The sequence below is a fragment of the Rattus rattus genome, chromosome 5, assembly GCF_011064425.1.
Source record: "Rattus rattus isolate New Zealand chromosome 5, Rrattus_CSIRO_v1, whole genome shotgun sequence".
Classification (NCBI taxonomy): Eukaryota; Metazoa; Chordata; class Mammalia; order Rodentia; family Muridae; genus Rattus; species Rattus rattus.
The window spans coordinates 70214577-70286665 of NC_046158.1; the positions used below are offsets into that span (position 1 = coordinate 70214577).

The 72089-nt window shown below is 35.8% G+C and overlaps 5 protein-coding genes across 5 annotated transcripts; all 5 read left to right on the forward strand.

Moving 5' to 3' along the window:
• The first annotated feature begins 8146 nt into the window (after positions 1-8146).
• Positions 8147-9064, forward strand: LOC116900889 (olfactory receptor 4C6-like). The gene has a single exon (XM_032902564.1). The coding sequence runs from the start codon at positions 8147-8149 to the stop codon at positions 9062-9064; it is 918 nt and encodes a 305-aa protein (XP_032758455.1).
• Positions 9065-15393: 6329 nt separating this feature from the next.
• On the forward strand, positions 15394-16332 carry LOC116900409 (olfactory receptor 140-like). Its single transcript, XM_032902154.1, has one exon. The coding sequence runs from the start codon at positions 15394-15396 to the stop codon at positions 16330-16332; it is 939 nt and encodes a 312-aa protein (XP_032758045.1).
• A 10840-nt stretch (positions 16333-27172) lies between these two features.
• LOC116900890 (olfactory receptor 4C6-like) lies at positions 27173-28102 on the forward strand. The gene has a single exon (XM_032902565.1). It carries the CDS (start codon positions 27173-27175, stop codon positions 28100-28102), a length of 930 nt encoding a protein of 309 aa, XP_032758456.1.
• A 16285-nt stretch (positions 28103-44387) lies between these two features.
• LOC116900410 (olfactory receptor 4C6-like) lies at positions 44388-45308 on the forward strand. Its single transcript, XM_032902155.1, has one exon. It carries the CDS (start codon positions 44388-44390, stop codon positions 45306-45308), a length of 921 nt encoding a protein of 306 aa, XP_032758046.1.
• A 21630-nt stretch (positions 45309-66938) lies between these two features.
• On the forward strand, positions 66939-67874 carry LOC116900411 (olfactory receptor 4P4). The gene has a single exon (XM_032902156.1). The coding sequence runs from the start codon at positions 66939-66941 to the stop codon at positions 67872-67874; it is 936 nt and encodes a 311-aa protein (XP_032758047.1).
• Positions 67875-72089: the final 4215 nt, after the last annotated feature.

Below are 72089 nucleotides of genomic sequence, written 5' to 3' on the forward strand. Positions count from 1 at the left end.
TCGGCCTGCTCTTCTTTGCTTCATCCATCTTATCTAGTTTGGTGGCTGTATATGTATGGGCCACATGTGGGGCAGGCTCTGAATGGGTGTTCCTTCTGCCTCTGTTCTAAACTTTGCCTCCCTATTCCCTCCCAAAGGTATTCTTGTTCCCCTTTTAAAGAAGGAGTGAAGCATTAGCATTTTGGTCATCCTACTTGAGTTTCATGTGTTCTGTGCATCTAGGGTAATTCGAGGATTATTAAACCTCTCCACATGGGGGAAAAAGAAGACAAAAATTGAGGAAAAAGAACATAGGTCTTCTCAAACTCTCACTTGTGAACATGCTTACCATCATGAGCACATTTCCCAAAAGCAGGATTACATACATGGTTAGAAACACAAGAAAAGATATCTGAGTTCTCTGGGTGATCCCTTCAAATTGTGATTTTTCCCCAATATTTTGTTTTGGTTGAGTTCCATTTAAATATTCAAATCATAAAATTACATATTGTTCGTAATTACTAGTTGTTTGTAATTTTGCATTTTCAACTACCAAGGGAACCTACTTCGTTTTAATTCATTTATTCTACCTCCAAGCTTTTCTTCCTAAAAATTACTCAATATTAATTATCAGTTTAAAGTTATTTAGTTCTGATTTTCATAGTGATCTTTCTCCAGTTTCAGTAAACTCTCCATCAATTTCTCCATTTCTCACCATTTTGCAGATTGTAAGTATTCAGCCTCTGTGACACTTATTTTCTGGTAGCAAGATTACTACATTTCTAGTAATAGATGAAGGTTCTGAGAACCCACAAATAGGACACCTAGTCATGGTAGCAAACAAATATGTAGTTACAATGAGAGATAGAGTTTTGCCTAGAGACTTAACACATTCTATCAATGATGATTCTCTAAGATGTTTCTTATTATTTTATTTTGTCATCTTGTCATGTAGCACTCCTTATACAAAGTATTTGGCATTGACCATGTTAAAGACTGTCATCATTTTCAGCATGGTGATCTCAGAGGCCAGAACAAAGAGTTAGACCCCTGACTGGAACCACAGAAGATTGTGTGTAATCATGTGAATGCTGAAACTGAACCTAGGTCTTCTGCAATATCAGTAAATTGTCTTAACCACCAAACCATTTTTCCAGCTATAAGGTAACACTAAAAATGACTAGTTTAGTGAAGTTGAGGATAATTTATAATTAATGCTTTTAATGTTTTCTTTGTCCTCTATTTCTGTCCTCACTTTCTGTATTTAGGTAGATATGTGTTGTGCAAACATTTTAGATGTGACTTGCCCCTTTAGAAGAGAGAAAACTGATGAGCTTAATGTCAACAATAATAACAAATATAAAGAAATATAAAGGAATAAAGGAAATGTGACTGAAGGCTCCATGAGAGATTTTGGTGAGAGAAATAAGGGGCTATACCCACAAGAGAGAGCAGTATGAGCAAAAGCCCCATGTGAGAAAAAGGGACAGTTTGCAGCACTGATTATAAAATAAAGAAGGTATGGAGTATGGAACAGTCACAGGAAGTACCTGGAGTGGATAAAATATAAACTGTGAAAAAATTAAATAAAGTTAAAAATATATCAAAATGAAAGTAAAACAAAGTTTTTGAGTCATTAATGCGAGGACATAATGTCGACTTTCTTTCAAGAACTCTAAGATGCATAGTTTTTTTTTCCCAACTGTACATTTATCAAGAAATACTGAATTGCTTGTTTATAACATGGATTCAAATATTGTTTGCATTTCTATTGGATATTTTATGTATTTAATTTCAAATGTTATCCCCTTCCTGGTTGACCCTCTCCCATCCCTGCCTCCTCCTGCTTCAATGAGGATGCTCTTCCTCCCACCCACCCCCTCCCACCTCAATACGTTCACATTTCCCTACACAGAGGAAAGGATTCTTCACAGGACTAAGAGCTTCTCCTCCTATTGATGACAGACAATACCATCCTCTGCTACATATGTGGCTGGAGCCATGGATCCCTCCCTGTGTACTCTTTGGTTGGTGGTTTAGTCCTTGGGAGTTCTGGGGTGTCCAGCTGGTTGATATTGTTGCTCTTTAAAAGGGGTTGCACACTTCTTCAGCTCCCTCAGTACTGTTTCTAACTCCTCCATTGGTGTCACCTTGCTCAGTCTGATGGGTAGCCTCAAGCATGCTCATCTGTATCAATAAGGCTCTGACAGAGCCTCTGAGAAGACATCCTTATCAGGCTCCAGTCAGCAAGCACTCTTGGCATCAGCAATAGTGACTGGGTTTGGTGGCTGCATAGGGATGGATCCCCAGGTGGGGCAGTCTCTGGATGACCTTTCCTTCAGTCCCTGCTCAACTCTTTATTCCTGTATTCATTGTTCTTTTTCTAGGTCCAAGTGAAAACAAGGAAACAAATAAACCAGAAATGAAAACCCAAACAAAAAATTATATCAAGGGTCTACATTCACAATATATTTCCCACACGGCAAAGCAGTTGTTCACAGATAGACTGAGAAGGAAACATCTCAGCTTCATCAAGTAAGAGCCTCACGGTTGGTCTGAGATTTCCTCTAACCATTAGCCAAGTGTAGGAACACTGTTCCCATACCTTTCAGTTACTATGTTCCTCATTACAGGTGAGGAGGAGATTTAGATATTTGGATCTTTTAATTGCACTACCTCTGAGATAGGGACACAGTGGGGATGGTAGTAGGCTTAGATGGTAGTATGCTAACAGAGATTTTGGTCAAATGTAAGTAAGCTTGATCTCAAGGACACATGGTACAAGGACAGAGTTGACTGTTACATTTTTTCATGTGATCTATATGTGACCCCTACCGCGCACACATGCACATTCAAAATAAATAAACAAAATATGGAGGATGAGGTTGTTAGTGGGACTCATTATACCCATTGTGAATAAATTCACAAAGTCATTTTTGGAACCTATAAATTACATTAAATAGAAAACAAATGCATATAGCTTAATTTTTCAAATTTCGTACTGTCATATATTAGGCACATTGTATTGAGTTTCGTAAGGGCATTTGTATTCACAAATATAAGGTATTTTGACAGTGATCCCCCCATGCTCCCTGTCCTGATCACATTTCCGTTGCTGTCAAAAAAGGGAACCCCAAAAGGGCTTATTTGCCTGTTAAATGCATCATTGTGGGAAAGTAAAAGCATAAAATTGAAGTAGCTGGTCACATTCACAATCAAGTGCAGAAAAAAATAGAAATGCTTATATACCGATTTTTAGCTGCCTCTCTATGTTTACAGATTGCACTATAGAGCAGGGGATTTGGGGCCACCCACCCACACAAGTGTGTCCTCCCACCTCAATTATCTCTATCAAGGCAATATCCCACACATTTATACTGCAGTCAGCTTAATCTTAAGCATTTTTAAAGACTCTTGCAGGGGAATCTAGAGTATGACAAATAGACAATTACAAATAACCATAGCATATCACCTTCTGTTTTTTGCCCTACGAAAGGCCTACTAGTCCTTCTCATCCCTCTATACATCCTTCTATTTTCTTTCAAATATATATGTACATGCGCACATACACACACACACACACACACACACACACGCGCAAACACATACACACACCTGCACAATAAGAACTGAGAAAGCAATAGCCTCCATAGTCACATTTTCTAGTATTCAAATAGTGGGACATAGCACATTGCTGACTCTATTGCTTTGAAAGTGGTACAATCAACTGACAACTAGAAACAAATATTTTTTTGTGAGGTAGGAGTCTGTTATTGAATCTACTTACAGAAAACACAACAGATGAACTCTTTTCTCTGCTGTGCCAAATGTCTACTGAAAAATTAAGTAGGAGTATTTCATGGCATACTCCTTATAACATGATGAAGTTTAAAATTGTGTAATTTATGAACAAAATGAATGCAAAAACAAAACGCAGAAACCAAACAGTGCTTTGATATGATGGTGATAACAATACAGTTTTTGAAGTGGATTAGGTTAAAACTGATTCACAGTCCCAGCAGTAGTGTTGAAATTACAGAAAAATGAAATTGCAAATTCTCATAGAGCTACAGTAAATGCAATTGAATAATTAGTAATAAACTGAGGATCCATCCCATGTACAGCCACCAAATATAGTAATTACTGTTGATGCCAAGAAGTGCTTGCTGACTGGAGCCTGATAAGGATGTCTTCTCAGAGGCTCTGTCAGAGCCTTATTGATACAGATGAGCATGCTTGAGGTTAACCACCAGACTGAGCAAGGTGACACCAATGGAGGAGTTAGAAACAGTACTGAGGGAGCCTTATTGATCAGATGAGGATGGTTGCAGCTAACCATCAGACTGAGCACGGGGACCCCAATGGAAGAATGAGAGAAAGGACTGAAGGAGCTGAAGGAGTTTGCAACCCCATAGGAAAAACAAGAATATCAACTAACCCCAGTGCTCCAGGGCACTAAACCACCAACCAAAGAGTACACATGGAGGGACAACATGACTCCAGCTGCATATGCAGCAGAGGACGACATTGTCATCAATAGGAGGAGAAGGTCTTGGTCCGGTGAAGGCTCGTTTCCCTAGTTTAAGGAAATGCCAGGGTTTTGAGGTGGGAGTGGGTGGTGGGGAGTGACAGCTTCACAGAAGCAGGGGGAAGGGGAGGGTGGATGACAGAGCAGGGCAAAGGGGATAACAACAGAAATGTAAATTTGTATAATATCAAATAGAAATTTAAAAAAAGAAAAAGCAATGATTGCTTACTTTTCTACATTTTTTTTCTTTTTTCTTTTTTTCGGGGCTGGGGACTGAACCCAGGTCCTTGCACTTGCTAGGCAAATGCTCTACCACTGAGCTAAATCCCCAACCCACTTTTCTAAATTTAAACCTTTAAAATATTAACTATTAAAGACTGAGAAATTATCAAGTTCTTAATATTTTTGCCTAAGTCAAATTAAAAAAAAATCTTTAATGATGGTGGCTCTTCTAAAACAAGGAGTTAAATGCTGTCATCATTGTGATAAAAAATGAACAATGTAACAGTAAATAGAGGAGAGATTTTTTGGCTCAGAGCATTAGAAATGTGGCTGAGATTCCTTATTTTTATTTTCAAGAAGATGAACCATGACAAGTTTCATAGTTAATAGCTAACTAGATCCTCTAGTGATTTATTCATTTTTTTTGGTTTGGGGATTTTATTATCATCATCATCATCCATCATGCATCATCATCATCATCATCATCATCATCATCATCATCATCATCATCATCATCATTTTGAAATTTCAGTTTGGCTGTTTTCCATTGTTAACCCCACACCCTGGGAAAATCCTGGTCACTATGACAGTGGATAGAAATTTACTGGTGCAATTACTAGATTTTCAGTCTGTAGAGACAAAGCCTCAAAGGATGCATATTAAAATGATGCAAGCACACCCATCTTGAAAATATTTGCCATTTGGTAAGTGCTTTTTGAGTTCTTTTTACTCCTAGACAGTATTTTACAGTCAGCATACTAGTGAGTGTAATTTTAAAATGTGGTTTGGAGATTGCTTACACACTGTGGTCAAATACTGCCAAATGGCATGCATGGAGAAACACATGTTTTTATGAAAATCTGATGACTGCTTTTCCCTACCCGTGCCACAAAGCTAGCTGTTTCCTGCTCACCTCCATGTGAAACAGAAAATCTGCATTCTTATTTCTTTGAACTTATTAGAAACTATATTTCTAACAAAAGAGCATCCCTGTCAGTGACTGTCCAATCTTCTGATTCCTTGGTATTCTTTAGTGGAGTCCACAAGGGACCATCTTTCTGGAGCCAAATCTTGATGTGGGATTAGTTGTCTTACTTACAAATGTTTGTGTTTTATTTAGTGGGAACATCTAAATGGCTTTTCATAAAATTGTTCTGTTTAATTAGAGATACCACTTATTATTTCTTTTAAATTGGTTCATTTGATTTTATTTGTTTGCACAATTGTGGCCTCGGGATGAAGGGTCCTGAATTACAGACTGTTTTTATTTTGATTTACTTTAATGTAATTAGTTCCAGAATTCAGTCTGTAAGAAGAATATGATGGCAAGATTTCACCACTGAATTGAGAAACCAAGGTGAATTTTAATTATTGAGTTTCAATGTTATAAGTGTAAGACTAAAATGGTAAATATAAAAAATGGGGAGTATAGTATTGATGCTGGATGTCAAAGAATTACCAGCCATTCTCTCGTAATGATATTTCATTTCTGGAAACAAAATTCATGACAGCCATGTGAGTACCTCATGATTCAATTTAATTTTGTGTACAGAATTAAATTGCTTAAATCATTATTGTACATTCCAGGGGAATAGAAATTAGATAAAAATTACAAATTCACCGTCCTTAGCCTTACTCATATAAAGATAAAAATCTACATAATTAAAATATAAAAGTTGATAAATTAATAAATAAACAGTTGAATTATGGATAATAAGGATTATGTGAAGATGCATGAAGAAAATGCTGAGAAAGATAGTGAAAAAATAAGCAGTGAGGAAGAGAGCAATAAAGATGGAATGAGTAGGAATTTGTTAGCAGGGGACAGAACACAGGCATGACTAGGTCAAAAAGCTTAAAAATTATCATGGAAATCATTTAATAGCATTTTGTAAACATTTTATTATCTATTTATTTCCTTTATAGTAAAGTATTACAAAGTAAGACAGAATTCTTAGGGGAATTATAGAGCAGAATATTTAACAATTGTTGCTGTAAACATGATTACATATCCACAAAAGGGAGCTAATTTAGTTTTCTGAGTTCATTGAGACTAATTTACAGAACCTGACAATCAGACAATTACTATTTTTCATGTAAAATCTTTTAGTTTTCTTCAGTTTTTACTTTTTGAGTCAATAGTTTATTATATGTCTATTCTAGGCTCCAAACCTGGAACCCCACAACTTTGATTACAGCTGTGCACCATGATGCCCAGATCTCTCTCTTAACTTTTTTTTCAATAAAACCCAGACATCATGAATACCTCGATATTGTATCAGAAACTATCATGTTAATTTACTTTATTATGAAAGTGTTTTATTTCTGCAAGGATTGAGGTTCTAGGAGTTGTCGTTTCTCTTAACATAGAAATTTAAATATATTACAGAAAGTGATAATAAATTTTTATAATATTTTCTAAGTGTTTAAGTGTATTTAATGAAAAGTGAAAGTCAGCATTCTGTGTTCAAGGTTCCAAAAAGAGAAACTAAGTATAGATTTTATACATAAGAGTATTTGTGTGTGTGTGTGTGTGTGTGTGTGTGGGTGTGTGTGTGTGTATGGATGTGTGTGAGTATATGTGTATTTACATATTAGTCATATATATGTATATATGTATATATATACATTTAAGAGTATATGTGTATATGTGTATGATTTGTGTTTGCGTGTATGAAAAAAATCTAGACATTGAGTTATAAACAAAAGATTAAAGAACTATTGCTCTAAATTTGTCCTAAATTATTTATTTTTTAAATCTTTGATTTTAGCCACTGATGATCAAGGTTTTATTGAGGGTTTTACTTGTATAATATTCCTAGGAGTATGTACAAAATTAAAAGTGAAGCAAGTTTCCTATGTTGTTCAAACTGATCTCCAGAAAGTAATGATGTGTCTTTGAAAGCTGCCTTGTAAGGAGATCAGTAGGAATGAAACATCTGTTAGATTCTTTGTTAGATTCTCTGTTAGATTCAGCTGGTTTTTACAGGTCTAGATGATGGTGCTCAGAGTGGAAAGAAAAGTTACAGTGTGTCCATGCTTTACTCATTGAAAATAACATTCTCATTATTCAAAAGTCCAAAACAAAACATGGACATTTTAAATTTTGCTTTATTTTATTTTATTATTTTTAATTTTGTTGTTTTTAAGAGACAGATGGGCAGGACAAGAGAGGAGAGGAGATATAAGAAACAGACAAACAGACATAGAGACACAGACAAAGGTGACAGAGACAGAGAAGGTGAAGTTATGTGGATAGGGGATACATAGGAACAAGGAAGAGTTGAGAAAGGGGAAAGAATATGATCAAAAACATTGTATGAAAGAATTAAAGGTAAAAAGTTACAAACAAACAAACTAAATAACAGATTTTTTTTTCAGATTCCCCAGTTGAGAATTCCATGCTTCCACAATCAAATGGCGAATCCAAACAATGTGACTGAATTTATTCTTTTGGGCGTTACTAAGAATTCAGAGCTTAAAAAAATGTTCTCGGCTTTCTTTCTATTCATGTACTTGGCCACAGTGTTGGGAAATGTACTCATTGTAATAACTATTACCAAAAGTCACAGTCTGAGGTCACCCATGTACTTCTTCCTCACTTCTTTGTCCTTTATAGATGTCACTTATTCATCTGTCACTGCTCCCAAGTTAATTGTGGATGGCCTTTTCAACCGAACAACCATCTCCTTTGAAGGATGCATGACACAGCTCTTTGCTGACCATTTTTTAGGTGGTGTAGGGATCATTCTTCTCATTGTAATGGCTTATGACCGCTACATAGCCATCTGTAAACCCCTGCATTACACGACTATAATAACTCCTCGAGTGTGCTGCTTGATGGTGGGAGGAGCTTGTGTAGGAGGATTCATGCATGCAACTGTTCAGCTTCTCTTCATGTATCACATACCTTTCTGTGGCCCCAATATCATTGACCATTTTATGTGTGACTTGTTTCCATTGTTGCAACTAGCTTGTAAGAACACACAGATCCTGGGTTTCTTAGTCATTCTCAATAGTGGGGTGATGTGTGTGACCATTTTCCTTATTCTTATTACTTCCTATGTAGTCATCCTCTATTCACTAAAGTCTTGTAGCTCTGAAGGAAGGCGGAAAGCTCTCACCACATGTAGTTCTCACTTCACTGTGGTTGTATTGTTCTTTGTACCTTGTATTTTCTTGTACATGAGGCCTGTAGTCACTTATCCCATAGACAAGGCAATGGCTCTGTGTGCTACCATTGTTGAACCAATGTTAAATCCTTTGATCTACAGTTTGAGGAATGCAGAGGTAAAACATGCTCTAAGGAAACTGTGGATTAAAGGGGGATTTTAGGTCATGAGACCTGATATTGTAAGGACCAACTACTGCCTATAAAGCTGTGCATATCTAGCTTTAGGTTACTATAGTTCCTGTTGACATATAGCTGTCAGATATATCATTTAAGACTATGAAACTGTCCAAGATACCAAGAGTGGCCTGCCTGTGCATGTCAGAATTGATTTTTGCAACACATGTATATTTTATACCACATCTTCCTCTGATACCGCTATTCATACATTTTCAAAGTGTGCATTTTAGCAATGTAAACTTTCCAAGTTTAGAAACACTTCTATTTTTGTGTTAACTGGAAAAATAAATTCCAGAAAATTTGTTTGGCTGACTTTCTATATATTTTTCTAGATATATTTCTATTTGAAACAGAAAGTAAAATAATCCTTAACTTTATCTTGTCATTGCCTTCACTTAACATTTACTTTTACATTCAAATTTTTACCTCAGAATTTATGATCATAATTTATATTTTACAAATATTTCTTGGAGACTGTGCATATAATGTGCTAACCAGGTAAGCTTAAGGAGTTGATTTTAATCCAAGAACTCTAGTACATACTTGAATATGAATACTATTTTTGTATTTACAGATTCTGAGGTAGAGAAAGGACAGGTAAATTCCTGTAACTAGCTTGTTAGCTAGCCTAGGCAAGTTTGTGAATTTTAGGCAAGAAGAAATTCTAAATTCAAAAGTCCTGAAATACCATCCTCAATATAAACCTCTGACATATATACATACATACATACATACATACATAAAACTGTTTTCATTTTTTATCACCACTCTGATTATAAACCAAAATGTACTCAATATTTACCAAATATATCAAAATTATCAATATTTTATAAATAAAGTGTATTTTAAATTGAAATATCAAAATATTATCACCAGTGGAAGGGGGCCCTGTTTAAGACTAACCCCATGAACTAGACTGTTGGGGGAGACCAAGGGGGAGGGTAAAGAAGGGAGGGGATGGGTCTATAGAGGTAACTTTAAGAGTTGAAATCTTAATTTGATGCTTCCAGGTGTACAGTTAAGGAAAATCTCCATTTAATAGGGTGCTTTTTATGACACAGAGGCCACCATTATATCACACTACTTATCTAGTTCTGCCACTCTTTAGGCAAACAACTCTATGCTATCAGATATATCATGTCATCTCCATTTGCAATTACACAGGCAAGAATAGTACTGACTATTCATACTGAAATTATGATTGTTCTGTTAGTTTTCCAAAAATGTCTACTGTGTTTCCTAAGATCTAGTGAATTAATACAAATACAAATTAGTTTATTTATCAAACATCCTACTTGTAACCAGGAGTACGTTCCTTATGCCCAACATGGTCGCTCACCTTCTGAATTAAATTTTAACTTAAAGCTTACAAAATAAAATGACATAAATAACCTTTAAAATATACCATGTGACTTAGTTATATCTCTTTGGCAGATTTCCAAAAGATTTGGCACTCCAGAGATATTTCCTTGCTCAGCCACATTCATTGCAACCCTAATCACAATAACTGGTGAAGGAAATCACTTATATATCCTTCAACAAATAAGTATATAATAAAAATTGTGGTACATTTGCACATTGGAAAAGTATTCAGTTGTAAAGAAAGATGAAATTATGAAATATGCAGGTAAATTTTAGGACCAACAAAGTTGGTATTCAGTGACTTAACCCAGACACAGAAAGATAAAACACCACATACTTTCCTCCATCTGTAGCTTCTAGGTCCAAATACTCAGGTACAGATATACTACATTGAATAACTGCAAAAACGAAAATAGTATAAAGGGACTATGTGGATGGTCTGTGTACAATAATGGATTCAGGTGATATGAAGGGAGAGTTGAATTAAAATAGGAAGGAAGCTGAACTGGTAAGAAAGAAGTGAAGTAATATGGAAGAAAAGATATAAACAAATAGTACTACTGTTTTTGATAGAGGCTATGAATTCATATTTTATACTTGAATTTAAAATTATACACATTTATATATAATCTATACATGTGTGTATGTACATCCAGACAAAAAGAGTCAAGACACAAGACACTTGGGCTGGCAATTTTCCTGAAAAGAATCACAAACTAACAAAAGCACTAGTACCAGGCATGAGAAACCTCATTGTGAATGATTTTTCTGGGCAGGTCAAGCAACTCCTAAAAGCAAATGTAATACATTATTGATGTAGCCTGTGGTTGCCTCTCAGAGGCTGAGAGTGAACCCTTATCACTGAAAACATCACCCATTTAGGACACAGAATTCAAATGCTTTATGTTGGATCTGATTTGAAAACTTCTTTGCTGTAGTATAGAATCCATGATTGTTGAAAACATTGTGGAAGCTACCAAGAGTGTGAAGCAATTACAGAGCTACCAAGCTGCAAATCTATTAGTCACGATTACAAGCATTGAAAGATATACCTAAATATGCAAGAAGTGGCACTCATTTATCTGTGGCCTCACACATGTCAACAATAAAAGCAAGGACAATTGATTCCTGAAAAGGAGGTTACTGAAAAGGCAACCCCAAGATGACCTCATCGCACACTCAGATAGTGAAGGGATTCTTTTGTGTATATATTTTCCCCTATTGAGTGGCAAATACATCTCCACTTTTTCTTCTTGTACTGTAGCTCTCCCTACCTATGGTGATTTGAATGAGAATGTCCTCTATGAACATTGTTATATAGTAGAGATTACTTATATACTAGACATTACTTATATTATATACTATATTATATACTTATATTATATTACTTATATACTAGAATTCTTGGCCCTAGTTTGTGGAATTGTTAAGGAAGAATCGAAAATTTGTTCTTCTTGGAGGAAGTGTGTCTTTGGGGGTAGGCTCTGAGACTCCAAGTATCTACTCTTCCATGTACTTGAATTCTCAGGTAACTCAACTGAATGCAATAAGAAATACAGATTTTTATTCAGTGCAAAATGAAATACAAGCTGCGTGTAATGGCTTGAGTCACAGCTACTTAGAAGGATGAAGCAGTATCATCATGAATTTGAGGCTAGTCTGATCACAGTGAGATAATGTTATAACAAAGAAAGAACAAGAAAGAATGAGAAAGAAAGAAAGGAAGGAAGAAAGAAAGGAAGGAAGGAAGGAAGGAAAGAAAGAAAGGAAGAAAGAAAGGAAGGAAGAAAGGAAGGAAGGAAGGAAGGAAGGAAGAAAAAAGGAAGGGAGGAAGGAAAAAGGGAAGGAAGGAAGCATTAGGAATTCAATAGAAATTTTATTTCGTTTTATTTATAATATTCTGGGTAGCAAAATAATCTTTTTGTTTTCTATTTTTTTTTTCGAAGCTAGAGATCGAACCCAGGGTCTTGCACTTGCTAGGCAAGCACTCTACCACTGAGCCAAATCCCCAACCCCACTGAGCCAAATCCCCAACCCCACTGAGCCAAATCCCCAACCCCGCAAAATAATCTTAGTGTTTAAGACTGATGTTTCTATGTCTGATTTCTAAAAAAACCATAATTATGTCATAAAGATATTGTAAAGTAAATATAGATGTGGCTTCAAAATAAAGAACAAATAATGTGAATTGCTTTTCAGTGGAAAACTTAGGGTAGATGTGCTTTAAATAGGCATAGTCATACATTATTAACTAAGGCTGAAAAATAAATAAGTTGGTAATTCTAAATTCTCCTGAGAGTGAAAGTGAGAAATTCTCATAGGATTATGAGGAGTTCTGTATTTCAAATTCTCAAGTGTTTTTCCACTCACTTATTGCGCGAGTTAGCCTGAGAATGAGTCTTCTTAGGGGCTTACCTGAAAGCTGATCTTAGGAAAGGAGAACCTATCTAGGTGAGTTGTTGCATGTGAAATTTTGTGGGACCAAGTCAAACTCAAGACTGAAACTAGACAGTCCTACGTTTGTGTTTGCTGAGATATGTTTTTCCTGGTTTAAGTCTCTATATCGCATTTACCTATTAATAAAATGGAATAGTTAGATAGCAATTTAGGTATTGATCCATGAGTTAGGATTAATGGAAACACCATAGTAATTTTAGGAAGATGTAGGTTCCTGAAAGGAGTCAAACTAAGGATAACTTTCTGTCCAAGGGATATGCTAATATTGATGAAATACAGAAAAGAATTTCAGCTTCATTATTCCAAAATTCTAAATTTCTTTTTATAGCAGTTATTTGTGTTTTATGTAAGAGGAATCCCAGGTGACTTCCTTTAGACTGTGCAGTTAGCATACAATTTCCTAATTTTGGTGTCCATTTTATCCTCAGTATAAGTATTATCTGGAAATATTAGAAGAGAAAGGGAGCAGTGAGTAACTGCAAATTTTAAAGGAGAGAAGAAATTGTTAATGAGTGAAGAAGAAGGAAGACTAAGTTCAAAGGGAAAATATTAGAGAATAGCAACCTTTGTAACTATATGTATTGCTTTGTTCCAGAAAATCCCATGTGACATTCATGGTAGAAATCTAATTAGTTTTTAGAAGAGCTACCTTTTAACTATGAGGTGAAAAAATAAAAAGACTTATATATATATATATATATATATATATATGTATATATATATATGTTAAACATTTTATCAACAGTCATGCTGTTAAAGAGAAAAACATAAAAGAATAAATATTTAATGAATAACACAGACAGATGAGTGGTAAAAAGGTGCTCTAGTGTCTTGTGGAGCTTGGTGTTTCTGAGTAGCCCATATAGATGTGGTCTAAGACAACATAGTCATGAGGTAATGTTTTCAGTTTTCACAGTAAGTAGTTAAAGTGCAACTCTTCGAAAACTTTCAGCAGAGGGTAAATAGCTTATATGACAACTGCTTGCTTTGTACCTCCTTTGTGCTAAGTGAACTTGTTTCCCTGTCATTCACAAAGTGACTCATCTGCCCAATTATCTCGATTTTACAGAAAATATTCAAGTTTTTTAATGTTATCATATTTTATGAAATATGTTTCTCTTCATTTCAACATAAGGTTATTTTGAGACTAATAAGTAATATTGAACAGGCTCACAACATTCTCTAAGTTTTATCTCATCCAAAAGGAGTCAAACGACATTAAGAATCAGTCAATAAAAATGAAATTTAGACTTTATAAATTCTAAGGAAATACTGGCTATGCTGGACATTTCAACCTTAGAGTGCATCAGTAAATGACAATAGTTATTTCTGACAAAGTTAAAATTTCACAATATTTTTTCTTGTATAAAGTCCATGTCAATAGAAAAATTTTTCCTTCTACTACCCTGGTCGAAAACACAATTTTCTTCAATGTGGATAGTAAAGATAATATCTCAGCTAGTTAGCTTCTCCTATTCCTGTTCTTTGTACAGAATAGTTAAAATGACAGGTATATGAGATCATGTTGTTTTGCTGTCTAAAATTTGGCACTAGCTAATTTGTCATCTATAATGAAATTGTACCCTATACAATGAACTGAAGGCTTGCAAGATCTGGAACCAACTTTTCCTTATGTGCTGTGACCAGGCCCATTCCCCCAGGTCATTGACTTTTAGTCATTCTACAGATCATTGACATTAACTCTACTAATTCCATAGGGATTTTCCATGATGATATTTGTATCTGAAGCCTTATTTTAAATGACAACTTAGCTCCCTCTTCATTGTTGCTAATACTAGATATGAATTCCATCTTAATGACGTTTTCACCACTATACTGAACGTGATTGTTTAATTAAGACTCATTTGGCTAATCTTGCCAAATCATTTTCAGGGCATCTACTATAAACATATTTTATATAATTCTATTTCTTAATTTTCTTCCTCCTCTCTCTATGAAGAAAGGAAATAACTTTATTTATATATTCTACTCCTATATATTCATTTACTGTAGATAATTAATAAAAACATAGAAAGACCTCATATACTTACCATTAAGCAAATATTAATATCGTATTACATCTAGGTAACTCTTATCATTTGCATGTGCACATATACACACACACACATGCCCACACAATTAAGCTTACAAACCATCTATAACATGATATAATTTCTTTAAGAAATTCATTGTGTATTAATTGATAAGTAATTGTATGTTAGCTAAGACTAAGTAGGAATTAAACTGCGAGATTCAAAAACAGTTCTTTAGTAGTATATTTTGTTGGAATGTGGCTTCAAATTAAAATCTTCATAATAAAGTGAATTGTTTTTTTCCTTTTATAAAATATTATAAAGTGTTTCCTTTCTGTAAACCATGAAATAAAATAATTCCTATTTTTAAAATGTTTTGTTCTCAACTGAAAACTATAAAATAAGCTCCTCATGAAGTTTGCTAGTAAGATCTTTTTCTAGACTAACCCAGCACTCCTGAGATGCCCAGCAGCATTCAACTGAAAGAACAGAGAATGAACGTGACTGAATTCATCCTCATGGGACTAACACAGAATCCCCAGGTTCAGAGAATTCTATTTTTTTTGTTACTCATCACCTACATCATTACTGTCACAGGAAACCTGCTCATTGTGGGGACCATAGTCTGTAGCCAATCTTTGAACTCCCCAATGTACTTTTTCTTGGCTTTTTTATCTCTGATAGATGCATGTTATTCCTCTTGCACAATCCCTAAGATGCTGGCAGATTTGCTTTCAGGAACAAAAACTATCTCATTCAATGGCTGCATATTGCAACTTTTTGTTGAACATTTCTTAGGAGCTTCAGAGATTGTCCTCTTAGTGGTTATGGCCTATGATCGCTATGTGGCTATCTGTAGACCTCTGCACTATGTTTCCAGGATGAACCACCATACATGCTGTCTTCTAGTGGGAATATGTTGGATAGTGGGTTTTCTACATTCATTTGGTCAGATACTTGTTACTTTATGGATCCCTTTCTGTGGCCCCAATATCTTGGATCACTTCTTTTGTGACATCTTCCCCTTGCTACAACTTGCTTGCACTGACACTTTCCTTCTTGGTCTCCTGGTTGCTGCCAATGGTGGCGTAATTCCTGTGATCACATTCACAATGCTGTTGATGTCCTATGTGGTCATCCTCTATTCTTTGAGGGCACATAACCCTGCAGGAAGGACAAAGGCCCTCTCTACCTGTGGCTCCCACATCACAGTTGTTGTATTATTTTTTGTGCCATGCATTTTTATGTATATGCGACCAGTGGCAACCTTCCCCATGGATAAAGCAATAGCTGTCTTTTATATTATCATCACACCTTTGTTAAATCCTGTTATCTACACAGTAAGGAATGCAGAGGTTAAAAATGCCATTAGAATGCTGTTAAAAAGAATGCATTTTTGAATGCCATACTATGGATATTTTCATCTTATCCTTTCCTTTATGAATTTGTATTTTTATCTCAATGGTACCTGTTGCAGGATATTTGACCACACTGGGAACTCCAAGATCATGTTATTTACTGAAGAAAAAAATCTCTGTTTCTATTTATAGTGTGGTGCAGTCATTAGCACAAAACGTTAACCCCTCTTACTTGAATATAGACATGCTATGCCCTTAGTACACACTTTTAATGCCAAATAATGAAGGTAAAGTTAATTTGTAGAAGGAAGAACCCGTATTTGAAAGTGATGTCTAATTGAGGGGCAGAAAAAATGATGAATTAGATGAAGATTTGACAGAATAGGATATGCCTAACTCTCATGAGAGGAGAGAGAAGAGGCTACTTAAGAGAGAATAGCACAGAGACAGAAAAAGAGAGGAGAGGAGGCAGTTTTACTAGGTCGGGTATAGAAAACAGGTTATAGAGAACAAGCAAGATGTAGGTAAAGAAAACATGAACCAGAGAATGAGAAGTAACCATGAGATTAGAATATATTGCCAAAGATAGTATGAGACCAAGAGGAACAATTCAGTCAGAGGCCAAGGGAGAAAACAAACTGAATAATATAATGTGGAGAGGAATTTTGAACCAGAAAATCTGAGCTGACAGCCAGCGAGAATTCAGAAATAACTAGGAAGGGATGAACTTATTCAGCTTCATGTGTTAAAGGCTAAAAGCATTAAGGCCTACATTAGACTGTAGAGAGGCTAGAAACTTCCAGGATTAGGCCTAGGTTAGCAGACTAAGGCAATAAGTTTGGTGACAATTATATCAGGTGAAAAAGTTATTTTTATAAGTTTCCTTAATACATGAGTGATAAATTTCAAGGCCTTCAGATGATGGCAGTGTGGTTTTTTGTATGCTTATTTCTAAATATATTAATAAATTTATGAATTGATGAATTGATGAATTTATAAATTAATTATGCTAAGAAGTCAACAAATAATTATAAAATAAATATAACAAAATGTTGCATTACAATTTTATGCTTTGGAGAAATTAAGTTAAATACACTTTACTTGAAAAAAAAATTGATCACTGTGATACTTTTGTGAATGTTGTAGCCTAAGTAGCTATTAAATGTTGAGAGTGAGTGGGGAATATAGTAGAGATATTCTAGGTAAATGGATAGTTAGGAGTGACCAAGTGGGATGGTGTGAGCTTTTGTAAACATCTCTAGGACATTCCCAAGCCTGTAGAAAGATGACCTATGAGGGGCAAGAAGGCAGTTTGTTTAAAAGAAACATAGGACCTGGTGATAGTTCAAAATTGACCTCTAAGTAGTTTATTTTAGGCAGGTTTAAGCACAGTATAACTTGGTGAAAATGTGTTCTGGTATTAACTCAGGTCCACATTCACAATAAAGCAAACCTAAATTTCTTTGTGAAACAAAGTAAACTAAATACAGATCCAACATGATTACCTCAATACACTTTGTGAAATACATAAAGATAGGACATATAGATTGACTAAGAAAAGCAAAAAATACAATCAGTGTCAGAAGGAGGGATCAGTGCTAGAATAATATCTAGCCCTACAGATAGAGAAAAGGTCTACTAACCAAACGTGCTCTTGGCCTTCTTGGCGGATAATGAGGATAATTTCCCTTAAATGAACAACCCTGCATGGTTAACATTCTATGTTTTGCTGGTGCTCATCTTTGAGAACAAAGACCTAAATGCTTCATAGAAATTTATTTTATAACACAAAACATCCCACTGAGTACCTTTGGTTGCCCCATTTCTCTGGATAGAACTGAAAGTACTGTAGTGAACAGATAGGAGGAAAGTGGGAAGTCTTGTCCTGTCCCTAATTTCAGTAGGATTGCATCAAGTTTCTTGCCATTTAGTTTGGGACACAAAAGGAGCAAACCACACAAGCATAATTTAGTTCTAATTCTAACAATAAAAATAATAGGAAGCAACAATCATTGGTCCATCAACATCAATACACTTAATTCCCCAATTATATGACATACGATAACAGCCTGGATAGTAAAAACGGACCCAGCATTTTGGTGCATGAAGGAAACATACCTCAGTGAAAAAAATAGACATGACCTTAAAGTAAAAGATGGAAAAAATGTCCAGGAAAATAATCCCAAGGAACAAGCTGGAGTAGCAATTCTAGCATCCAATAATATAGAGTTTCCACAACAAATTATCAAAAAAGAAGGGGAAGGACAATACATACTCATCAAAGAAAAACAATTCACCAAGAGGAACTCTCAATTCTGAACACCTATGTGTCAAATTCAAGGGCACCCATATTTGTAAAAGAAACATTAATGAAGCTCAAAGCATACACTGAACCTCATAGGATATTAGTAGGATACTTTAACACTCCACTCTCAGCAATGGAAAGATCATGGAAAACGATACTAAACAGAGACAAAGTGAAACTAACAACAGTTATGAACCAACTGAACTAAACAGATATCTACAGAACATTTCACCCTAAAACAAAAGAATATACCTGTCAGCACCTCACAGCACCTTCTAAAAAATTAACCATAAAATCAGACACAAAATAAGCCTTACACAATACAAGAAACTTGGAATAATCCCATGCATCTGATGAGGTCATCGCAGTCTAAGGCTGATCTGAAACAACACCACAAACAACAGGAAGCCCACACACACATGAATGTTGATTAACTACCTACTCAATGATAATTTTGTCAGGGAAGAAATAAAGAAATTAATGACTTTTTAGAATTTAATGAAAATGAAGGCAGAACATACCCAAAGTTGTAGGATGCAATGAAAGCAGTGCTAAGAGGAAATCTCATAGCTCTGAGTGCTTCCATAAAGAAAGTTGTGACAACATACACTAGCAGCTTAAGTGCACATCTGAAAGCTCTAGAAAAAAAAAAAGAAACAAATACACCCAAGAAGAGTAGACAGCAGGAAATAATAAAAACTCAGGGCTGAAATCAACCAAGTAGAAACAAAAGGAATTATACAAAGAATCAACAAAACAGGAGCTGGTTCTTTGATAATCAAAAAGCTAGATAAACCCTTAGCAAGAATAACCAGAGGGCACAGACAGAATATCAAAATCAACAAAATCAGAAATGAAAGGGGAGACATAACAACAGATTCTGAGGAAATTCAAAAAGTCATCAGATCCTACTACAAAAGCCTACATTCAACACACCTGGAAAATCTAGATGAAATGGACAATTTTCTAAACAGATGCCAGACAAAAAAGTTAAATCAGGATCAAATAAACCAACTAAATGGTACGATACCTCACCAAGACATAGAAGCTTTTATTAAAAGTCCCCCCCCCAAAAAAAAGCCCATGACTAGATTGGTTTAGTGAAGAATTCTATCAGAGCTTATAAAATACCTCATACCAATACTGTCCAAACTATTCCACAAAATAGAAACAGAAAGAAAACTACCCAATTCCTTCTGTGAAGCCGCAATTATGTTTATGCCTACACCACACAAAGATCCAATAAAGAGAACTTCAGAGCAATTTCTGTCATGAATATTGACACAAAATTACTAAATAAAATTCTTGTGAACTAAACCCATGACCACATCAAAAAGATTATTCACCATGATCAAGACGGCTTAATTCCAGGAATGTGAAGATGGTTCCACATAGGTAAATACATCAATGTAACCCACTATAAAAACTAACTCAAACAAAAAAGACATAATCATCACTAGATGCTGAAAAAGCCTTTGACAAAATACAGCACTCCTTCATACTAAAACTATTGGCGAGATCAGGAATTCAAGTTACATTCCTAAAAATAATCCAAGAAGTATACAGCAAACCAATAGCCAACATCCAACTTTTCCTTCTTTAAAATTTTAAAATATTTTTTAAAATATTAAAAAATATTCATTTTTCTCTTTAATCCTTCTTTTTACTCTTTATACTTTATCCTCCTCCCGGTCTGCACCCATGGAACCCACCCTATCCAATTTCTGCTCTACCCCATTTCCCAACCCCAATGTCCAAGAGGGTGTCCCCAGCCTCTCAAACAACCCAGCCTATCACTCTCGGGAGTCACACATCTTCCTAGGGTTAGGTACATTATTTTCTTTCACTGAGGACAGAGCATGCAGTTCTTTGCTGTGTGTGTCTGGAGTGTCATATCATAAGCTGTCTGGTTGGCAGCTCAGTGTCTGAGAGATCTCAGGTGTCCAGGTGAACATGCTGTTCTTCCCTTTGTACTGTCCTCCTCCTCAGACTCTGCAAACACAAACCCAGGGGTTTCTGGCTTCCGTCTATTGGTTGGGTGCTAGTATTTGCATCTGAATCTTTCAGCTGCATATTGGGACTCTCAGAGGGCAGCCATGTTCGGCTCCTGTCTACAAGCACATCACAGCATCAATAAGAGTGTCAGGACTCAGGATCTCCCCTTGTCTTGGACCCCAATTAGTTCCTGTCACTGGATCTCCTTTCCTCTCATACTCTTCTCCATTATTATCCTTATAGTTCCTTTAGACAGGAACAGTTGTGGATCAGCGATGGCATCCCATCCCTCCACTTGATGCCCTGTCCCTCCACTGGAGGTAGACTTCACAAATTCCTCCTCCCCACTTTAGAGTATTTCATGCAAGAACCCTTTGACTCCAGAGAGACTCTCACCTCCATAGTCTCTGGTATTTCTAGAGGTTACCCCCGTCCCACCTCCTACCTCCCAAGGTTGCCTGTTTCCATGTTATCTGCTGACCCTTCTTGCTTCAGTCATGCCCCCTCCAAATATCCAATCATGTTCCCCCGTTCCCTTCCCTGTCCCCTCTCCCACCAAAGTCACTCCCTCCCACTGTATCCTGTGACTGCTTTTGCCCCTCCCAAGTGAGATTTAGGAATCTTCACTTGGGTTCTTCAGCTTGTTAACCTTCTTAAGACCTGTGGGTTGTGCCCTGGGTATTCTGTACTTTTTTTTTTTTGGCTAATATCCAATTATTAGTGAGTATATACCCTGCATGTCCTCTTTGATTTGAGTTACCTCACTCAGGAAGATATTTTCTAGTCTCATTCATTTGACTGCAAAACTCATGATGTCCTCACTCTTAATAGATGAATAGTATTCCTTTGTGTAAACAAACCACATTTTCTGTATCCATTCTTCCATTGTGGAACATTTGCATTGTTTCTAGCTTCTAGCTATCACTAATAAGGTCACTATGAACATGGTAGATCATGTGTTGAAGTTTGGTCCTGGAGACAGGTAGGTTTGTGATTTGATTATATAGATTAGTAAAGTATAGACTATTCAACCAATGGTCCATGATATATTTGTGGCAAAAAAAAGATGCATACTCACTTCTGTAAAAAAAAAATAGAATTTTCTACTAAATAAAGCATTGTTTTATCCTAAACTTTGACTCTGAATAATGTTTCTCCATTATATTGTTATTTTCAAGGACTACTTTTATTTTAATATATTTGAAATTATATTTCCCCTTCTCTTTCCTCCCTTGAGCTTTCCTACATACATCCCCTTTCTGTCATTCAAACTCATAGCTGCTTTTTTTAAAAATTATTACTGTACATATGTGTACACATGTATATATTCCTGTGAATAACACTCAGTCTATACAATGTTATTTGTATGTATCTTCTCACCTTACCATTTGGTATTCCATAACTAATTGGAATGATCTTCCTTAGGGAAGTTTACTTCTCTTGCTTTCAGCATTTCGTAGTTGCCTGTAGTTGTTTGTGTAGAATTAGGGCCTTTTGTCTTTCAAATATACTTTGGCACATCCACTTGGATCATTCTTGTGAGCTCATGTTTATACAATGATATTGGTGAGAATTTCATCTATGTATATAATAATAAATGCTAATATTCAATTTCAAATTCCCTTCTCTAACTCTCAGCTAATGCTTACCTTTCCAAGGGTTTAGTGTAATAGGTAAAAATTTTTGCTTTAAAATGATTGACAAATTTGTAATCCATACTAATCTTAGAAGAGATGATACTTACCCTCAGTTTTCTCATTCACATTATGGAACATGAAATAATACATATTTGATTCAAAAAGTATAGCTTATAATGCATATGAATGAATCTTGTAGAGGATATATAGTCATTATTCCCAGATTTATTTCTTTCATGCATAAATATTAACATGGAAAACTGAAGCAGAAACCTATGTTAAGGAGGCCTTACTGTTCTATTGTAACATTCTTTCCTATTGTTTCTATGTCATCTTTATGATTTTTGCTTATTTGTAAGGCTCATGTCAGCCAAGCTATAGATATGTGGCCTCCTAGACATTTAAACTTAGTTTCTGTCATATTTTCCTTTAACTAACAAACCACACTTTTTTAATCTCTAAATGAAGAATATAGCTATTCATGGTATTTCTTTCATGAATTATAATAGTTTTTGGTCCAATATCAATAATATGTATTACCAATGTTATCATCCTTCATTGGAATACACACATCCACAACACACACACAACACACACACACACACACATATACACGCACAGCAACACACACACACAGAGACAGAGAGAGAGAGAGAGAGAGAGAGAGAGAGAGAGAGAGAGAAGGAGACAGAGACAGAGAGAGAAAGAGAAGACAGACACACAAACTGACAACACACACATTCATATGCATCAAGAAAAACAAATGGCAACAGAAATAAAAAGCAAAAACAAACTTAAAATGTGAAAACCAGTAAGACAAAGGTCCTGAAAACAAAACCAAAGTCACACACAGTAAGAAAGCTGAATCCATTTTATGTGGGAAAACTACTCCTGATCCATTTGCCTTGCCCTCAAGTGTGGTTGATGTTTCTTTATCCAGCAGGTACCAATTGCAAATAACTTTTTTGTTAGAAATGGGAATTTGTGTCCAGTTCCTTTTATGAGCACTGGAATTTTGTCTGTTTTAAACCTGTGCAAGTCTTGTGCATGTTGCCACAGAATCTGACTTTACCTGTGTTTGAGTTCTTGTAACTGTAAAATAATCCAAACATTTCTAATTGAAGTCATTGTAGAACATGAATTCTTCTGGTATGAGAAAGAATTTAATCTTTGATTTTACTATCTATGGCACACTTTTAAAAATGTATAAGTTGGGCGGTGACCTGGAGTTAAATGAACATATTTTAATACTAGTCCAAATTATGAAGAGAGCAGAGGATATGTGAGAAAATCTTGATCCAGGACAGTTGTTAAATGAACAGCACAAGTAGCATTTGCTTTCTTCCATCTACTTTTAGGCAGATATATCATTCTGAGGCTGTTTTGTTCTTGAAAAGCACTTTGTGTTTGCAGCTAACAGTCAAATAGGTCATCTTGTGATCTCTATTTGTTTTCTTTGTTTGTTTGGTTTTTACTTACATAATATCATCTTGATCTTCATCCAGTGTGCTCCCACCCCTGGGAAAAACCCCGATCCCAATGTAAAGGGAGAGACATTATGGTAAGGTGATTAGTCCTCAGTCGGGAGAAACCCAGCCACAAAGGGATGCAGTTGGAATGATGCAATCATGCTCATCTTGGAAAGCTCACATCTAGGTTTGACCTCCTTCCCCTGAGCTCACTATCCCAGAGAGGGCATGGTAAGTGCATTGTTTTGCAGGCTGTTTGCAAAGTTAAGCTCAAAATACAGCCAAATGGTAGTTCTAGTGCCATGGATAGTTTCACACAAAGCTCTGATGTCTCTTGGTAAGGAAATTTTCCAATCTAGAGGAAATTTAATTTGTTTCCACTGCCCAGGAACTCTTATCTATTTAAGGACCTGGACCTACAGTGTATCTGTGTGAAATATTTCTCAGAATTCTTTGGGAACTCTATTCCTATCAAGGTAACTGCCCCTTGCATTATTTATTGTTTGTTCCTCTTCTGATTTCCAACTCATCACTGCAATATTCATTCCATGTGAGAACATCAATGCCAAGGCTGTATTTATGGCCATTTTGATGTTGGCTTAGGCAACTTAACTGTACAATAATATAATTTTTTATATTTGCCCACTGGACTTAACAATTAACTGGATTGCTGGATGTCATAGAGAAAACACAGAGATAAAACTGGGGAGATGCTAATATTTACTTGAATATTATTGATCTTGCCACTAATATGAGATGTTAATTAAAGTTTTTTTTAAATAATTAACTCACCCAACATACACACAAGTGCACTTTCATGTGTAAATAAATCAAATTATTTTAAAATTGAATGAAGAATTCTGAGGTAACAAAAATTATACCTTGCTTTTCTTTGGTGTACTTTAACAAGTTACTCAAAGTTATTAAATAGTGGGAATCTTATGGCTGTGGCTCAACACAGAACTGTAGCTGAAGATAAGGTTCAGCTTTGAAATTTGGCTACATAATGCATATTATCTGAAATGGCAGAGAAGAAAATGGTAAATGGTGTTTTAAAGTAGTACAAAAGTAGATTAACAGTCAGTTCTAGCACCAGACTTGCTAAGCCTTCATTTCAATATAGTTTTCCTTGAATAATATCAGTTTTAAGGAAGAAATTGAGTTAAGTGATTAGTATTTAAATATTACAGAAATGAAAATGGATATATAGTAAATTAGACACCTTTAACAATGTCATCACATAATAAACCTAGCATGAAATTAGGGCTGGGGAAGGCAACATAATATTATTGTTGTATTAGGAAGATGCCACCTCTCCAAGTTCAACTAACAAATAAGTGAGTGTTATAGATCTAGTTGTCAGTAACTGGTCTCACTGCAACAGAAAACTGTGTCTGCTTATTCTAGCAAAGATCCAAAGGATGCTGAGCTATTTGTTCTTCATGCCAAAGATATTCTAGACATCAATAGGAGGGAGATCACACCAAAACAAAAAAATTTTCTACAAAGGAGAAATAATTATGTTAAACTAAGGTAAAGACATAATTAAAAAATGAGAATTTGGGCAGATTCATTATATGTTTATAATTGTTACATAATTCAAAGGGTTTTAAAATATTTTGGATGCTGTGATGGGATATAGGGAATTTTTTTTTTAGTATTTTTTATTGAAATTTTTATCTACATTTCAAATTGTATATCCTTCCCCAGGTTCCCATCCATAAGCCCCCACCCGACTCACTTCACCCTTCTTCTATAAGGGTGTTCTCCTTGCTGAAACAACCCCCTTCCCACCTCCGAACCCTGACATTCCCTAAACAGGGGCATCAAGTCTTGGCAGGACCAAGGGCTTCTTCTCCCATTGGTGCCTAACAAGGCCATCCTCTGCTACATATGCAGCTGGAGCCATGGGTCTGTCCATGTGTACTCTTTGGGTAGTGGTTTAGTCCCTGGGAGCTCTGGTTGGTTGTTATTGTTTTTCTTAGGGGGTTGCAAGCCCCTTCAGCTCTTTGAATGCTTTCTCTAACTCCTCCAATGGGATCCCATTCAATGGTTTGCTGCTAGCATTCGCCTCTGTATTTGTCATGCTCTCGCTGAGCCTCTCAGAAGACAGCTATATCAGGCTCCTGTCAGCATGTACTTCTTGGCTTCATGAATATTGTATAGGTTTGGTGGCTGTGTGTGGGGGTGGGAGGGCTGGGTCCCTAAGTTGGGTAGGCTCTGAGTGGCCACTTCTTAAGTCTCTGTTCCAAACTTTGTCTCTATATCTTCTCCTATGAATAATTTTGTTCCCCATTTTAAGAAGGACTAAAGCATCCACCCTTTGGTCATCCTTCATTTTGAGCTTCATTTGGGCTATGAATTACAGGGAGTCTTCCTTGGAAACATTTAATGGAAACCTGCATGAAAAAATTAAAAGCTACTGTTATTCCTTTCAACTCCTAGCTCTTTACCATTTTAAGAAAAACATTCTACAACCCAGACAGAATGTGACATAGCAACATTTCCTAGGAGCCAAAAATTAAAATTCAATTCTGACTTATAAGAAGGTGATCCCTATATTTATTCAGAATATTAATATAATAACTAATACCATGTGATTGGCCCTGAAATCATTTATACAAGGAAAGTGAAATGGATTGAGAAGGTTAGCATTAAATATTTAAAATATAATTATGTGCAAAGTAAAGGGACTTAATTGATATTTTAAGTATTATACAGAATAAAATTACTTTTATACTTACTATTATTTTCATTTTTATTCTTGATTTTATCTGGGAATATTACTTCACAGGGAGGCAAAGAAGCCAGTTATGATGGAGGTGTACTAGTGGAGTTACAGTGTCTTACATGACAGAGCATTTATATCCTCCAACTGACACAGACTCATTATAGGATGATGTTTTACAAATAGTCATGTATGCTGGGTGAATTTTCTTAATAAAATATCCAGAATATGACCATGTTGCATGATAACAGTTAATAATTATATCACAGCCTTATATTTTATACATTCTTGCAGAATTGTTATTGAATTTGCCTATATGATTATAAAGTGAAACTTGTATATATGATACTTGATAGGAATGAAGAAGAAATTATGTGAAGAAGCACAATAGCTCATTAGTATTGAGTATTTGGTATTAATATAAGTGCAACAATGCAGATACATGTTAGCATTAATTTTTGAAGTACTAAGACCTGGATTTGAGTATGGCTTCAATGTTTATTGGTTATATAACATTTAAGTATATTTGTAATATTAATGACTCCATTTAGAAGACAAATGATTTGAAGAATATAGTCTTTGATAAGTAAAGAATTTTTGCCTATGGTTTTTCAAAGAAGGAATTCATAAACATAATAAAAACAGAAAATGAACAAAGGAAATGTTTTATGTTTTTCAAGTTTTTGGAATAAATTTATTTTGCAGCATCTCCAGTAACCAGTTCCACGTTTTCCTCAACTCACATCAAATGGAGAAGCCAAGCAATGTGACTGAATTCATTCTTTTGGGAATTACAAAGAATTCAGAGCTAAAAAAATTATTCTCAGCTTTTTTCCTTATCATGTATGTAGCTACAATGTTGGGAAACCTACTGATTGTGGTAACAATAACCAGAAGCCCAGGTCTGAGATCACCCATGTATTTCTTCCTGAAGTCACTATCCCTCATGGAGATAACTTACTCCTCTGTAATTACCCCCAAGTTGATTGTGGACTCTTTCTCTGAGAACATTTCCATCTCACTGGAAGGGTGTATGGCTCAGCTCTTTGCAGACCACTTCTTTGGTGGTGTGGTGATAATTCTTCTCATTGTGATGGCCTATGACCGTTATGTGGCCATCTGTAAACCTCTACATTATATAACCATCATGAGTCCTCGAGTCTGCTACCTGATGGTGGCATGGAGTTGGGTAGGTGGATTTGCACATTCAACAATCCAGATTCTCTTCATGTATCAAATACCTTTCTGTGGCCCTAATATCATAGATCATTTTATGTGTGATTTATTTCCACTATTGAAACTGGCCTGCATGGATACATATACTCTAGGTCTCTTAGTCATCCTCAACAGTGGAGTGATGTGTATGGCCATTTTCCTTATTCTAACTACTTCCTATATTATCATTCTCTGCTCCCTAAAGTCCAGTAGCTCTGAAGGAAAGCTCAAAGCTCTCTCCACCTGTACTTCCCACTTCACCGTGGTTATACTGTTCTTTGTGCCCTGTATTTTTTTGTATGTCAGACCTGTGGTCACTTACCCAGTAGACAAGATAATGGCTGTATCTTTTACTGTTATTGAACCAATGTTAAATCCTTTGATCTATACCTTGAGGAATGCAGAGGTGAAAAATGCCCTAAGGAGACTTCTGATGGAGAAAGGGATACTAGGTGGGCACTAGCTCACATGTAGGAAGTAATACTACCCACGAAACCAGCCAAGAACTTTCTTCTGCATTAATTCTATTCCACTAGGAATTTTGCCCCAATGGGGATTTTCTAATTTTAACAACCAGGTAAAGGTATGAGGGTCTCCCAATTCAGGTTAGTATATTATCCTCAGCATATAAAATGATCAAATTTACTCTATCCTTTCCTTCCCAAGTCTCTAGTCACATAAATCCAAACCGAAATAAAATCTATCAGTGTGAACCTTACCAACCTTAACATCTGAATCCATAAATGCAAATATACCTTCCACTTAAAAAAAAAATAGAATTTGGGTTGGGGATTTAGCTCAGTAGTAGAGCGCTTGCCTAGGAAGCGCAAGGCCCTGGGTTCGGTCCCCAGCTCCAAAAAAAAGAAGAGCCCCCCCCAAAAAAAATAGAATTTACTCTGTATTTCATACCCATAGTTAATAATACAGAGTGAGAAATAAGACTACTATGTGTATTCAGACTGGTTATTTAAATTTTCTTAACCACCATAATGCCTCTGACCTGGATAATGTACATGATTCACTTGCTGAAAGCTGTAAATGCTGAAGTTGAAAACATCTTCCTAAAATTTGCGCTAATGGTTGAAAATAATTATTTATAGACAATGGTTGATAATATTGATTTTTTTAAAATCTGGATCAGATAGGATCAGGTTTAGTCATTCACTTAACCCCTTTTCAAATTTTGTTAAGATTTCTCTCTTTTTATATATTTAATTTGTACATCTGAAGAAAAGCCTAAAAGGAAATATATAGGTAGACTTAAACATGCATATGGCAATTATTTTTTCTTTTTCTTTTTTTTGTTGGATATTTTTTTATTTACATTTCAAATGTTATTCCCTCTCTGGTTTTCCAGACATAAGCCCCTTATCCCGTCCCTCTCCCCTTCTTCCATAAGGGTGTTCCCCTCCCCAACTGCCTTCCTTCCCTCCCTCTCCTGACATTATCCTATACTGGGTGTTCCAGCCTTGGCAGGACCAAAGGCTTCTCCTTCCATTGGTGCCAACATTCCTCTGCTAAATACACAGTTGGGGCCATGGGTCAGTCCATGTATAGTATTTGGGTAGTGGTTTAGTTCCTGGGAGCTCTGGTTGGTTGGCATTGTTGTCCTTATGGGGTTTGCAAGTCCCTGTATGTTATATAATTACCTCCCTCATGTGATGATTTCTGTACTGTTCAATACAAACATAGTGAGTCCACTTTTTGGATAGACCCTGAAATACACTCACAGTCACACAGAGAGCTACCCACTATATACACATCTTTGTAGGATATACACACTGACATACGGACCCATCAAACACACATTAGAACAAAGATACCTACAGTCACAGACAAACACACAGTCAGAAAACAGATGCACATAGAAGCACAAGACAACTTAAGCACACACATATTCAGACCCATCAAACAGTCAGAAAATAAAGATAAAAGTCACAGGGAGCAGTGGCTAAAATAAATAAATAAATAAATAAAAAGGATCAAATTTGGACTCATTCTTGTTTAAATGATACCAGAATAAGTGCTTCTATTCCCTTCCTTAATGTAACACCAATGTATTATTGGTAACTCAGAGCTACTAGGACATGTAATGCATATATCTGACAAAATAGACTTCAAACTAAAGCTAACCAGAAGATAGAATCACTCTATTCTGATCAAAGGAACAATTAAACAAGACATTAGTATCCTGAATTATATTACGTGCACCAAACTCCACTGCATACAATTTCATTTTTTTAAAAAATAAAGATTCAGATTAGCAACAGTCTGGCAATAGTTGGTGATTCCAATACCCCATTTTCTATAAATATCTGGAAAGGTCATGTGGATCTGTTTATTTTATGTTTATACCTATAAACATAAAGGTATCTTAAGGTATTAAATGTTTGTAAATAAGTAAGAAAAGTATGTGAATCATTCATTAGTCAAAGAAGACATTCTGAGTTGCATTTTCATATGATCTTGTCAAAGAAACTGGGAATGGGGATAACATTTGAAATGTAATAAATAAAATAACCAATAAAAAAAGGAAAAAAGATAATAGTGACGGATGAGGCAATCTTTTCTTTCTTTCAACTTTACATTTAATGCTGTAAGAGTGCTTTATAAAAAATAAATGGAAAATGTTTAAGAAATTATCGATCCTCAAAAATTTAAATTAATCATTCCATAGCTTGGTGATTAAACTTCATAAATATAATATTAAAATCTAGACTAAGGCTCAGACCATAATACCCACAGTAGTCTTTCCTCTCTCAAGAAACTGATAGACATTCTACCAACGTCACTGTTTCTAGATGGCCAGATTCCTCATCTGAGAATGCTTATTTACATAAAAGAGAACACTAATGTCCACATATTCTTCTCCCTACCTCCATTCCTCTCTCTGCCAGTGAAATAGAGAGCCTCCCTACAGACTCATGTAAATCACTCCTATTCTCAGAGAACTATTGGAGATTCCAACTTCTGACATATAAGCTCTAGATTTTCTAGCTAGTTTCCTCCCCACTATCATTTCTAGTAAGAGTAAAACTTTTCTGAATGACTTTTAAAAGGACATTTCGATGTTAAGAACAACCCGTGCAAAAACAAAAATGTGTAGAAACAAGCATGAAACAAATAATGTACAAATATCAGTTCTTACTGGGTGCACCATGGCTGTATCTGTGCACCAAAGGGTGCAAAGTACTGTGTAGAGATCGTTGCTAGCTTTTAATATTTAAGTTCAGAGGATAAAGTCTTCTTGATGATCATGGATAATCTTTCTGGTCTGTTAATAGATTCGCTTCACAAATTTTTTATTGAAGATTTTTCATCAAGGATCATGAGGCAAATTAGTGTGTAGTTTTTACATCTTTATCGGATCTTTGTGTACTTTAGATATCATGGTTTTTACGACCTCATAAAAATAATTAGCCAACTAATGTTTCTTCGGGTTTGTTTGTTTCACATAATTTGAGGAGTATTCAAATTGAATCTTATTTCAGCACAATAGATTTCTGTGCTGAATCCATCTGGATTTGGGATTTTATGGAAGAGTTCAAAATACTGATTTTATTTCTCTAGGGATTGTAGGTCTGTTTAAATTGCTTGCCTGGTCTTCATTTAACCATAGTAGGTTATATTAATAAATGTATCCATTTGTTTTAACCTTTACCATTTGGTAGAGTATAGGTTTTTGAAGTATATCTTTATGGTTCTCTGGATTTCCTGGATGTTTATTATTTGTCCTCCCTTTCCATTTCTAATATCTAATTTTTTTTTTAATTTTAACGTTCATGATCAGTCTTTTCATCATTTTGGCTAAGGGTTTAGAATCTTACTGATTTTCTCAACAAGCAAACAAACGAACATCAAACCCAAGAAGCCAAAAAAACAAAGCAAAAAACCAACCTCTCCATTTTATTGACTCTTTTTCTTATAGTTTGTTTCTACTTCATTATTTCAGCCAGGAGTTTGTTTCTTGCTATCTATTGCATTTGGACATTCCTTGCCTTTTGTTTTATTTTGTTTTCTAGAACTTTCAGGAGTGCCATGGGTTTGCAACTCCACAGGAAGAACAATAATATCAACCAACCAGATCCCACCAGAACTCCCAGGGACTAAACCACCAACCAATTGAGTGCACATGGAGGGACCTATGACTCTAGTTGCATATGTAGCAGAGGATGGCATTGTCCAGCATCAATAGGTAGAAGAGCCCTTGGTGCTGTGAAGGCTCATTTCCTGAATGTAGGGGAAAGCCAGGACATTAAAGTGGGAGTGGATGGGTAGGAGTGGGAGCATTCTCATAGAAGCATGGGGAGAGGGGAGGAGTTATGGGAGAGGGGGGAAAAGAGGATAACATTTGAAAGGCAAATACATAAGATATCCAAGAAAAATCAAATTAAAAAAGTTACTAATATGAGATCTCTCCATTTTTTAATTTTAGCACTGTTTGCCATAAGCTACTTAGAACTGTTTTCTATTACAACTATTTTATTATGCTTCAAAATTCTGGGTATGTTGCATATTCATTTTTGTTCTATTATAAGAAGACTTTTATTTCTTTTCTAATTTCAGTAACCATTTTTTTTTTCATTTGGTAGAGTTGTTTAGTTTGATGAATTTGTACAGTTTCCATTATTTTTGTTATGGTATATTCTTTTGTTTTGGGCAAAGGTTTTGTAAATGTTTCTACAAATATTGGTAATATCTTTTATGAAATTGATTGTCCTTGTACTTGGTGCATAATATTCAAACTTGCAATATCTTCTTGGTAAATTTTCCCTTGGATAACTGTAGAGTATTCTGCTCTATTTTGCTTTCTCTTTTAGTTTTTTTGTAAAAGTGTATTTTTTTTCATGTATTAAATTGGCTAAAAAAGCTTCCTTCATTCTTGTATCTATTTTCTTTTGCCATTCTTTTCCCCCAAGGTGCTATCTTTCTTTGTTGTTAAGATGTGTTTCTCAGATGTAACAGCTGGATCAAGCCTGCTTTCACATCCTTTCTTCTAGAGTTGTTCTTTTAGTTGTTTTGTGTTTTTGTTGTTTGGTTTACTTTGGTATTTTTTTTTACCTTTTTTGTATTGGAATTATTGATGTTGAGAGCTATCAATGGGGTAATTTTTTTTTTATTTTCCTTTCCTTTCTTGTTAGGATGTGTGGTTTTCAACCACTTCCTTTTGATTTTGAGGTCATGTATTATTGATTCTTTGTGTTTCGTTGGTTGTGATTAACTATTCAAGTTGAAACTTTCTAATGCATTTTGTTGTGTGCATAGCTCAAATTATAGACATATGCTATTTAAATTTGGTTTTAACATGTAATACTTTTTATCTATATTTTGTGATTTAACATCCTTCTTTGTATAGTTGATCTGGCATGTACGGTCCATTGGAGCCTGTAGAACACAGTATTTTTTATTTTATTTTATTTTATTTTATTTGACTTTAGAGTCTCCTTGAGAAGAAAAGTGTAATTCTAATAAACTACCCTTTATATATCACTTTGTCTTTTTCCTTTAAATATTTAAAACAGTTTCCTCGCTCTGTACACATGAAATTTTGTTTATCTTGTGTCACAAGAAGGGGGGTGTGTCTTTTCTAGTTCAGTTCATTTGTGTTCCATATGTTTCTTATACATTGATAAGTATCTCTTTCTTAGGTTAGGGAAATTTTCCTCAATAATTTTGTTGAATACATTTCCTGTACCTTTAAGTTGAGTTTATTCTCCTTGCTCTGCTACTATTTAATTACCTCTGAGGATTTTGTTTAATTTCTTAAACTCTTCATTTCTAATTTTACCTGACGTTAGGGTTTTATTGGTGATTCTTTTTCTAGTTTCATATTTTGAACTGTTTTCATCCATATTTCACTGTTCATCTATATTTTCACAGATTTTATTAATGGAATTATTAATATTTTCCTTAAGAACCTCCTTGGGAACATAGTCATAATTGTAATTTAGTACTTCTCCTGTACTTCACCAGTACCATACTTCTCAGGTCCTAGCATAGTTGAGTTTCTACATTCTGGTAGAGAAATTTTGTCTTGGGGGTTAATGATTGTGATTTTGTGTTGGTGTCTTTGTATCTGTGTTTGATTTTATTATTTTTGGAGTTGATATCAGGTCTTGTATTTGCTGGGTAAATGTAGCATTCCTTGGATTTTTTACCTAAATTTCCTTATGAATTATAAAAGTTTTCATATTTTAAGTTATAAATGCACAGAAAAATGCAATATGGTAATTAAAATTTGAGCAGCAAATTTTTTTTTATAAATTATTGTGTTATTATATAAAGGGCTCTACCTAATTTACCATTAAGTTACACCAAATCTGTTTCTCTTTATGTTAGATAGATTTTCATGTTGCAATTTGAATAAAATGAAGAGAAAACAAATCCTTTTTGTTTCAGAGCATTTTTTACTAGTTTTATTTATTTATATTCAAAATATTGCCCCCATTTCTGGTTCACCATCCAAGTGCTCTTCACCCCATATCCCCTTGCCTTTGTCTCTGAACAAGGGCTCTCCCACCATCCAACTCCCTACCCCCTGCACATACCCAAACACTTCCACCTTACAAACAATTCCACATAACTCTTCCCTCATACATCAAGTCTCTGCAGGATTTGGTGTATCCTCTCCTACTGAGGCCAGTCAAGGCAATGCTCTGGTACATATATGCCAGCACATGCTGGCAAGAATATGGAGAAAGAGGGGCATTTCTCCAGTGATGGTGGAATTGTAAACTGGTACAATCACTCTGGAAATCAATCTGGATGTTCTTCAGAAAATTGGAAATAGCCCTACCAGAAGACCCAATTATACTACTCTTGGGCATATACCCAAAAGATGCTTCTCCATATCACAAGGCCTCTATGTTCACAGCAGCCTTCTTTGTAATAGCCAGAACCTGAGACCAACTTTGATGTTCATCAACTGAAGAATACATGCAGAACATGTGGTTCATTTACTCAATGAAATATTATTCATCTATTAAGAATAAGAACATAATGAGTCTTGCATTCAAATTGATGGATATAGAAAATATCATCCTAAGTGATGTAACCCAGACTCAAAATGTATGGTATGTTGTCACTGATAAGTGGCAATCAGTCCAAAAGTACATAATACCCATGATACATCCCACAGACTGTAAGAAATTCAACAAGCAGGAAGGCCCAAGTGAGAATGCTTCAATTCCACTTAGAAGGGGAAACAAAATATCCCAGGTTGCAGAGAAAGATCATGGTAGGAGAGGGAAGAGTGAGAGAAAAGTGGAAACCAGATCAGGTATGTGCAGGGAAACAGGAGAGAAACCCAGAGTACCAGGAGAATGAAATGAAATATGCAGCTTCTCGGGGTGGAAGGTGGGGGACCCTCCAGAAAGTCCACAAACTTGGGAGGTGATAGACTCTCAGAACTCAGTGGGAGTGAGCTTTGCCAAACTGCCCAATAGTGGGGAGAGGGAACTCAAAGAGTCCAATTCCAGTAGATTTTGCCTCGAATGGAGGGACAGAATTATCAACCCCCAGTCAAACTTTTTGGCTCAGAATTTCCCTGACTAAAAGAACTGCAGGGGCAAAAATGAAGAAGAGACTGAAGAAAAGGCTGATCAGTGACTGGACCAATTTAGGATCCACCTTATGGGGTGAGGAACAACAAGGCCTGACACGATTACCAATGCTAGGATGTGTTTACACACAAGCATGGCTGTCCTCTGAGAGGTCCTACAAGGGTCTGAAGTAAACAGATGCAAATACTTACACCTAATCATTGGACTGAATTCAGGGACTCCTATGTAGGTATTAGGGGAAGGATTGAAGGAGCTAAAGAGGAGGGCGACACTATAGGAAGACCAGCAGTCCCAACTAACCTTAACCCTTGTGAGATCCCAGAAATGGAACCACTGACCATGCATTAAACAGAGGTTGATCCAAACCCTGGCACATATATAGCAGCAGACTGCCTGGTGGTAGCATCAGGGAGAGAGGATGTGACTAATTTTTGAGAGACTTGAGGCCCAAAGGAAGATGGATACATGAGAAACTGTAAGATGGGGACAATGAGAGGGGACAACGGCTGGAATATAAATAAATAAAATAATTAATAAAGAAAAAGAATTATTTAAGTACCATACCTCAAATAAATGTTGAAATATATATCCATTATGTGTATCAAGAATAACCTTAAATATGTATTAATATATAACAACCCATAACAATGTATCAACCATAAACTTATTTCTGTATCAATATACAAAATTTTGAGACAATATAGCAAAATATAACCTCAAATTTGCATCAATATCAAAAATCTATACCAATGTAAGATTATGAGGATAATTATTTTGGTTTAAGAGTAGATTCAATAATCTACCCACCTTTGTCTATTATTCTTATAATACTTCTGTATACACATTTCTCTTTTAAATTCCTTTCTTCTACATAAAAAGAAGGAAATAGAAATAGAAAGAGAGAAACCCCTATTTCTTAGCTTCCTATTTCATTCCCTCCCTGTCTAAGATTAAAACTACTTGTAATCATTCCCTTATAAAGATGACTAACATCTTTCAATGACCAAAATTACTCTAACTTACTACTTTGGAGTGGGAGAATGTTCTATTATAATTGCTTCCTGATGGTTTTAGACAGAGTCTTCCTTTCAGAGGGCACAAGAAAATTGGGGAAAGGTTAATCTTTTTATTTATTTATTTATTTATTTATTTATTTATTTATTTATTTATTTGGTTCTTTTTTTCGAAGCTGGGGACCGAACCCAGGGCCTTGCGCTTCCTAGGCTCTACCACTGAGCTAAATCCCCAACCTTGGGAAAAGGTTAATCTTAAGAGAGTTAACTTTTAAATTTGTTACCCTGTCTCTATGCTATGTGCTAATAAAGTTCAGGCTTAATTAAAATCCTCCTGGTTGGCAAAAGAAAATGAAGATGAGATACAACATATAAAATTGTGTCTATCACTGGGGAGGTGGCAATGGGGGATTGGGAGGGAACACCCATAAAGAAGGGAAGAGAAGAGGTTAAGGGGATGTTGGCATGAACCAGGAAAGGGAATAACATTTAAAATGTAAATAAGAAATACCCAATTTAATAAAGATGGAAAAAAATTGTGTCTATCTCCTTCCTCACCTACATAAATCATTCTATGATTACATTTAATAAATATCTGATAGCCAATTAGCTGGTCAGAAATTGGAAAGTGGGATTTCTTGGAAGAGAGAATGGAACTCTGGGAAGAAGGAAGGATTATCACCAGTAGACATGGGGGGAGAAGGACATGATCACAGACCTGGAAATTATAGTCACATGGCAGAATGGGTCTAGGTGGTCTTTTCAACTTAGATGAGATAGTTACAAATCTGCCCAGCTAAGGCCTAAGGCATTGAAATATTAAAAGGTCTTTATGTGGTTAAGGAATAATCACTGCCATAGTAATATCCAACATTAATTAATATATATATATATAGAAATTAATAATATTAATCTACAATTGGCAGGCCATATTGGGTGCCAATTATAGAAGTTAGATCTGCTTCTACCTCTCAGACCCATAATCCTAAATATAAGACTCAGATTCTTTGCCATATAGTTAGACTCTTTTCTTACTAGATATTAAATTAACGTAACCTACTTTTTCTGTTCTATATTCTGGCCACATGGCTGGTTACCTGTGCTCAGGTACCATGCATTATCCTGGTTAAATCTCCCAAACCAGGCACTATTCTAGAATCCTTTTTGACTCGCACATATTCCACCTCCTATTTCATGCTGAAGTCACAGATCATCAGATTTGTATTGACAGGTGCTACATACAGACTCGGTATTTTCTCTACAGGACAGACAAAGTAAGAAATCAAAGGAAGATTTGACAGAATGAGGCAAATAAGATATACTCATTAGTACAGTACAGTAAGGAGATGCTACTTGAGCATAGCTTGGGGTTGAGAGGAGAGAGAGAGAGAGAGAGAGAGAGAGAGAGAGAGAGAGAGAGACTTAGTTGTGAGTCTTTGCAATGAGTGAACTGCAGTGGATTTGAGGCAGTTTAAACAAGAAAAAAAAAGATTAGAATGAATTGCCAGTTAATTTGAGGCAAAGCAGAACAATTCATTAAGAAGCTGAGAAAAGTCATATTGAATTTGAAAGTTTGGAGAGGAATTTGAGCCCGAATAGCTGAGTTGAACCAGCCAGCCAAAGTTCAAAAGGACCATAAAGGCTAAGCTCATTTAGTAGGAAGCCTCCAAGACCACAATTACATCTGGTGAATAAAAGTTACTTCTACATTTAAGAGGTTTAAATTTTTGGCACGATTGTAGTGTTTATCTGAACTGGTAAGAGATTACCAGAATAAGTGATAAAATTGCTGATGCAGAGACTTGGCATGCTGCCAAGGATAATCAGTGTTCTGTTTCACCTTTTATTTTCAGACAGGTAGATTACTATGTAGCAGTTTTTATGAGATAATTTTAGCACCAGTAATTAAATAGGAGATGCGACAATGTTTATTATCTCTTTGTTTGATTTGCTTTCAAGGTATCAGAGGGGCCAATTCCACTGTAGCTCTGAAACTGGGAAAACACTAATCCTGTAGGGGTATCTGGGATTTTACTGGAAAAGTGATTATATCCTCAGTCAGTGGAGATGTGGCCCCTAAGGGATTCAACTGAAGTGACATGAAAGCCCATATGTCTTTGAAATTTGTACTATTTTCAATAGTCACTGTGATCTCTTTGTCTCTAAGAGCATTACTCAAGGGACAATATGTTAGTGGTATTTACATTTAGGAATATATTTAAATAATAACCTCAAAATATAGTTGAATGGGCATAGTTTGATGAATGATGATGTAAGGAGATGCTGACCACATTTTTAAGAACTTTTTCTATGTAGAAAAAAAAAATTGAATCTCTCTTTCTACCTCAGAGCTGTCTCCTCTCTGAGTTCAGGAATATTTGGGGTATCTGTCTATAATCATTCTGTAAGATTATTAAAAACTCTATTTCTATCAAGATAACTTCTTGTGGAACAGGATTATCTATTCCTATTCTGGGAAATCCATATGGGATCATCTGTGCTGAAGCTGTGCCTTTGATCTCCTTGATCTAGACTTAAAAGAATCACTTTTACAAAATAACTGGCATTTCTAGGTCACAGAGATGACAACAAAATGAACATGAAGACAGTTTTAAAAATTGCTCAAATTTTAATTGTTAATCTAAGACACATTTGAAGTTTGATGGATATAATCACAACTATAATTTTTGATGTGTCAATAATAATTCTTTTCAGTGTTTTTATGGGCAAAAATGTGATCTGATGATGAAGAGCCATGAGCTATCCGAAATTATAACTTGAATCTTTTACTATTTTTGAAAGTTATCAAAAAGATCATATACAAGAAAAATATGAAGGCTGAATTTTGAGATCAAGTTATGGTTCAATTTAATTCTTGCTTATCACATGTCTAAGATGTGGAATAATAATGATAAAATACAGTTAATGTACTGTTTGAAACAAGATGCCATGAAACTGACAGTCAAGCCTTAAAGGGGATACTTTCATTTATCAAGGTAAGAATGGCATCTGACTTTCTGGGGAGCCATGGATCAGTTCAGTATTATCAAATAAATTAAATTATATTTGAATATATAGCAAGGATTTTAACTGTGATTAAAATAATAAATTTATCACATTTAAAGATAATTGAAATAACTAAACAGACATTTTAGAAAGTTAATTTATTATTAATGTGGAATCTATCAGGTGAATTTAAGAAGTGCTTAGGATGGTGATAATGAATTTAGAGGTGTAGAAACGAGGTATTAAGAAAAGTGGTTGCATGTCAAATACAGAGGTGAATGCTAGCAGGAAACTATTTTACTGAGAACAGGACCCACGTTGGAGGAATTAGAGAGAGGATTGAAAGAGCTGAAGGGGCTTTTAACCCCATAAGAACAACTATGCCAAACAACCAGAGCTCCCAGGGACTAAACCACTACTCAAAGATTGTACATAGACAGATTCATGGCCCCAGCTGCATATGTAGCAGGGGATGGCCTTGTTGGGCACCAAAGGAAGGAGAAGCCCTTGGTCCTGCCAAAGTTGGACGAGCAGTGTAAGGGAATGTCTGGGGGTAGGGTGGGAAGGAAGGGTGGATGGGGAAGGGAACACCCTTATAAAAGAATGGGAGATGAAGGGGATAGGGGGTTGATGGACAGAAAACCAAGAAAGGGAAAAACGTTTTAAATGTAAATAAACAATATCCAGTAAAAAAAGAAAGAAATGTGGTTGATATTCATTAACACAGAATATAAGAACTACTGAGGGGTGGCAAACTTGCAATTATGAAAATTGACTATGCAAGTGATTGATTGGAGTTCTGAAAAAAAAGTCTTTTATTACCTTTATAGACATTGTCATAGTTACATGTAGTGCATAGACTTATCAGAATACTGAACTAATAACCATACATCCTGCAGAAATACATGTTCAGACACTATTATGTTTCAAATTTAAAAATTTAGATAGATCTAATGTCTATTGTGAGTATTTGCATTTGCCTAATTTACTGTGTTCTTTATTTAGAAAGATTGAAGAAAAAGTTAACACATATATTTCTTTCTTTTTATATCCAGAATACTGTGTTTTATGAACTCAATTTAATACAAGATAAAATAAAAATTGACCATATTCTACTCACATATTTATATTCTCTTTCTCCCCACTGTTATTAGTTCTATTCATTTCTCCAGACATGTTAACCTATATATTGGCCTCATTTACTCATACACAACTTTATGAGTCTTCATAAAATCTACATCCCGTGGGGGCTTTTTGCAGAATTAAATATTCAGTAGTTAGTCTGTAGCCCCATAAAAGATTTAACAATGCTCACTCTGTCTTAGGAATTTGCTCCTTGCAAAGTATGTGCTATGGTGTGTGTTTCTGCAGTTAGGGAACTCCATGGTCCTGAAAGGATGGCAAAAGAAAAAAAAAAGAAAAGAGATTACTTTGCCTAGTACTGAGGACACTTTAGCTGCCAGACTATGTTGATATAGATATATGTTAGAAAAGGAGAGATAATCAAGACTGATTTCCAGATCTGAAGAAAAAGGAAGGGATTATTCCATGTTGCTTCATAGACATGTTTCTTATGTTTTAAAACTATTTTAGTTTTTATGATTGCTTATAGGAGGTATTCCTTGGAAAGTTTAAGACAAGATAGTGTTAAGATCTGAAACATCTTATGCTTTGATGGAGAAGTCCTGTATGTGTCTTCTTTGAGGCCCTTACCTTCCATATGTTTATTATAATAACTTTGAGATACACAAATCCACAGTTTATCATTTACAGGGTGAAGTGGTGAAATTCACTTTTTATGGTTTTCAAAGAGGTCTTCACACTACTGTTTTAGTATTATTCATGAATTTTGAAGACCTTGATTTAGTGATATGAGAAGTTGATGTTAGTATGGTTTACATTTGCAAAGGACATTCTGCCAGCCCTCTAAGTATTAATATGGAGAGTAAATAGAATATATTTGAGCCAAAAAACACATTAGTTTTATAGTTATTTGTCATCACTTTATTACTTTAGAGTGGTTGTGTAATTCAGAACTTGTAGTTCAAAATGAATGTTATATTCAAAATTCCCACTTATCTTATAAGAGATACTCTGTCTGTCTGTCTCTCTCTCTCTCTCTCTGTCTCTCTCTCTGTCTCTCTCTGTCTCTCTCTCTGTCTCTCTCTCTCTGTCTCTCTCTCTCTGTCTCTCTGTCTCTCTCTCTCTCTCTCTCTCTCTCTCTCTCTCCCCTCTCTCCTGTGTGTATATGTGTGTGTGTGTGTACATGTGTATATGCAACTCAGAGGTTACTCAGAGGTTATCATTTCTCACAAGTCACCCATCTTTGTTTTTAAAATGTGGTGATTACTTGTCCTTGATCTCATCAAATGTGTTATGTGACAGTTTTCATACCCTAAGGTTTCATTTGTCTCTGCCTTCCAAGCATTAGGATTACAACCATGATCATCTGCCATCAGCTTTTTATGCATTTTGGTGTGTCAAACGCAGGCCCTCATGGCAAGCACTTTACACATTGACTTGTACTCTTATAAAACTTAATGATTTTTGAACCTCAACTTCCTTGTTCTTAAAATATACTTTAAATGTACTCATATCATATGATAAAATGATTATGTACTAACAGAAAAATTACTTGGGGAAAAGGCAATAAGCACAAAACAAAACAAGCTTTATAATTTGCCATTTCCATTCTCACTTAGAATCCTTTGCTTCATCTTGTGACTGCACAAGTAAAACTTGAAGAACAGTAGTTTCTGATGCAATATTGATACTGATCTTATGTTACACTTTTATACTACAATTTTATATTAATTGACTGACTTAGAGATCACACACAGTACAGATATGGGCTTTTAGAACTAAAAAGAGTTCTTAAGATTTATTTCATTTTTTATTGGATATTTTTATTTACATATCAAATGTTATTCGTGTTCCTGGTTTCCCAGCCATAAGCCTCTTGTCACATCCCCTTCTCCTCCTTCTATAAGGGTGTTACCCCCCATTTAGCCTCCCCTATCATTCCCCTAAAACTGGGGGTCCAGCCTTGGCCTGACCAAGGGCTTCTCCTTCCATTGGTGCCCAACAAAGCCATATGCAGCTGGAGCCATGGGTCTCTCCATGTTTGGTCTTTGGGCAGTGGTCTAATCCTTGGGAAATCTGGTTGGTTGGCATAGTTGTTCTTATGGGGTTGCAAGTCCCTTCAGCTCCTTCATTCCTTTCTCTAATTCCTTCATTGGGGATCCCGTTCTCAGGTCAATGTTTTGCTGTGAGTATTTACCTCTGTATTTGACATGCTCTGTCTGTGTCTCTCAGGAGACAGCTATATGAGGCTCCTCTCAGCATGTACTTCTTAGCTTCATCAATAATATCTAGTTTGGGTGGCTGTATATATTTATGGGTCAATGTGGGGCAGGCTCTGAATGGCCGTTCCTTTAGTCTCTGCTCCAAACTTTGTCTCCATGTCCCCTCCTATGAATATTTTTGTTTCCCTTTTTATTTTTTTTCCCTCGGGGCTAGGGACTGAACCCAGGACCTTGCACTTCCTAGGCAAGCGCTCTACCACTGAGCCAAATCCCCAACCCCCATTTCCCTTTTTAAGAAGGACTGAAACATCTGCACTTTGGTGACCCTTCTTCTTGAGCTTCATGTGGTATGTGGATTGTATCTTGGGTAATTCAATTTTTTGGGCTAATATCCACTTATTAGTGAGTGCATATTATGTGTGTTTTTCCTTTGATTGGGTTACCTCATTCAGGACGATATTTTCTAGTTCCATCCATTTCCCTATGAATTTCATGAAGTCATTGCTTTTTATACCTGAGTAGCATTCCATTGTGTAAAACATGAAGAAAAATTCAGTTCTGATTTAATATTGCTAATGATCTTACATTATTCATTTATACTACAATTTTATATTAATCAGCTGACTTAGAACATATGAAGTGATGAGATCACACACATTATAGATAAGGGCTTTTAGAAGTGAAAAAAATTCTTAAGATATAATTTATTTTAAAAGTGTATTCATATATGAAATTTAGGATTAGAATACATATTCATATATATGTGCTATATAATATAAAATTATAATATTTCCTTTCTATAGGACTGTCAATGAATTTTACTACTAAATTTTTGAATGAAACAAGCAAAGGAATCATAAATTTATTTTAGAGGATAATTGTCATAATGAAATTATATAATAAATATCATCTATTTCAAGTACTACATATTGACCTTGGAGAAATAATATAGATTGTAATTGATTTTAGCTTTAGAAGCAAAAATGCTGAATTCATATTTGACTTCAGTATTTTTCTTTGTATGAAATTTTGTATCACCTCCTGCCATCTTCCCAGCCTCATTTTCTAACCCCTAAAATGAAACAAACAAACAAACAAACAAACAAAAAACACTGTAAGACAACCAGTTTCATGAGGCATAGTAGAGACTCACTGATTAATCGATATATGCAATGATGATATTAATATTCAAGTTTTATAAGGTAAATGTTTATATGAAATTGGAAAGTCCTTGATATTTGAATTTTCTCAAGGGTCTTAAACAAAAACATCGTAAATGTTCAATAAAAATATGGCATGAGAATAATGCAAACTTGTACCCTTCCAAATGCACATGAAATGCTAAGACAAGATGAACAAGTGTGCATAAAGAGTTGTTTACATATTCATGAGTTCTTACACATGCATGTTGCATTTATTGTGTGTAAAAATAAATGATGCAGACATCAAAAGTTGTGAGACATAGAATGACAAAAGACCAAACTAAGAGTGTGCTAAATCAGTTATTAAATACCTGTTAGCTGTCATATTCCAGTAGTCAATATTTTTTCAATGTTTAATTCTATAACATTCCTAGGAATATGTACTACTTAGTTAAGAATTCCCAAGTTGTTCAAGCAGAAAATACCAGGACAGCGTTGTATGTATTCATAAAAATCAAAGCTGATGCTCGTTCCAAAGTCCTGAAACTATAGTCAAATTTTAATTTTAGTTGTTGGCTTCTACATAAATGGATGGAGATTATGTGTGTCAGGAAGATGTAAGCTAAGAAGAAAAAGATGTCTTCAACACTGTGAAATGACTCTTTCAATGTAATATTCCTTTTGCAGATTCTCCAGGTCTATTTTTTCCTACTTACAAAAATGATGAATAAAAACAATGTGACAGAGTTTATTCTGTTGGGAATTACAAGTGATCCAGAGCTGAGGAAAATACTGTCTGTGTTGTTTCTAATTATGTACATGACCACGATCTTTGGAAATCTTCTCATTGTGGTTACCATAACCAGAAGCCCGAGTCTGAGGTCACCCATGTATTTTTTCCTTTTATCTCTGTCACTCATGGATGTCACTTACTCTTCTGTCATTGCTCCTAAGTTGATTATTGACTCCCTTTCTGAAAGGACTATTGTGTCATTTGAAGGTTGCATGGCCCAGTTATTTGCAGAACACTTTTTTGGTGGAGTGGGCATCATCCTTCTCATTGTGATGGCCTATGATCGCTATGTTGCCATCTGTAAGCCTCTGCACTACACAAAAATCATGACTCCTAGCATGTGCTGCTTGATGGTAGGAGGGGCTTGGGTAGGAGGATCTATGCATGCAACCATTCAGCTTCTTTTTATGTATCAAATACCATTCTGTAGCCCAAATATTATTGACCACTTCATGTGTGATTTGTTTCCATTGCTGAAACTGGCCTGCATGGATACATATATCTTGGGTCTCTTAGTAATTTTGAATAGTGGGGTGATGTGTGTTTCCATTTTCCTTATTCTCATTGCTTCTTATATTGTCATCCTATGTTCCCTTAAGTCTTATAGTTCTGAAGGGAGACGCAAAGCTCTCTCTACATGTAGCTCACATTTCACAGTGGTTGTGTTGTTTTTTGTGCCATGTATTTTCTTATATATGAGGCCTGTGGTGACATTTCCAATAGACAAAGCAATGGCTGTGTCCTTTACTATTGTTGAACCAATGTTAAATCCTTTGATCTACACATTGAGAAATGCAGAGGTAAAGTATGCTATAAAAAATATGTGTAGAAAACAGGGGTGCCACTAACTGTTAAGACAAGAATACATATTTCCTACAAAGACAGAGAAGATGTTTGCTCCACTAGTTCTGTCCAATCTGCAAAATTGTTTATTTAAAAAACAGATAAAGCTATCTCTTGGTTTTCTAGTTTCCAGGACAACACTTAATCAAGATATTTGCTGATACATATTCTTCCTCACAATGAAGTACACACACACACACACACACACACACACACACACACACACACACACAAAAACAGGGAGGAGAGAGAGAGAGAGAGAGAGAGAGAGAGAGAGAGAGACAGAGACAGAGACAGAGACAGAGACAGAGAGGAGCAAGGGAGAGGGGAGGGGTGGAAAGGGAGACAGAGGTTGGGAGAGAGAGAGGGAAAAGGGTGAAAAGGAGAAGATAGAGGGTGAGAGAGAAAGGAAGCTGAATAATAACTACTGTAGATATAACCCTGCCATATTCCAAATCGTATTACACAACTATAATAACCAAAACAAAAATATTGGCCTACAAACCTCCGTGCTTATGTTTACACTAGAATGAAGTAGAAGCAACGATGCAGACATTATTCCATACACCAAGGAATACATAATATTCTTCATTGATATATTCACTTACTCACTTTACATCCTGATTGCAGCTCCCCTCTATTCTGTACTCCCTGTCCCACACTTACAAATTCCCTGCACTATCCATCCTGTTCTTAGAGAAACTCTCTTGCGTACCACACTGCCTGGGACATCAAGTCTCAAGAAGGCTAAGCACATTCTCTCCCATTGAGACCCAAGTAGGCATTTCAGCTAGGAGATAAAGATCCAATGGCAGGCAATATAGTCAGAAATAACCTTCTGCTAAAGTTGCTAGGGGTGCCCATATGAACACCAAGATACACATCTGAGCCAAATATGTATGGGTCCTAGATATAGCTCATATATGTTTGATTTTGGTGGTGAATCTTGATAGGGCCAACATCAGTTGATGTAGGTCTTCTTGTAAAATAACTCAGTCTTATTTCACACTCACAAGACACCACGTGCTCTGCCTGACCTTTGGCTGTGGCTTTCTGCATCTGCTTCCATCGCGTGCTGGATGAAGCCCCTCAGGAGATAGTTATACTAGGCTCCTATCTGTATGTGTGGCAAAGTATCATGAATAGTGTCAGGGTTTGTTCTCTTCCATTCACTGGATCTAAATTTGGGCCAGTCATTAGTTATCCAGCCTCTCAATTTCTGCTCCATCATTATCCCTGTACATATTGTAGGCAGGACAAAATTTGGGTCAAAGGTTTTGTGGGTGGGTAGATGCTCCTTATGGTGGTTTGAACATACTTGGTCCAGGGAGTGGCAGTACTAGAATGTCTGGCCTTGTTGGAATCCATGTGACCCTGTTGGAGAAAGTATGTCACTGTGGGTATGGGCTGTAAGAGACCCTCCTCCAAGCCACATGGGAGCCAATCTTCTCCTGTTTGCCTTCTGAACAAAATGTAGAACTCTTAGCTCCTCCAGCACTATGCCTCCCTGGATACTGCCATGCTTCATACTATGTTGACCATAACCCAAATCTCATAATAAGTAAGCCAACCCCTATTAACTGTTGTCCTTTAGGAGTTACCTTGGTTATGGTATCTTTTCACAGCAGTAAAACCCTAACTAAGACAGCCATTCTTTTTGTGGATGTCTCACCTGGCTATAGAAGGTGGTCAGTTCTATGTCCATATCCACAGTTTCTAAAAGTCTCAGCTAGGATTGCATCCAATAGATTCCTATGAGCCTCCCTCATCCCAGGTCCTTGGCTAGTCTAATAGATTCTCTCCACAAATTTCTATTCTCACTCCAAGCCCTGTTACACCCTCATTGTCCCCACACCAAATCTTCTTCAGCAATCTGCTCCTTACACCCACAGCTGCACAGTTTCTCTCTTTATTTACCTCTTATGACTATTTTATCTCCCCCTCTTAGTGAGATTCACACATCCTCTTAAGTCCTCTTTATTACTTAGTTTTTTGGGGCCTGTGAGTTGTAGCATGTTTATTTTGTACTTCATGGCTAATATCCATTTATAATTGAATACCTATCATATGTGCCATTTTGCGTCTGGATTATCTCAATCAGTATGATTTTTTTTTTACTTCCCTCCATTTACCTGCAAATTTTATGATGTCTGTTTTTAATAGCTGCACAGTATTCTATTTTATAAATGTACTACATTTGCTTTATCCATTTATTGAATTAGTGATATCACAGTTTTTCCAGTTTCTGGTTATTTTGAATACAGCTGCTATGAATATAGTTGAGCAAAAGTCTTTGATGTATAGTGGGGCATCTTTTGGGTATATATCCAGGAAAGGTACAGCTGAGTCTTAGTGTAGCAAATAGTGAATTTAAGACAGCAATCAGACCATTGAAAGCATGAGCAGCTCCATTTGGTGAATAGATAAGAGAGACAATGGGTATTGATTTTACAGGACTATCATCCTAATATCATAGGAAAAGCCATAACAAGAAGTCTAAGAAATCAAAATGCCTGATGATTTAATTGTAGTGAATTATGCCATTTCCAAAGAAATTGTATGGCTAGAATATTCACAGCTCAAATTAGTAGGCACACTGACTCTGGAGAATATATTGTTCACAGAAGAGAACTAACAGGTTCTGCTTGCTATGAACCTTAAAGGTTTCCAGGATGTTGCAGACACTGTGGAAATGGAAAACATATGTCAGAGTACTGCAGATCTAAGAGAGACATAGGAAGCAACTTCTTGCCTTGGATAAATGAACAGAGGCACTTGTCAGCTTGAGGTCCCACAGAAAGTAATATGAGCTGCTTTCCTTTGCTTAGCCAGAAGGAACCAAGCAGACAAGAAAATCAAAATTAAATATATATGTTCTTACAATGCTAGAGAAAGGAGTGAAGTTTGGATCTAGCCACAGATATGCCTCTTACCTTATCCCCAAAGTTGAATGTTATAAGTTAATTATGTACGTTTATGGTACTTTACCATATGGAAGAGTGAGAATAATCTTGGGAAGGAGCTGCTTAATGTCTCAAGAATTTATTGTGCATCCCAGTGTAGTAGATGGTGATAGCGAGAAAGAAGTTAAAATCATGGCATGTGTGAGGAAGGAAATCCAAATTGATACAGGGATAGAATTGCTTAATTGTTGTTTCCTTACATCAAAGGCAAGGCCACTCCAATAGAAAGGACAGGAGCTTTGGAAGTATAGAAAAACTTATGTTCTGGAAAACAATGGTTAAGGATCAGAGATCCGAATTAATGGAACAAATGAATAGTGTTTGTGTAGAATGTTTGGTATATACAGAAGCTAATGTTAATATTCTTTTTTTTTTCATTTAATTATATATATATATATATATATATATATATATAAAATGTTATCCTCTTTCCCTGTTTCCCCTCCAGAAACTTACTATCCCATCCCCTCAACCCTGCTTCTATGAAAGTGCTTCCTCAACCACCCACCCTCTCCCTCCAATCTCCCTGCCCTGACATTCCTCTATACTAGGACATCTAGAATTCGCAGGACCAAGGTTCACTCCTCCCACTGATGCCTGAAAAGTCCATCCTTGTCTACAAATGCAGATAAAGCCATGGGTCCATCCCTGTGTACTCTTGGAATGGTGCTTTAGTCTCTGGGAGATCTGCAGTGTCCGGTTGGTTGGTTGATATTTTTGTAATTATGGGGTTGCAAAGTCTGTCAGCTACTCAGTCCTTTCTGTAACTCCTCAGTTGGGGACCCCGTTTTTAGTTCAATGGTTGCCTGTAAGCATCTGCCTCTGTATTTGTCAGGCACTGACAGAACCTCTCAGGAGAGATCTATATCAGTCTCCTGTTAGCATGCACTTCTTGACATTAGCAATCTTGTCTGGATTTGCTGTCTGTATATAAAATTGATTCCCCCATCTGGGCAGTCTCTGGATGGCCTTTCCTTCAGTCCCTGCTCCATACTTTGTCTTCATATTTCCTCCTGTGAATATTTTTTTTCCTCTTTCGAAGTAGATGTGAAGCATCCACACTTTGGTCTTCCTTCTTCTTTAACTTCATGTGGTCTGTGAATTATATCTTGGTTATTCCAAATTTTTGGGCTAATACCTATTTATCAGTGAGTACATACCATGTGTGTTCATTTGTGACTGGATTACCTCACTCAGGATGATATTTTCTAGTTCCATCCATTTGCCTATTCCTTCTTAAAAGTATTGGAATCAAGATTGGCCACTTCATAGGATTTAAAAACAGTATATAGGAATTGGTAAAATATCAGGTATAAAACAAAGTATCTAATGGATTAACTGTGTGGGACTAGAAGGTCGAACAAGAACATTGAAACTTTATGAGGGTGACACCCATAAATTTATGGAGAAGGGATTTTTACAACAATAGGGTATGCAAACTAACATTCCTGCAATTCCAGGGAAAGCTAATAAGAAAATTATTTGTGGTAGGGAAGATACTCCTAGGAAAGATATTGACCCAGGTGATTGAGAAAAATCACAAGGTGTGCCCATGATCCAAAAACAGGACAACGCAGAGATTGATTTTTCAAATTTATAAAAGGGACCACTTCTGACATTCCCACAGCTTTGCCAATAAAATGGTTATCAAACAAACCTGTATGGCAAGAACAGTGTCACAAAATAAAAGGAAAATTGCAAGTACTTGAGCAATTGGTAAAAGTACATCTGAAGGCCCAACATATAGAAGAGTCTACCAGGCCATTGAGTTCTTATGTGTTTGCTATAAACAAAAATCAGGAAAATGGATTATTACAACAGATATTAAAAAAGTTTATAAAGTAACTCAGCTAGTGATTCCTTACAGCCTTGACTTCCTGAAGGACATAGCTACATTTTCCTTGGATGCTACAAGGTATGCTCTGGGGCCATGATCCTAGTAGACAATACGGTAAAGCAAAGCAATGCATTTGAGAAAGAACGAAGATGGAACAGTGTGGAACAGTGATTCTCAAACTTTTTAATACAGAGATCTTTTAATATAGTTCCTCAGGTTGTGGTGGTCCCCAACATAAAATTATTCTAGTTGATGTATGTATGTATGTATGTATGTATGTATGTATGTATGTATGTATGTATTTTTTTTTAGACTCCAGATTTCATTCGCCTCATGGTCCATCCCTTGACTGTTCCACATTCCATAACCCCCACAATCCCCTTTCCAGTCTCAACCATGATGTCCCCACCCCACCCAACCCTCCAGACCTCTAAACTTCCTGGGGCCTCCAGTCTCTTGAGGGTTACATGCATCTTCTCTGACTGAATCCAGACCTGGGAGTCCTCTGCTTTATATGTGCTGTAGGCATCAATTCAGGTGGTGTATGTGAAAGACCCACCCCATGAGTCTTAACTCAGAGCTGCAACAGGCTTGAATGAGCCCAGGCACGCCCAGATACCTAGGGCCGAGTCACTGTTAAAACTAACAGACCATAAAAGGAAAGGAATACAGAACAGACTAGGAGTACTGGATCTGGCAGGAAGGGATAAGTCCCTAGCCCCCCCGACATTCAGGACGCCCCAGCCCGCACGCATTTTTTTTACCATGTTACAACCTCATTCAATATGATTCAAACCTGCCAATGTGTGTGTAAATACCTTATTACCTCATCTTGTGAAATAACCAATCATATGTGAACATGTCTATATGCCTCGCTTAAATCCACCAATCCCGTGAATTATGCATCTGCTTTTTACGCCCGCCTGCTTCCCCAAACCCTATAAAAGTCCCATGCTGGAGCTGCTGGGCGTGCAAGTCCTCCGAAGAGACTGTGTGCCCGCAGGTACCTGTGTTTTCCAATAAACCCTCTTGCTGATTGCATCCGAGTGGCCTCGGTTCGGTCATTGGGCGCTTGGGGGTCTTCTCCTGAGGGAAAGGTCCTCTCCGGAGGTCTTTTCAGTATGCTTCCTAGCTGAGGAGGAGGGCAATCCTGTAGAAGGACCAGCAGTCTCAATTAACCTGGACCCCCAAGATATCTTATTGATACTCTATAAATGTAATTTTGTTAGTTACAAATGAAAATGAAAATTCTGATACAAAGGATATCTGATATGTGAATCCAGTGGGGGTTACAACCTGCAGGTTGAGAATCAGTAGTTTGTAGGGAGGAAAGGGAAGAAGGAAATGATTTATATTATAATCTCAAATGAAAGATACAATTTGCAAAGCTTAAAGAAAATTTATCATTTGAATAATTCCTATGACCTTAACAATAACTACACTCCAAGCACGACTCTATGGATACAGTATTGACCCATGTGCACTACACTAAAAGTACTTCATAATTTGTTTAATTTAATCAGGAACATGTCTGATCACCACTTAGCAATTTTGCGCTACATTAAATCCACATTAACAATGCACAGTGTGTTAATTAGAAACACTGATCATTCCTCAACTAAAGACAGTTAAGTAGGGATTTATGGATCAATGAATTAGAAATATTAATGATATTTTTTCAGGTAAACCTTACAACTTAACCTTGCAGAGCTCAGAAGACATAATCATAAAAATATTGAGAAAGTTTGTGACTGAGAGAATGGACCATGAATGTTTCTATTATCACTCTTTCTTGTTTTGGTTGGTTTTGTCTGTTTTTTAAATTTTATTTTTCTTGGGTATTGTTGGGCACCATCTGTTGTTGTAAAAATATAAAAATAAATAAAGTATCATTGTCTTATACCCCGCTAGGTCCACACCGCGGTGTCCCAAGATATCTGCTAGATATCTTGGCAGAAACACATCTCAGCCGCATGCGTTCCTACACTCAAACCCTCACATAAAAGAACATACAACACAATAATCTTAGATCCAATTGGTAAGACATAATTGCCCACTTAAACATACAAAGCCCGGTACTATCCATTCCTTGAGAACATTAATAACAACCTGTAAATACACAGAGCAGAATCTGAACATCACCTGCCATCTTGTCCTGCCAAGGCTCTCAGCCACTCTCTCCCTGCTGTCTCTTCCTCTCTCTTTGTCTCCTCCTCTTCCTTCAAACTTCTCTCCCACCCATCCTTCCTTCTCCTCCAATGACAGGCCTCCTTCTATCCTGTACCTGCTCCTCACCTGTACTTTACAAATCAATGGGGGAAAGGTTCTGGTCCAGTCACCTGATTCCTGAGTATGAGACTAGGCAGCTGTCCTTGGAGCAGTGGAATTAGCATCAAAATACAGATAACTTCTGGGCAAACAACAACAGGGTATTTTATGTATTTACATTTCAAATGCTATCTCCTTTTCCCACTCTCCTATACCTCTTCCCACTTCCCCTGATTCTATGACTATGCTTCCACAACCACAAACACACTTCCATCTCAACGCCCTGGCATTCCCTACTTTGGGAAAACAAGTATTCAGCAGACAAAGGGTTTTTTCTCCTATTAATGCTGGACAATGTCATTCTCCACTACTTATGAGGCAGGAGCCATGGGCCCTTGCAACAGCACACATTGGTTGGTGGCTTAGTCCAGGGGAGCTCTGTTCCTATATTTCCTCCCATGAGCATTTTGTTCTCCCTTCCCACGTTTCAGTCTTCCTTCTTCTTGAGCTTCATATAATTTGTGAATTTTTTTCTAGGTATTCCAAGCTTTTGGGCTAATACTACTATTCAGTGAGTATACACAATGTGTGTTCTTTTGTGACTGGATTACCTCACTCAGGATGATATTTTCCATACACACACACACACACACACACACACACTCAAACACACAACATATATATATGGTTGCTATGAACATAGTAGAGCATGTGTTTTGTTGTATGTTGAGCATCTTTTGGGTGTATAGCCAGGTGAAGAATAGTTGAGTCCTTTGGTAGTATTATATCCACATTTCAGAGGAACTGCCAGAATGATTTCCAGAGTGGTTGTACCAGCTTGCAATCCCACCAACAATGGAGGAGTGTTCCTCTTTCTCCACCATCTGTTGTCACATGAGTTTTTGACCTTAGCCATTCTGACTGCTGTGACAGTTGTTTTGATTTGCATTTTCCTTATGACTAAGGATGTTGAACAGTTTTAGGTGATTCTCAGCCATTCAGTACTCCTTTGTTAAGAATTTTTGCTCAGCTCTGTACCCAATATTTTAATAGGATTATTTGATTCTCTTGAGTCTAACTTCTTCTGGTCTTTGTATATATTAGATATTATTCCTCTATTGGACTTGTAAAGAGTTTTTCACAGTCTGTTGATTGTTGTTTTTTCTATTGACAGAGTCATTTGCCTTACAGATGCTTTTCAGTTTTTTTGAGGTCCAGTTTGGAGATTCTTGATCTTAGAGTGTAAGCCATTGGTATTCTGTTCAGGAAATTTTCCCCTGTATGTTCGAGGCTCTTCCCCACTCTCCTATTACTTTTAGTGTAGCTGGGTTTATGTGATGGTCTTTGATCCACTTGGACTTCAGCTATATACAAGGAGATAAGAATGGGTCAGTTTTCATTCTTCTACATCCAGGTGAATCAGCACCATTTAGCTCCATGCCAAAGATCAAATGACAATACACGTGTGGGTTCATTTCTGAGTCTTCAATTTTATTCCATTGATTTATGTGCCTGTATCTGTACCAATACCATGCAGTTTTTAATCACGATTGCTCTATAATACAACTTGACGGCAGGGATGGTGATTCCGCCATAAGTTTTTATTGTTGAGAATAGTTTTCGTTATCCTGTGATTTTTGTTATCCCAAATGAATTTGCAAAATGCACTTTCTATCTCTATGAAGAATTGGTTGGGCTTTGGATGAGGATTGAATTGAATCTGTAGATTGCTCTCAGCAAGACATTCATTTTTACTATATTAATCCTGCCGAACCATGAGTATGGGAGATCTTTCCAGCTTTTGAGATCATCTTTGATTTCTTTCTTCAGAGTTGAAGTTCCTCTCATAAAGATCTTTCACTTGCTTGCTTTGAGCCACACCAAAATACTTTATAATATTTGTGGCAATTTTGAAGAGGGTGCTTTCCCTAATTTCTTTCTCAGCCTGTTTATCCTTTGAGTAGAGGAAAGCTACCAATTTGTTTGAGTTAATTTTATATCCAACCACTTTGCTGAAGTTGTTTATCAGTTGTATGAGTTATCTAGAAGTATTTTTGGGGCCATTTAACTGTAGCATAATACCTGCAAATTGTAATATTTTGACCTCTTTTCCAATTTGTATCTCTTAGACCACTTTTTGTTGTCTAATTGCTCTGTCTAGGACTTCAAGTACTTTATTGAATAGGTAAGGAGAGAGTAGGCAGTCTTTTCTAGTCCCTGATTTTAGTTGAATTGTTCAAGTTGCTCTCCATTTGTTTGATGTTGGCTACTGGTTTGCAGTACATTGATTTTGCTATATTCAGGTATAAGCCTTGAATTCCTGATTGTTCCAAGACTTTTATTATCAAGAGTTGCTGAATTATGTCAAATAATTTCTTAGCATCTAATAAGATGATCAAGTGTTTTTTCTTTAAGTTTGATTATATAGTGGATTATATTGATGGATTTCTTTATATTGATCCATCTTTGCATCACTGGGATGAAGTCTACTTGATTATGGTGAAGGAATGGTTTAATGTGTTCTTAGATTCGATTTGCTAGAACTTAATTGTATAATTTTGTATCAATAGTCATAAGGGAAACTGGCCTGAAGTTCTCTTTCTTTTTAATGTCTTTGTGTGGTTTAGGTATAGTGTAATTGTGGCTTAAAATAGCAAATAGAGTAGTGTTTCTTCTTTTTCAATATTGTGGAATAGTTTGAAGTATATCGGTATTAGGTCTTTTTTAAATTTCTGAATGAATTCTGCATGAAACCCATCTTATCCTGGACTTTCTTTGATTGGGAGATTTTTTTGACTGCTTCTATCTTTTTAGGTGTTGTTGGAGTATTTAGATGGTTTATCTGATCCTGATATAACTTTTGATACCTTGTATCTGTTTAAAAAATTGTCCATTTCCTCCAGATTTTTCAGTTTTGCTGAGTATTAGCTTTTGTAGTAGGAACTGATAATTTTCTGAATTTCCACGGTTTCTGTTACTATGGCTCCCTTTTAATTTTTGATTTTGTTTATTTGGATACATGCTCGGTGTCTCCTGCTTAATCTAGCTAAAGGTTTATTATCTTGTTGAATTCCTCCAAGAACCAACTCCTGGTTTTGTTGATTCTTTGTATACTTCTTTTTCTTTCTATTTTGTTGTTTTTAGCTCTGCGTTTAAGTATTTCCTGCCATCAAAGTCCTCTGATTGTATTTTCTTCTTTTTGTTCAAGAGTTTTCAGTTGTGCTGTCAACCTGTTAGTGTATGATTTCTCTAGTTTCTTTTTAGTGGCACTCAGAACTCTGAGTTTTCCTCTTAACACTTCCTTCATTGTGATGCATTAGTTTGGGTTTGTTGTACCATCATTTTCATTAAATTCTAAAAAGTCTTTACTTTATTTATTTCTTCCTTGACCAAGTTGTCTTTGAGCAGAACCTTATTCAGATTTCATGTGAATGTTAACTTTCTGTTGCTTTTGTTTTTATTGAAGACCAGCCTTAATCCATGGAGCTCTGATAGGATGCATGGGATTTTTTCAAATTTTTTTGTATCTGTTGAAGCCTGTTTTGGGACTGACTGTATGGTCAATTTTGGAGAAGGTATGATGAGGTACTGAGAAGAAGGTATGTTCTTTTTTTAGGATGAAATTTTCTATAGATATTTGTTATGTCCATTTGGTTTTAACGTCTGTTAGTTTCACTGTATCTCTGTTTATTTTCTATTTCCATGATCTCTCCATTGATGAGAGGGGTGTCGACATCTCCCTCTATTATTGGGTAAGGAAGAATGTATGTTTAGAGCTTTAGTAAAATTTCTTTTATAAAAGTGAGTGTGCTTATATTTGAAGCACAGATGTTCAGAATTGAGAATTCATCTTGGTAGACTTTTCCTTTGATGAGTATAAAAGTCCTTCCTTATGTATTTTGATAATTTTGGTTGAAAGTATGTTTTATTCAATATTAGAATGGCTACTCCAGCTTGTTTCTTGGGACTTTTCTTGAAAAGTTTTTTTTTTTTCCAGCCTTTACTTTTAGGAAGTGTCTGTCTTTGTTACTGAAATGTGTTTATTGTATGAAGCAATATGCTGGGTTTTGTTTAGAGATCCAGTCTGTTAGTCTATGTCTTTTTATTGGGGATTTGAGTCCATTGATGTTATGAGATATTAAGGAATAGTGTTTTTTGTTTCTTTTTTATTTTGTTTCAAAAGGTAGAATTATGGTTGTGTGGCTATCTTCTTTTGGATTGATTGAGAGATGATTACTTTCTTGCTTTTTCTAGGGTGTAGTTTCCCTGTTTGTGTTAGAATTTTTGATTTATTATCCATTGTTGGGCTGAATTTGTGGAAAGATATTGTGTAAATTTGGTTTTGTCACAGAATATCTTATTTTCTCCATCTATTGTAGTTGAGAGTTTTGCTGGATATAGTACCCTGGGCTGACATTTGTCTCTCATTTGTCATCTTCCAAAGATCTTCTAGATTTCATAGCTTCTGTTGAGAAGTGTGGTATAATTCTGATAGGCCTGCCTTTGTATGTTTCTTGACCTTTTTTCCTTCTTCTTTTAATATTCTTTCTTTGTTTTGAATGTTTGGAGTTTTGAGTATTATGTGATGGGAGGAATTTATTTTCTGCTCCAATGTGTTTAGAGCTCTGTAAGATTCTTGTATTATAATGGGCATCACTTTCTTTAGGTTATGGAAGTTTTCTTCTATAATTTTGTTGAAGATATTTACTGGCCCTTTTATTTGGGAATATTCATTCTCTTTTATTCCTATTATTCTTAAGTTTGATTTTCTCATTGTTTCCTGGATCTCCTGGATGTTTTGGGTTGGAACTTTATATGCTTTTTCTATTTTCTTTGACTGTTGTATCAATTCTCTGGCATCTTCTGAAATTCTCTCTTCAACCTCTTGTATTTTCTTAGTGATGCCTGTGTCTATCACTTCTGATCTCTTTCATAGTTTTTTTTTTTTTTTTTTTTTTTTTTATCTCCAGAGTTGTCTCCTATTGTGATTTTTTTTTTTATTGTTTCTATTTCTATGTGTAGATACTGGATAGTTTTGTTCAATTACTTCACCTGTTTGGTTGTGCTTTCCTCTAACTCTTTAAGGGATTTTTGTATTTCCTCTTTAAGAGCTTCTAGTTATTTACCTGTGTTGTCCTGTACTTTTAAGAAACTTATTTATATCCTCCTTAAAGTCCTCTATTATAATCATGAGTTGTGATTTTAAATTTCAATATTGCTTTTCTGGTGTATTGGGATGTCCAGTATTTGCTGTGAAGGGAGAACTTGGTTTTGGTGATGCCAGTTAGTCTTGGTTTCTGTGGCCTAGTTTCTTGAGCTTGCCTCTTGCCATCTGGTTATCTCTGATGTTAGTTGGCCTTGCTGTTTCTGACTGGAGCTTGTCCCTCCTGTGGGACTTTGCTTTTGAGCCTGTGACCTTAGGATTGAGAGAGATCCTCGGTAACATGTTCTCTTTTGCCAGGTTTTGAATCTGCAGGGCTGAGGGACAGCCTTAGCTCTGGGCACAAATCTAGACATGAAGGGCTTGTCCTGTCTGTGTGCTTTCTGTAGGTCTCTCCTTGGACAATCAGTGTAGCGAAAGTGGGCCCCACCTGTTTGATTAGGAGTGAGAACTCTCCAGGCTTTCTAGCTCTCTGCAGGCAGGTTTTGGGTCTGAAGAGCTGTGGAAAAGCTTTAGCTTTGGACACAGATGGAGAGTGGAAGTGTACAGTTCTAGGCTGTTTTGCATTTCTAGTACCCCATGTGCTCCACGAGGATCTTTCTTTAGATAGTCAGTGGATAGAAAGTGGGGTCCCATCTGTGGGCTTAAGAATGAGAGCACTCCTGGCAGACCTGCTCTCTGGATCAGGCTTTGCATTTGAAGAACTGTGGGACAGCCTTAGCTCTCAACACAGATGGAGACTAGAAGGGTCCCATCCCAAGCTGCATTGTGGCTCCATATAATCCTTTTCTGATGTGAATAGAAATATATTTATTTATCTTCTGGATGCATTTTTCATTGAACAATTCCCTAATGTCATCTTTCATTTGATATTTTCTCAATGTATAGATTAAAGGGTTAGCATGAGAGTCTTTATTGTGTAAAATATGACAACTTATCAATAGATAAAATAGTTTAGGACTCGTATATACAATTACATAGGCAGAAAGAATGAAATTACCACTGTGATGTGTAAGACACAAGAGGAGATGGCTTTGTTCCTCCACTCTGCTCTATGAATTTCAGCACAGGATAACTATGTAGGAGCCAGGAGAAGTCTATCTATTAATAGACAGATAAATAAAATGTTGGTAGCAACACAAACCACAGAATGTAGTATCAGTGCAGACCAGATTAAGTAAAGGGTTAAAATCAAATATCTAGTAATCTATGATATTAGCAATACAGAAAAGTAAATCAATAATGAACAGGAACCTTATGATTTCATGACACTCCCTCTGACAGGTTATTATTGATTGGTTCATAATGGTTGCATAAAGCAAAGATTGCAGATGGTCAAATACCAAACATAAACCATCACAATCTGAAATAAAACTTCAACAGCTGGAAAAAAAAAAAAAAAAAAAAAAAGCTCTCCAAGGACTTGGGTCATGTATTCATGGCATTGCATAGTTTTTTTTTTCATGTAGTGAATCTAAAATCAATTTAAGGTTATTAATAGAAAAGAGAAAATAGTTATTAATAAGGGAAAAATAGAAAAGGCAGATTACAGAGGGAACACTAACAATCAACATTGTAATGGTGGACAGAACAAGCTAATTTCTGACCATACAGACTATGTAAATGAGCAAACCACAGAAAATAAAATTTTCTGTGTTTGGTTCTGTGGACAACCACATTCAGTCACATTCCTCTTCTCCACCTGTTTCAAGGAAAAGTTTATTAGAGTCCCTGTAAAAAAAATATATCCATCCTCAGCTTCATTTACTTATTGTATTCTCATAAGTAATATGTAAATGCTACACAGTTATAAGATTTTGTAAGTGTTGCTTTTCATATACAAAACAGTTCTTCGTACTTCATCTTATTCAAATAGTCTCCTGTATAACTGGGTGAAGATATCTGCAAAGAACATAAACTTTATGTTCTTTATTTATAAAAGTGGTTCAATAAAGATGGAGCTGCAGGATTTTGAATAATTTGAGTAGTTAGACATAATTCAGCATCTAACTAGAAGAAAAGACATAGTCACAGAGGTAGCTAAACCTACAATAGATGTAGAAGAATGAATTAATGGCCACCAGTGTGGATCTAAATATTTTTTTCTTAAACTTATGAAATGAGTAGTCAGCCATAAAGAGTGATTGAGAATACAACTCAAAAACTATCAACTCACTTGACTAACAGGAAACTTGGGGCACCAGGAGAGTATATTGCCTTTTGTGCCATGGATGAATCAGAATTGAGTTCAATTCCACACCAAATCCAGACAGGAAGCTTAGGTGTTATGAATTTACTGAGTTTTATTTTTATCTCTTAATAAAGGCATTTTGTTTTTCAAACACAAAATGTTGTAATTCGATATTGTTCAAAGAAATTACTATAGGCTGGAAAAGTATTCATATTGATTTACATATATGTAAATTTTTCTGTTCCAAAGACGGAAAGGCTGTTCCTGACTTGCTTTTCTCTCATATCTGGGTGTGTGCTAATTCTTGACCATTTTGGAATTGTATTTTATATGGGATGATAATTATGAATTTATTTGTCTTCTGATTGTAGTCATGTATATTTAATATTTTTTATTTCAGTAAACTTTAGTATTACATTTTAGATTTTATTTATCTTCCCATTCTTTATTTGATTAGTACAAAGAGATTTGTATTTTATTATATAATTTTAATGGTTTACTACAATTAGTATTGATTATTCTATATGGCCATTGGGAGACCTTTTTTTAAATATTTTTTACTTATATTTCAAATGTTATACTCTTTCCCAGTTTCCACTCCATAATCCTCCTATCCTTTCCCCTTCCACAACAACCCCCCTTCCCACCTCCCTGCCCTGACCCTCCTCTACACTGAGGGGTCTAGCCTTGGCAGGACCAAGAGCTTCTCCTCCCCTTGGTGCCCAACAAGGCTGTCCTCTGTTACATTTGCACCTGCAGCCATGGGTCAGTCCATGTGTAGTCTGTGGGTAGTGCTTTACTTCCTGGGAGCTCTGGTTGGTTGGTATTGTTGTTCTTACAGGATTGCAAGCCCCTTCAGCTCATTCAATCCTTTCTCCAATTCTTCTAACAGGGACCCTGTTCTAACTTCAATGGTTGGATGCTAGCACTTGCCCCTGTATTTGTCATGCTCTGGCTAGCCTCTCAGGAGACAGCTATACCAGGCTCCTGTCAGTATGTACATCTTGGCTTCATCATTGTTGTCTAGGTTTGGTGGAGATATATATATATATATATATATATATATATATATATATATATATATATATATATATATATGGGCTGAGTCCCTATATGGGGCAGCCTCTGAATGGCCATTCCTTCAGTCTCTGCTCTAAACTTTGTCTCTGTATCCCCTCCTATGAGTATTTTTGTTTCCCCTTTTAAGGACGGGCTGAAGCATGAGCACTTTGGTTGTCCTTCTTGAGCTTCATGTGGTCTGTGGATTTTATCTTGGGTAATTAGAACTTTTGGGCTAATATCCACTTATCAGTGAGTGCATATCATGTGTGTTTTTTGTCAGTGGTTTATCTCACTCAGGATGATATTTTCTAGTTCCATCCATTTGCCTATGAAATTCATGAAGTCATTGATTTTATTGCTGAGTAGTACTCCACTGTGTAGATGCACCACATTTTCTGTATCCAATCATCTATTGGAGAAGTTTTGTGTCATATCCTCAGTCCTTTTATTGTGTATAAATTGGTGCACATATTCGTGGTATTTGGATTGTCTTAAATAGCCTCCTGCCTATACACATACACTAGTTAAACAACAATGCATTTTTCTATACATCTTAACTGCAGTGTATTTATATTTGAGAACAGTTTCTTTCATTACTTTTATTTTTTACAGTTCACATTTGCCCCTCTCCTGGTCTACCCCTCTACAGTTACTCATACCATTCCTTCTTCCCAATCCAACCACATGCAGTTTCCAAAAGAATGTCCCACACCCCTGCCAGGCCATTGACTCTAGAAGGATAGGTGACTGTTCAGCCACTGAGGCCAGACCAGGCAGACCTCTACAGTATATGAGTCAGGGTCCTCTGGCCAGCTCCTGTATGCTGTCTGGCTGATGGCTCAATGTCTGAGAGATGTCAAGGTTCCTGGTTAGTAGAGACAAATGCTCTTCCTATGAGGTCACCCTTTTACTCAGCTTCCTTCAGCCTTTCCCTAATTCAAACACAGGGGTCCCAGACTTCAGTCCAATGGTTGGATATAATTATCTGCTTCTGTCTTAGCTGCTTTTTGGTCCTCTTGGAGGACAGCCATACTAGGATCCTGTCATTAAGTACAACATAGCGTCAATAATAGTGTCAGGCCTTAGAGCCTACCTTGAAATGGATCGCAAGTTGGGCTGGTAACTGCATCACCTTTCCCTCAGTCTATTCTCTATTTTTCTCCCTGTATTTCTTTTAGATAGGAACAATTCTGGGTCACAGTTTTTGACATCCACTTACTGTCCTTTCTTTCTACTGGAGGTGGACTCTACAAGTTTCCTCTCACACTGTTGGGCATTTCCTCTAAGGTTCATTTATTTGAATCTTGAGACCCCCATCTCCCAGGTCTCTGGTACTTTCTAGAGGGTCCTTCCATCTCCTACCCCCAAGGTTGCATATTTCCATTCATTCTGCTAGTCTTCAGGGCTGCTTTCCTGCCCCCCCCACATACCTGATTAAGGTTCCCTTTTCCCCTCCTCCTTCCCTCTCCTACCCAGATCCCTCCCACCATTTGCCTCCTGTGATTGCTTTTTTTCTTCCTACCAAGTGGGATTGAAACATCCCCACTTGAGTCCATCTGCTTAGTGATGTTCTTCACTTCTGTGGATTGTATCCTAAGTATTCTGAACATTTTGGTTAATATCCACTTAGTAGTGAGTACATACTTATGGCCTTTTTGGTCTGAGTTACCTCAATCATGATGATATTTTCTATTTCTAAACATTTGCCTGAAAAACTCATGATGTCTTTATTATTAATAGCTGAATAGTATTCCATTGTGTAAATGAACCACTTTTTTGTATCCATTCTTCTTTTACGGGACATCTGAATTGTTTCCAGATTCTGGCTATGGCAAATAAGGCCACTATGAACATAGTAGAGCATGTGCCCCTGTGGTATGTTAGGACAACTTTTGGGCCTATGCCTAAGAGTGGTATAGCTGGGTCCTCATGTAGATCTATTTCCAGTGTTCTGAGGAACCTCCAGAATTATTTCCAAAGATGTACCATTTTGCAATACCACCAGCAATGGAGGAGTGTTAGTCCTTCTCCACATTCTTGTTAACATGTGCTGTCACCTGAGTTTTTGATCTTAGACATCCTGATTAGTGTAAGGTGGAATCTCAGAGGTGGCTTGATTTGCATTTCCCTGATCACGAAGGACTTTTTCAATTTCTCTAAATGCTTCTCAGCTATTCGAGATTCTTCTGTTGTAAATTTTCTGTTTAGTGCTATACTCCATTTTTGATTGGGTTGTTTGTTTTTTGGAAGTTAGCTTCTTGAGATACAAACCATCGAGATGAAGTGTGAGCTAATTCAAGTAAAAGGATATTGGAGTAGGTTTCAGAGGATACAATAATCTTCTTATGAAAAAAATTTGTAATTGTTTGTAAATTTAGGCATCTTCTGTGAATCTTTTTTATATAATTATAGTAAAGTCTGTCAAAAAATGAGGTCTGATGAGCCTATTACTTCTAATGTTCACTTCCATTCTTCTTTATACTTTACGAGAAAAATATTAACAAACAGAAAGCACCAAGGCTTTTCTCTGTATCCAAGCACCCACTTGGCACATGCAATGCCTTGGCTCCACCTACAGAACTGTAGAAAAATAAATACTTAAACACACTTGAAAACACAGAACTTCCCCAGAGAACATAATAAAAGTGCTCTATCTGAACTGCTGTAGGTTAGTTCCTAGCAAAATAACTATAGCTCCCTTCCCATAGTAAAAGAACTCAATGTTATAATCAGCAAATAGACTGTTAGTCATTAAAATTTTGTCATGAATGGGAAACATGCTTTGTACAGAACATATATGATTCTGTTGCAGAATTGCTCTGATATCTTGGATCTCAAAGGATGTTGCTAACTGGTGAGTTGGTAACTTGAGAGTATGTGAATGATATACTTTCCTTAAATTCTATCTTCACTGGAGATTAAATTTTATTTTTAAGAAATAGTATCTACTTAAAGATTGTGCATGACGGCTAAATTTTCAATGCTTAGAAATAAATTAGTTCTATAGAAGTTATAACGGAGTTTGTATGTAGCTGTGTCTATAATGTTATCTCTCTGGAATGCACAGCCTCATATAATTATTAGTTTGAGAGTCTGCTAACTGACAGGCAGTTATTAAATTTCTCATGTATTAGTTTGGTAAAATAGGTAATGAAATACAAATATTGCAATTTATGTTAAAGTCTTCAAGTCAGAACTTTGAAGGATATAACTTAAGCAGTTATGTAACTGATTTCTTGACAAGGAACAGACATGATTATAAAACAAAATATCATTTAAAATAATAGTAGAACCTGTATAAGTAAATAATTTCATAGTTATTATCCCTAAATATGTAATGTTAACAGTACCTTTTACTCCTATATGAATAATCTATATAGGAAGAATTCTTATATACCATTGATTCTAGCTCCTTCATTTTATGAACTAAGAATATAAACTCCTGCATCTAAGAAGTGTAAGTATTAAAAATTGAACTCAATTTTCTGCCACTCCCTTATTTCTATCACATGACAAGTATCTGAAAATATAATATAGTCTTTCTTAAAAAAAAATCACTAATCATTCTTGAGGAGGTAAGAGGTATTGCTACCTCAGATTTTGTAAAAACTATGCATCAGTGACATTCGAGAGGTGGTTATAGATCTGAGAACTGATTCAGTTCATAATTCATGAACAGACTTTAAATTAATTTATAATTCCATTTTACAATTAAATGTGTTCTTAAAATAACTATCTATGAATCAAATATTGAAATTCAGATAAATTATGTTTGCTTGATGAATACAAACATATATATATATATATATATATATATATATAATTTAAAGTTGGATAGGTCAGAATTAATGCCCAAATTATTTCTACTTTTTCTTGAATTTGAACAGGACTTATAAAGAGATGATGGTGAATTCAGGATCTGTGGTCAGGAAACTCTGCTTAGAAGATGGGGTCAGTTATATGCTTGTTGTCTTATCATACATGTACATCTTCCAGGTTAAGATTATATTTATTTTTATTTACCTTTCAAGTGACACATCCTCACTAGAATTTACCTTTCAAGTGACACATAAACACTAGAGCAATGCAGTTACAAAAACCAATTTAACATGTCTCATTTTTATTTATTTTAAAAGTTAAAACTCAGAACAAACCTTTAACAATTAAGTAAGCTGCATGCTTTTCCTTTATCAATTTAAAAAGGCTTTAAAACAAATGAGTTATTATTTTGTAAGTTTGAATTCACAAAGGTCATATCTGAAGTCAGTTACTAATTTAACAAGTGTAACCAGAGAGGTGTCAAAACTGTGAAGATTAATTAAATTCTTACCGGTAATGTTTTTCAAACTTTAACACAGTAGAATTCTGTGTCTGAAGAATATGAATCAAGGTCAGAAAAGATACCATGATTTTGAGAGAGCACAATGAGGGGTACATAGAATAGTTTGAAGGGAAGGGACAGAAAGGAAACGTTATTATATTTCATCTTAAAGTTTAAGAAATAAAGATTTTCATGTAGAAAAGAAATCAAATACCAGTGAGAAATTTAGACATCAACTTTAGCCTTCTGAGTCAAGACAATTCAATATCCTATCAATATATTCTAATAATAACCTAATATGAATGAAAAATAAAAGATGTGTGTGTTTGCTAGCAATTTTAAGAACAACTAAAAATATATTTTCTTGTTTAATTGCAAAATATCATAGTTATTGTTACCTGCTTTGGGGAACAATTAGAACCTACTTTAAAAATCCTATGCCTTTGATCTTATTCATGAAATTTTATTGCAGAAATGAAAGACTTCATTTTATAATTCAATAGTAATAAAAAACAAGAACTTCATGGTATTCTTGTAGACATTTTGTCTCATATTGATAACTTCAGTGGCATTTTTTTGTCTTACTGGTCTTTTCCTTGTATAATACAATTTCTAATTTTGTGTTATTTGTGTGTGTGTGTGTGTGTGTTTGTGTGTATGTGTGTGTGTTTGTGTGTTTTCTTTATGTTTTAAAAATCTTGTTTCTTTTTTTGCGTGCCTTTTTCTTGTTAATTGTTTGTTTGTCTATTTGTTCATTAAAAAGAGAGAAAATTAATTGAGTTTTCTACATAGGAAGGTGACAATAATCTTAGAGCAGTTGGGGAAGTATGGCCATCTAAATTCTTCTTAAATAAAAACTTATTTGTTAAAAATATTTATTATTTTTCATGTGAATTAATATGTCAAGTAGTAGAATGAAATTGAATTGAAAAATCTGCATGTGTGATCAGAGCTGAACTGATGATTATTTCATCAGAGAACATTTCGACACTATTTGGTAATTTTAAGATGTTTCATTTAGAAGTATTAAAATTTATACGTGCAAACTTAATGATTCATTATTGTTCAAAATTCTACCATTCTAATATGATGTCTGGTCATTACCTAATACAATTTTCTTACTTCCTATAGCCTAGTCTTTCAAATTTTATGACTTTTATTGACTCACAATGAGAATCATACTACTCATACATTTTCTAAGGATTAAAAATACAATCCGTCTTTGTGAAGCAAGTAATTGAGAAGAAAGACGCTAATCTCAAATTTTTTTTTCAAAATTCCCAAATGTTATTGTATTTTCAGTGTTAGTAAAGCAAATTGTTCTTTCTCATTTTGAAATAATAATTAAATTGACAACTCTAGAATTTATAATAAATTCACAGTATACTTATGTCAATTCTACAAGCCTATTTTTAAAGCAGGTCACATTTTATATTCTACTTATAATCACACAAAGTTGTTGTAAATAAAATAAAGACACATTATAGAAGAATGAAAAGAATACAGCCTGAATTGAAACTACTTTTATATTAACCACAATTATTTGTAATTTTCAGTGTCTAGAGAGTATACATATTCATAAAAATGTATGCATTGGACAATTATAGATCAGAAATCTTAATTTGATTTGTTTTATTTGAATCCAGCTGTGATATTCTTAGAGAATGTTGAAAGCTATTAGAACTGAATACCAGATTTTTATTATATGAATTATGTGGCTGAAACAGATTCAGCATATTTAGTATATAAGAAACAGGTAGAATTTACTTCTAAACATAACCTCCTCAACTATGTCATTTCAGGTGATGTGCATATTCTGTCCACAGTGAGCCATGGATAAAAGCAATAATATCACAGTCTTTATTTTATTGGGACTTTCCCAAAATAAGAACACTGAAATCCTCTGCTTTGTATTTTTTTTATTTTGCTACATTGCTATTTGGATGGGCAATGTTCTCATAATGATTTCTATCACATGCACTCAGCTCATTGAACAACCCATGTATTTCTTCCTCAACTATCTCTCACTCTCTGACCTCTGCTACACATCCACAGTGACCCCTAAATTAATGACTGACTTACTGGCAGAAAGGAAAGTCATTTCCTATAATAATTGTATGATACAGCTCTTCACAACTCATTTATTTGGAGGAATTGAAATCTTTATTCTCACAGGCATGGCCTATGACCGCTATGTGGCCATTTGCAGGCCCTTGCATTATACCGTCATCATGAGCAGACATAGGTGTAACTTGATCATCATAACTTGTTGCATGGGGGGATTTGTGCACTCAGCTTGTCAGCTTTTTCTCACTGTCTTCTTACCATTTTGTGGCCCAAATGAGATAGATCACTATTTCTGTGATGTGTACCCTTTGTTGAAATTGGCCTGTTCCAATACACACATAATAGGTCTCTTAGTCATTGCTAACTCTGGCTTAATTGCTTTAGTGATATTTGTTGTTTTGATATTCTCTTATTTTTTCATATTGTATACTGTAAGGGCATTCTCTGCAGAAAGTCGGAGCAAAGCTCTATCTACTTGCAGTTCCCACTTAACAATTGTAGTCCTTTTTTTTGCACCTGCACTATTCATTTATATCAGACCAGCCACCACGTTCCCAGAAGACAAAGTGTTTGCTCTTTTTTACACCATCATAGCACCCATGTTCAATCCTCTGATCTACACACTGAGAAACACAGAGATGAAGAATGCCCTACGGAAAGTTTGGGGTCATCAAGGACTTCTGAAGGTAAAGTTAATTTAAATTGCTGAGCTATGTCTGCCTGTACAATTGGTTTCATGAGTCAACACATATAAGAACCACTGTAATGCTTTTAATGCATTGAAAATTTAAGTTGAAAAGTAACAGTCAACTCTCATGAATTATATTTCTACATGGATCCTTCGTTAATAAACTTTATTCTCACAGAAGCCCTAATGTAAGTTATTTAATCATTAAATGCAATGAAATATACATTTTATATAATATAATATTTTATTAATTCTTAAATTATTTCATAGAATGTACAATGATCGTATTCAACTTTGTGTGTGTGTGTGTGTGTGTGTGTGTGTGTTACTTTATTTATTTCCACTTTAAATGTTGTTCATCTTCCCGGTCTCCTCTCCACAAACCTCTCATCTCATACCCCCTCTCGTTTGGTTTGAAGAGGGTGTTTCCCCCACCCACACAATCTCTATGGCCTCATGCCACTAACATTCTCCTATATGGGGCAACAAACCTCCATGGAGCAAGGGATTTCTCTCCCATTAATGGCAGATAAGGCAATCCTCTGCTGTATATGTTGCTAGAGCTGTGGACTTACCCATGTATACTCTTTGGTTGGTAGTTTTAATTCCTGGGATCTCTGGGGTTCTGGTTAGTTGATATTGTTTTTCTTCCTGTGTGGTTGCAATCCCATTCAGTTCCTTCAATCCTTTCTCTAACTCCTCCATTTTAGACCCTAGGCTCAGTGCAATCATTGACTATATTTTAAACTATCTTAGTCAGATGGTAGCAAAGCCTCACAGAGGACAGCCGTACCAGGCTCCTGTCTGTGAGCACTTCTCATCGTCAGCCATAGGTATGGTGTCTGCAGTTGCGATGGATCCCAATGTGGTGACCCCCCCACCCTCCATTTTCTACCTCTCACCGCTACATATTTCTATTCATTCTCCTGACCCTCGGACTTCTTTCTTGTCTCTTCCCATACCTGACCCTACCCCACTTTTTCCTCCCCCTCCTCTCTTCCTCCCAGGTCCCTCCCTCTACTTTGGTGATTATTGTTCCCTGTTCTAAGTAGGATTAAAGCATCCACACTTTGTTCTTCCTTCTTTTTAATTTTGTTTAGTTTTGTTTAAGAAAAGACTTTCCCACATTGTCCCTCTGGGTCTTATCATTCATTGTTCACTATCATCTTTGTGAAATTCCCTGAGACTTAAATATTGTGATTGTACTATAAATATAATAGTTAGGGGCCAGCACTCCCATATATGATGATATCTATAGTGTCCCCATTTACGCTTTCTATAATGACCTTCTCTGCTCCAAAAAGACATTTCCATGATGGGTGGGGAATGAGGTTAAATATACACTTATAGGTGGATGTAATGATAAGTATTTTGAATTCAGTGAGAAGTTTAGTAATTTACTAGTTTCATAGTATTAGGTTACAATCAAGTTTCCATTGTCTCATAATCTATGAATGGTTGGCTAAATTTACAGAATCACACAAAATGTCCTCATGTTGAGTAGTCCTTAAGCGGTCTAAGATGTCTCTTGTTTTACCCAATGCCACGATTGTAACTTTCTGAATATCTTATCATGCTTTGACTGTTGTTGTTTGTAGGAATTACAGAATAATAGTACTATTTATTGCTATTTGCTGTTGGTAAATTTCATGGTCTCTTCTGAAACTATGAGAGCTAGCCCTGGGTGAGAAGTTTTCCAGATCAGACAGATCAATTCTTCCAAAGCCTGTGTATGAATAATGTGGTGTCTGCAGAAATTGGAATTTTTATCTTCTTTTTCTGGAAGGCACCAAAAACAATAGGAATAGCCTATATGGTTTGGGGTTTCTTGGACTCTCCTGACCAACAAATTAAATGGAAATTTACCATTTCTGAGACCAGCTAGCATACCTTCAAGTGTATATAAAATGTAATTTTAAGTAGCCATAAAAATAACCATCATAAATGTTTATATAACATATTATTAAACATTAAAGTATACATTTTTGTGTTGTAACAACTTGAAAAGTCAAATAAATGCTCCTTTGCTTATTATTATGACAGTTTACTCTAAACTGATCACCTGGTGAAAGGGAAGCAGATTTGAGAAACTTCCTCCATCAGCCTGTCCTGTGCATATCCATGAGACATTTTCTTGATTAGCAATTGCTGGGAGAGCATTGTGCTCACTCAGATTAATGCCATCTCTAGGCAGATGGTCATGAGTTGTGTAAGAGAGCAAACTGGAAATGCCTGGGAAAAAAAGTCAGTAAGCACCATCTTTCCATGGTTTTTGCTTTAGTTCTTGTCTGACTGAGTTCATATTCTGATACCGTAGAAGATGGAATCTAACCTGTAAGACATAATATACCTTTTCTTTTCAGTGTTACTTATAGTCAAAGAGTCTTCCTTAAAACAGCACAATAAGAATAAGAACAGCAATCTTCAAATTTTAAAGATTATTATTGCAGACACAAGTAACAGAATACTAAACATAAAAAACATGTGCTACTTTTATATAACCAACAATTTTTATATAACCAACAATTAAACTAAGAAGCATATGTTAACATTCCATAAGAAGCCTTCTTTGTATCTCTTAGAAATTGATATATATTTAATCACAAATATTATCTACAAAATCAATTTATTTGACAGTTCTTATATATTTCAGACTAAAATAGCACAAATTAAACAAAATAGAGTGTATCATATTATTATATGATGGTCTGTAAAAACAATACCACAAGTTAGAATTTATTGTATGATATAGTCCATGAGAATCATTCCACATGTTTATAAATTATCAGATTTTTCTTTTCCCTCGTGGATAACAAGTTATGCTATAAATCCACAATATCTAATCTTTCTATTCTCTTCTTGTTGAGTGTTTCTGTGGTACTCTATTTAGGAATTTATATATTTCAATACTCTTTCTTGATACATCACTGATATAAATTATAATGTATTCATTATAAAAGATTAGATAGTTAATATAAAATTTCTAAGGACAACTAATGTAAGAAGTGTATACAGGTGTAAACATGTCACAACGTCTAGGATTTAAGCATTTATACATGGTATATATTCATGAATAGAACCATGGAGGATGAGAAGTAAGCTATACATTGTCCCCTGACTTTCATCATTAAGTTCACAGCAATCCCTGCCCTTTTGAGGTGGCCCAATAAACACAAGGAACACTTAATTTAGACACACTCCCTGCCAATCCCCTGAGTTCTGGATCCACCCAGCTTACAATCAGAGCAGGTGAACTTTTTGCAGTCCCTCCACTTACTTTCATTGTCTGGCCCACAGCTCTTCTTTATTTCTCAATGTAGTTTGCAGGACCCCAGGTAGTACCAGGTTGGAAACTGCCCCACCAGTCTCATGCTTGCCTGTTCCACCAGGGACTCAGCCAGAAGAACTGACCAGCATCCTGTTGTCTGAGCATTCAGGTCCACAGATCTTCCTGCATTTTACAGAATCCTACCAGCATCAGGAATATTTAGCCAATACCATGAACCACCTGATACCTAAAATGTAGCATAAGAACAAAATCAGCAAGAGCTAGGGAAACATGGCACCACTACATTCCAGCTGTCATACTACAGCAAGCCCTGGATATCTAAACAAAGCCAAAGAAAAAGGAGATGACCTTACTTTAGTCTTACAAAGATGATAGAGACTTTCAAAGGGAAATGAATAAATACAAGAAAAACAAACGGGTGAAGAAAATGAATAAAATTTTTCAAGATCTAAAAATGGAAATTGAAACAACAAAGATAAACTGAGAGAATTCTGGGGAACACAACCTTAGGAAAGGGAACAGAAAATAAAAATGCAAGCATCAGCAAAAGAATAAAAGAGATGGCTGAGAGAATCTAAGGCATAGAAGCTAGAATACCAGATATTGGTTCATCAAAGAAATTGTTAAATATAAAAAGTTCATGACAGAAAACATCAAAGTAATCTGGGACACTAGGAGAAGACCACACTTAAGGATAATAGGTATAGAAGAAGAAGAAGAGTCCCATGTCAGAGGCCCATAAAATATCTTCAAGAAAATCAAAGAAGAAAATTTCCCCAAGCTAAAGAAAGATATGCCAGTAACCATACAATAATCTTGCAGAACACCAAGTAGATTGGACAAGAAAAGGTCATGGCCCTGCCACATCATAATCAAATGTACAGAACAAATAAAGAATATTAAAAGCTTCAAGAGGAAAAATACAAGAGACACATAAAG

Coding starts and splice junctions, on each gene's coding strand:
- LOC116900410 (XM_032902155.1), top strand. CDS start 44,388: ATGATGAATAAAAACAATGTGACAGAGTTTATTCTGTTGGGAATTACA.
- LOC116900409 (XM_032902154.1), top strand. CDS start 15,394: ATGCCCAGCAGCATTCAACTGAAAGAACAGAGAATGAACGTGACTGAA.
- LOC116900411 (XM_032902156.1), top strand. CDS start 66,939: ATGGATAAAAGCAATAATATCACAGTCTTTATTTTATTGGGACTTTCC.
- LOC116900889 (XM_032902564.1), top strand. CDS start 8,147: ATGGCGAATCCAAACAATGTGACTGAATTTATTCTTTTGGGCGTTACT.
- LOC116900890 (XM_032902565.1), top strand. CDS start 27,173: ATGGAGAAGCCAAGCAATGTGACTGAATTCATTCTTTTGGGAATTACA.